At 38.4% G+C, this 72,089-nt stretch overlaps 1 protein-coding gene across 1 annotated transcript; it reads right to left on the reverse strand.

The window, feature by feature from the left end:
* Positions 1-29,837: 29,837 nt before the first annotated feature.
* LOC125235171 (FLYWCH-type zinc finger-containing protein 1-like) lies at positions 29,838-48,704 on the reverse strand. The gene is made up of 14 exons (XM_048141631.1): positions 48,677-48,704; positions 48,252-48,445; positions 47,965-47,989; positions 47,502-47,633; positions 46,291-46,506; positions 43,471-43,677; positions 41,430-41,582; positions 39,409-39,581; positions 39,138-39,204; positions 38,428-38,518; positions 37,107-37,240; positions 36,101-36,232; positions 32,581-32,712; positions 29,838-30,043 (listed from the first exon to the last, which is right to left on the reverse strand). The coding sequence occupies exons 1-14, from the start codon at positions 48,702-48,704 to the stop codon at positions 29,838-29,840; spliced, it is 1,890 nt and encodes a 629-aa protein (XP_047997588.1).
* Between the last annotated feature and the right edge of the window lie 23,385 nt (positions 48,705-72,089).

The following is a 72,089-nucleotide window of genomic DNA, read 5'->3' on the forward strand; positions in this document are numbered from 1 at the left end:
TTACGCATTGTTCAGATCGCTAAGCAATGCCTTGAATGAAAAAAAGTTCGATGATCAAGCCCATCTACGACAGTACATAGCTGAGTTTTTTGAATCTAAACCTAAGAACTTCTTCGCCGATGCTATTCATTCTTTACCAGAATGATGGAGACAAGTAGTAGATAACGAAGGCCATTATATTTTTGATAAAAGATTAAAATAATAAATTAAATAAAAATTACTATATTGGTTATGATTCGCTCATTACTTTCTTACCAACCCAATATATTAGGTACTCATTTGTGAGTGTGCACGGGAAAACGTCCCACTTTTTCGATTGCTATAAAGGCGTTTTTTTAGTTTATTTATTTATATAAAGATACAAGTAAATCTCGCCTTACTGGTAACCGACAAAGTGGCACGTTTTACTAAACACACTCACATTTACAGAATCTACATAAATATGTACGAGTACTTGTGTAAACCTTTGTTGTCAAAAGAAATTGATTGTTTTTTAATATCTATAGTTTCACATGAAAATAATAACAAAAACGTCCAATGAATTCTGTTCCGTTCCTCGCGGTACAGATAGGGGAAGCGTTTCCTTCGTATTTTTCTAGAAACGTTCGTATTTGTCATGCTAGTCCACTCAATGTCAGTACATATTGAACTGTGACTGACTGAAATAGCATGACACGTTCGTACGATTCCGTAACAATACGAAGGCAATTCTTTTCGCACTACATCTGTATTCATAATGCTGGTTCAATTACTCGCTGAATCGGTTAGAAGAAGGCTTTAGTTGGATCATGACAATGTCCATTAATTATCTTGACCACCTCCCGCGCTATAGTGACGACGGAGCCGCGACAGCGCAGCCTGCGCCGCGCGCCGCAGCGCCACACCACCTTCTCGCCCGCAACGTGCTTGCGGTGGTACTTGTATCCTTGGTGCCACATCAGGATGCCGCCTCGCATCGTGTGCTGGAATACTGGGCCTCCTACAATAAATAAAAAATATATCATTTATTTCAGACCTTGAGCGCATATTAAAATACAACAAATTAACTTAAAATGAAATATAAAATTAAATTAAATTAGACAATGACATAAAGGTGACATTTTACAAAAATTACCTAGTTTCCTTTATATAAGGAGTTGTGATACTTAGTAAGGTCAAGCAGTTTTCATTCTTAAAAATCGAAATAAGGATGTCATATATTAAAGAAAAAAAAATTACGAGCACCACCAGTGGTGAAGGCCGGATTCGAATGAAACGAAAATAATTTGATTTGTTCTCATAGTTGAGTTTTCATTCATATTAATTTTAAAATTAATTATAAGATAAATGGGTGCCTTTGCAAGAAGAGGGACTAGGAGTGGATTTAGTGAGTAGTTTAGTCCTAATTTTATTTGTAATTATTAATATATTTAGTTATTAGAATTTTCATGTTTAAATTTGATTGTAATTGTTTTATCTTTATAGTATTTTATGCAACTGGTGGTTAAAAGAGGTCAAAAAAGGTGAGTGGCGTGGGTAACAATTTGAGGCGAAGCCGAAAATTGTTAATAAAGACGCCACGAGCATTTTTTGACTCAGTTAAACACCGTTGCATACAATACTTTTTCTACGACCAAGCACTTATTTTGAAAGAAAATTATAAATTCAACAAATACCTACTTTCAGTCATCTTAGTTATCTAGGTGGACCGCCTACCATTTTGAATATGCAGTTTGAGTGCAAACATGAAAATAAAACTGTCTATGGTATGGTTCTTTGAAGCCTGGCCACTAAGACGAATCGAGCCGAGTTGAATCGAGTTCTATACATTTGAATGCGATTCGACGCGTCGCCAATGAACGCAGCAGAAAACGAAGGAGTCTCAACTCTGCGAATTGGTTTGTTAAGTTGGTAGCAATGTATTTACTGAACTGTAAAACAGCTATATCGTGCGACTGCTACTAAATGTTTTCAGGGTATAGACTAGATAGACTTGTCCTGACATCTTTTATGTAGGGTTTTAAAGTTCTATGCACGACCTTGTAACTCACGAATAACAGTACGGGAGTAGAAAAAATATATTAATGAGTATCCATTTATGAATTAGAAAGAAGAAGGAATAAAGATAAAATCAGTTTAACATATTATGTGGAAGGATAAGTATAATAAGATCATGTTAGACTCAGGCAAGCCGATGATACATTTCTATTTATGTATATAAATAATAATATCTGGGCGACCGAGCTTCGCTCGGTTCTATTTTAATATATCACGTCTTTAGATAAAAAAAAACTCTTATAAATACAAAAACAAAAAAAAAGACAAAAAACAAAAATTTAATTTCTGGCCGGGATTCGAAACCCTGACACCTACGTACGATCTATCTGCGTACATTAGACCGACCTCGTACGACTGAGCTAAGCGGAATCGATGCGCGCGCGGCGAAATTAACGACCATATTTTACGTTTACTACCGCGAAAGAAAAACTCATGAAAACTCGAAAATTCGCGTTTTCCGAGATCTAAGGCTACGCTAGATCGATTTTTCACCCCCGAAAACCCCCACATAACAAATTTCAGCGAAATCGTTAGAGCGGTTTCCGAGATCGTCAGTATATATAAATAAATAAATAAATAAATATACAAGAATTGCTCGTTTAAAAGTATAAGATTAGAAAAAAACCAAGAGATTCATATATTTGAATTATATGTATTGCATCCCTGTATTTTTGTGTTACCTGTATGTGCTAGTCATGCTATTGCATCGTATTACGATATCGGCAACCGAGACTTTAATTATATTCAAATTTAGAACATTCTGTTCAGAAGAAAATAGTATTTTATACCTACAATCGTGGTATAATAAAGAGCTCGTGAGTTTTCGCGCTTTGTACACATATTTATAGTCGCATACAGGTATAAAACACTACACAGGTTCAGCAGTATCAGTGGGCTCATGCATATGAACGTTATTCAACTTGACGATAGTACATTCCACGGTGATGACTGTAGCCACGCAGCCTTTCTTCTGATGGGTCCCGCAGTGCCACGTGACCTTGGCTCCAGACTGGCGCTTACGGTGGTACTTGTAGCCTTGGTAGAAGAGCATCACGCCACCTCGACTCGTCTGTTGAAAAATGGGACCTGAAATATCAGAAGAAAAGTATTTTTCCCCTCACTAGCTCGGAAACACGTGTTTTGTCCTTTAACACCAGCGGGTAAAAACGCATTTTATCCACTAGTGGGTAAAGTAATTTGACCTTGAAGAAAGTCAAATTAACTGCTTTAAAATTGATAAAAGTAGGTAAATCTAGTAATTAAGATGATTTACCACCTGTGGAACTACTGGAAGCAATGATAAACGCATTTTTTTGCGTTGTAGTTTCCTCGCTATAGTGAGGGGAAAAGTTTTGTGTTACACTCGGGTGCAAATGTATTTTACTTCTCGTGTGTTAAAATACTCGCAAGTTCAGGATTCTATTCTCGAACCACTCGCTTCGCTCGTGGTTCAACTATAGAATCCTTTCACTTGCTCGTTTTTCAATTCCACACTCGGCGTTAAAATACAACTTTGCCCCCTTGTATAACAAATAACTAAAAGAGAGTTTCAGTGTAAGGGAATTAAAGTCGGCATTCGGATATGACACTATGAAGTACGTATAATTAAACAAGTCAGGTGATGGCGATACAACAGAATCATTATATTTTTTTCGAATTTGGGCATTTCCGCGACAACAATCACAAAAAAAAATCTTGTAAGGTAGGTAAATTTTATGTTTTTCCTACTCAGAATCACGGGCCCTTTCGATGTAGGATAAAAAACAAGATACAAAAAATTGGTCCCAAAATTTTCTATTATTTTGCATACTTTCCACTTTGTAACCGCTGTACAAAGTTTTTAAAAATATGTAGTAACAAAGTGGAAGAATTACATTTGGGACGCTTTTTCCGCCTAGTAGGATGGAATGAGTAGGAAAAACATTAAATTTGCCTATTAAAAAAAAAGTTTTTGAATCTTTTTTCGCGAAAATGCCCATTTAACAGTAAAATTTCCAAGTAGGTCGTTAATTGCTGGATTTCACTTCTCGTTACATCTCGCTTTCGGACTCCTCTACTATGGGTTTTTAAAGACGTGCACATAAAGTTTTACGTCTAAAAGATACATATTGTTAGGTGTACCTTCATTAAAAAAGATAATAATAATTAAATCCTTTTTGGAGGATCGTGGTTATGCTCATTATTATATTTGATAATTTCATCTTCAACAGTGAAGATGACGGCCTTGCAACCATAACTATGTGAAGAGCAGTACCAACGGGTCTTCAGGCCCGTGGTTTTTTGCCGGAAAAACTTGTAGCCGTCCATGATGAGAATCTGCGCACCGCGAGCAGTGGTTGTGAATATTGGACCTGAAATGTGAGTTAAAAAAACTGAACTGAACTCTTGGTGCGAAGGAAGTTGATTACGACTGCGAAGCATCCTCCGACATCCATACACTAACACTAAAAAACTCCGGGTTCGATTTAAAATGTCATTAACTTAACGTTTGTCGTATCATGTTCTTCAGAAAACGAACATATTTATTGGTCTCCTCGGCTGGAACCCGGAAAAATCTAGTGTGAGTTATTATAATATAAATATCCACAGTTGATATTGGGATTTCTATTAAATATAGTTATACCAGATTAATGAACGGTGTTATTTAGAAGGCAGTTGATGAAAACATTTAATTTTTACTTCATTTTTATTGAGATTAAGTTGTTTAGTAGAAATAAAAACACACTTTAAATGTCTGCTAATATAAATCGGTTACTAGCTAGAAAAAAGCTCTTATTAAACAAGGAGTTACACAAAAAAAAAATTAAAAATTGGAGAAATTAACAATATTATAGCTGATTCTATCTGGTGGGTTGTGGTTGTGCTCATTATTACACTTGATGATTTCGTCCTCGCAGGTGAAGAGATAGGCCTTACAACCATCGTTGTGGGTGGAGCAGTACCATCGAGTCTTCATACCAATAGTTCTGTGCTTGAAGAACTTGTAGCCACTCAGCATAATGATACGAGCACCTCGTGACGTGGTAGCGAACACGGGATCTAAAAACTCTAAAGGTATTTTATTAATTTGCGGCGGTGTGAGTTGATACGGCAAATACAAAAGCAACACAAATGAAAATCTAGCTGCAATATCTTTCTGTAAACATCACAATGAATTGACCTAGTATGTACCTGTTGAACGTTGTGTTCTAAAAATACGTATTATCTTAAAACATGTATTTTAAATTATAATAATTAACATTTTGTGTTCACTTCTGCAATAATAATGAGAGAGTTACTATGAACTATTATGAACGTCTTAACAACTCCTAGAAAAAAGAATAAATACCCTTTGAAGCATTTCACGAATTTGTCTACCGTTGTCAGAAAATAATCATGCGTATTACCCATGGTCATGTTTTTAAGACAAACGAAATGTGTTTGCACATCTAATTTGAAATGGATTTTTTTCTACTTGTCGACTCTGTCAATTAGGGCACCACAGACTAAACTATAAGTGCTAACTTTTCAGTGTTGGATACTCTATGGCAGTTCCGACTAGGGTTGCCAACTTTTTTTTAGGGAAATATAGTATTTTAGAAAATTCCATCTAAAAAATATAGTACACCGAAATAAAATATAGTACGGTACACATAATCGATAACCAAGTCGTAGAGATCGTTCTTTCTGTCCACTCTAAGGGGCTCCATTCGGTTTTCATCGATTTTTGACAAGTTTTGTGTTGCATTGGTTCTCTTATTTAAGTATCGTCGAAAGTTGTATGGCCGAATATCACTTCCCAACTCACGTTTCGCGCAATTTTATTCCGCCGAATGTTCATTTCCCAACTTATTGTTTTATTTGCCAAGCTCACATTTACCAACTTAACATTTGACCTTTTTTAAAAAAGCAAACTTTCATTTTGTCGAATGTTTTACTTAGCGTAATATATAACTAGTTTATTTATTGTATGTAATGTACCAAATGTTTTATTGAACACCAACAATATATATGGCGTATTACGAAAAATATGCAATATTGAGTCTTCTATCACTTTCTAAATGTATTGACAGGTGTGCAATTTTTACTTACGTACCTATTAATATGTATTCTTTTAATTTCAATAGTTACCTACTTACTTTTTTTACAAGACCCATATTTAAAAAAAATATCCATATTATAATTTTTAAGTACTTATAATTTTTATGAAATTTGACATTGTTTTAAAAACATTTTTACTTCAATGAAATCTAGACTTTTATAAAAATGCAAAAGCGATTTTAATTTTAAACTAATTAATGCAAAAATTTTGACCAAAGAACCAGTTTCGGTCCTAAAATAGTTCAACTTTGATGCTAAATATCACAGAATCAATGAGCTGTGAAGTAGGTACCTAATTATGGGATGCTAGTTTGTTTAAAGACGATTCTGTTAATATGATATGCTTCAGAAACTATCGTAATATTCATAATAGCAATGGATTCAAATCGAAGCTCATCGGAGTAGAGAATCCCCTTAAGAAATGTCGTTATTTAATATATCATGGAAAAAAATACAAATGTTTGCAAACAATGGTGGCTTTATACGTAACTGCAATATTTGCAGGACCGAACGAAGTAATGAAATGTACAGTGAAGGTTAAATATGAATAAAAGCGCGAGCGGAGCGAGCGCGAAATTTTTTTCATTATCAAAACACCGCTCCTGGCGGTTTGACCCTAGTGTAAATTCGCCACTGGCATGGACCCCAAAAATATAGTACTTTTGCGTACTATATATGCTTCATCTAGAATATAGTACGCTGGGCCAAATTATAGTACAGTACTATATTATATAGTACGGTTGGCAACCCTAGTTCCGACTCAATTATAATAAGCTCATTATAGTTGACTTTAGTTAACTGTAATAATTTCAAAAATAGAACTTCCTACAATTTCTATACTAATTTGCGATACCTGGCAAATTTTCCTGCATCTGAAACACGTTTTTTTTTATCTGTCGCGTTATCGGCCAATCAGAGACGGTTATTACAAACAATTGGTTGCTAGGTAATTCGATGTTGATACAACGGTGAACGACTCTATTAACATTAATTTTAACTTGCATGAATGATAATATTTCCGTCCATTGATGATGAAGATGATGACTCGTAGAGAAAGTATTGTATACAATAGTGATATAATTAAGCTTTTCACTCTCGTACCGTACTATTAGGCCACTCAGCAAGCTTCGTGGCCTAAACATGGTACTCGACTGAAAAGCTTTGTATTATATCACGATTGTATAAAATACTATTTTGTACAAGACAACCCATGGAATGCTTCTTTATATTCTGCTTGGCGGATTATGGTAATGTTTATTAGCACATTTTATGATCTCGTTCTCAACAGTGACAATGAAGGCCTTGCAGCCATGGCTGTGTGCTGAGCAGTACCATCGGGTTTTCAGCCCCATAGTCCTTTGTTTGAAGAACTTAAAACCGTCCATGCTGATAATTCGAGCACCGCGTATAGTCGTTTTGAACACGGGACCTAAAAATAAGTAAATAATTATACTTGTCGCACCGACGGTTACGCACCGGAGAAGGTGTACCAAAGGCAGGTCTTGGGACCGCAAACTACTTGTAAGAGTTTGTAAAACATTTATTTGTGCCTAAAGATAACGTAATACAGGTAAGTCCATTAAATTACTTCTGGCGGATCGTGGTTATGCTCATTCCTGCCGTTGACGATCTGGTCGTCAATGGTGAAGATCACAGCCCGGCATCCTCGGCATTGTTCTGAGCAGAACCAGCGAGTTTTGGGGCCTGTCGACATCTGGCGGCGGAACTTGTAACCGTCCATGATGATAATCCGGGCCCCGCGGGATGATGTCATGAACATTGGACCTAAGACAATTTAGTAAGTATTAGTTGAAAATAAAATTACATATATCTACCTACTATATATTTGTAATTAGTATTAGATATATACTGTTCAGTACAGATGGTGTTTTTTTACGCACTAGTGCGAGAAGTGGTTCATTATATGCCAGGTAGAAACTTTGGAAGCTCATCTGTACTGAAAAACGTCGTACGATACACGTGCGAAAAGGAAATTCGCAACTCGTGTCGATTTAAAACACTCCCTTCGGTCGTGTTTTAACTTATCGCCACTCGTTTCGAACTTCCTTTTTTACGCACTTGTATCGTAATGTACTATTATAAAACCGATGTTTAAGAGAGGTCAAAAAAGGCGAGTGCCATAAATTATAAATAAACACGCCACGAGTATTTTACAATCAGTTCAGATCAGTTTACTGTTTACTGGAGTTTGACACACAGTTTGACATGTGGTATCTTTTTCTGGATTTAATTGTGTGATTTATCTTGTTTGTTATATCGGTAACAATATTAATGTTGTTTTATAATATGAAATAAAACTATAGAAACGGATTAAATCGCGTATAATGAATTTAAAATTCATGTCGACGTTTCGAACTCTTTACAACGTTCGTGATCAACGGATGACTGAGGAAAAATTACAATGTGCAAAAGCTACCCACATACAAGAAATATGACCACAAATACTACCATGAACCATGACCACAAATAATATAGATTTCTAAGGCAGGTTCACACACTGTTAATAAAGCTAGTTATACAATATTCAAAAAAATTACCATTGGTAAATACTATGGAGTTCTAACCAAATAATATACCTAGATTTCTAAGGCAGGTTCACACACTATTAATAAAGCTAGTTATACAATACTGTACTGTACTGTACTGTACTGTGACTACACCAGCCAGCAGTTACTGCTGCAAGGACGCAGAGGCGCTGGTCCTAACAGAGAGGGAGGGACGGGAGGCTCCTCGAGCTTGCTCAAATGCACGTACCGGCACGATACAGGCCGCCGGTCAGAGGCGTATGCTGGGTGTGCTAACAACCTCCGTCCTGGCAAGCCTGTACCGATTCAGGACGCGCCTTCGGGCCTACTCGTGTATTCCGCCCGTCGTCTGCCGCCCTGGCATGTCCGGCTGACCCTCCTGCCCGAGACACCGGTGAGCCAATAATACGGGTGGGGAGTGTGGGGCGTTTGCAGTCAGGATGGGGATCGACGGGAGTAGAAGAACCAGACCGAATACTAGCATCGTGCCCAGTGTAGGGAAGATGGATAGATATGTGTGTAAATATATACGAAGGGATGGCGACTGCGGTTAAACTGTTTCCCGGTTTTTTTAATGTTGAGATTGATTGTTTGTATCCGAAGCCGTTGTTGTTGAGTTTTCTGTAACTCCGACGAACCCATATTATCCCACTTTCTCGTAATTCTTCCAAGCAGTCTCCCTGAGTGTAGTAAATACTTGTCGATTGCCACAACACTTAACTATATGGTAACTAAATAAATTACAATTTTCACTCTAATAACTGCTTTCGCTGTAAGATAAAACTGAGGCAATATAACACGATTTTAGTCTAGTATTATTTTTTTTATTAACCGTACTACTTTCTTCGACCGGCTATGCTGCCTCACGCCATTCTTGGTGATATGAAGAGACAGGGTATATAATATCTGCGAAGAGGGTTCCGCTGCTCTGCTGAGCATTCTTGGGATACTGGGTTATTTTTCTGTTGATAGTTTCGTTTCATGTCATTCTTTCAGGACCCGGTGTATTTCTTCTTGTTCTTGGCAGACGACGAACACGGGAGGTAGCAGAAAGAACAATTTGAGTGTCCTTCATCTATGAGTATACTTGGCGACGTAAGAGTTCCAGTAACTTGTATCTACTGTTGGCTAAGTGCAGCGTAATGTTGGTGGTTGTAGTTGTAGACCGCTAACAGTTCGAAAATTTGCCATGAACGGTGATGACACGTCCGCTGATGTGATAGATGAATGACGTTTTGAAGCGCAGTTCCTCTTGAAAAAACAGTTTCTTCTAGTTCGTGGTCGACAACCAAATTTTAAGTCCTTACTTTCATGATTCATTCAACCACTACACATTAGACACTCGTGCACAAGTTCGCTTAAAGAAATCACAATAATAAAACAACGATAGATTACGTGGTATTAGTCACTCAAAATAACTTAATAATCACCTTACAAGCTACTGTTTAACTGTCACATTCACATGTACCACACCCCAAGACACTCGATCTCGGCCATGTGTCGTTTTAGATACCTAGAACTTAGAGAGTAAATATAAATACATTTTTGGGGCTGGTTTAGCCTGCTCTGGCAAAAAAAAGCTATTTATACAATAAAGCTATGTTGTTTTTCTAGTAGGTAGCGTGGGTTCGACTGCCATATGGTCCGATGGGCCTTTTGTCTTAGTCATAAATTTGCGTCTGCAGAGATTTGAAAAGACATTTGGAGGACCCTATTCTCAATAGAGTGTTGCGTTTATCTTTTATGACACTTGACCGTGTTTGGCCGAGTAGCGGTGACTGGAGGCCAGATGTGTGCAGTGTGCACGCCTTTACGAGGAAACTGTCTTGTTTTTTTTTTTAAAGTAATTTATCCTTTTCTTTACTGGGTAGTTATTGGCTTTTTATGAGTTGGGATTGCAATATGTTATGTTGTCAAAGTTACCCTGATAATTCCAAAGAAAAATCCTCTTTTTTGGGTCTCAAGTAATTTGTCTTATATTTCCGGCTAGCAATGTATAAAGGGGTGTTATGTACATATGACTTTATAATGTGAACTTAGTATGTACATTATTATATGTTTTTCGAATTATGATATTTCGTTGCAGTCCTTGGTTATAACGGTACCAATGATATGATAATATATATTATTTAGCGCAAAGAAATAGTAAACTAAATGTTTTGCAACTGGCCAACTAAACATCGCTATCGGAATTGAGACCAACGTGCCTTCTTAAGTCTACTTTCCTGTCTAGTGAATACCGTAACTTTCATTCTAGGGACACAATTAACTAATATAAACTACTACGTAGCTTGCTTTTGATACCCAGGCTATCGAGATTGCGTTATGGAGATTATAGCTAATACTGTTGAGTTGAGGCTAGGTCCCTACCTATAAAGAATGTTATAGAAACGTCGTGGCTATCACTCAATGGCTCTGCGAGTCAACCCCTTAATTCAAATTGATCAAATGAGGCGTTATTTAATATAATTTAAGATTAGATTAATTAGGACTATAAGATTAATTTAAATATAACTGAAATGGGCCGCGTGACCGGCTCTTTCAAGTAAATGTCATATAACTCATATATAACCGCGTCTTGAGCCGATGCGGGGCTCTAGTGATAGATTTGAAATCTAAGTTAAACTAACGGGCGTGTGATTAGATTGACGTGACATGTATGCTTTGTGGTGTGCTTATTAAATAGTAAAATATGGTCATGGTATATAATTTAGGCACAGTGAGTAGTATAAGATTAAAATAGGCATATATAATTGCAATCCCCTGATGATAAAAGAGTATTAACGTGACCGCAGCTTTGAGTCCCCGTGCTGACTCATGGGGGATATGAGTACCTAGGTGCGTTGGAGGCTTAACCAACTCTTAAGTTTGGTCCCCAAAACCAAACATAGTCCAAACGATATACTTTGGAGCACCGGTATTAGGCTTTACAGAGATGGAACGAGCTCACCAATTTGGTCGCGGTGAAGGTGTGGGTGACAGCTGAGCTGAGCTGCTGCTGCTCCTCGACGTTGGGTCGTAGACACCGGGCCCGGGTTAGGCGAGGGCGAGAGCCACCGGCACTGGCACCCGCTTGGCTTGAGTCGCTATTTAGTACACCTAAACATTATTTGATCTAACACTGTCTCTAAAATTTTTTTTGCAACTGTCACTGTAAGTATGTAAACACACTTCACACACGTAAACTCATACTGCGGATTGTCTTTGTGGTTGCTGCTGGGTGTTTTTGGTCTCTCACTGTCTCTAGAAGTTGGATAAATATTAAAACACACGGCACTTAAACCAAACTACATAAACACACTACACTAAATTAAAACAAACTACATAAACACACTAGGAATAGGAACGGATCGTAGGCCGCGGTCAGTCGGTTACCACCCGTAGAGTCGTCGCGGGCTCTTTTGTTTTGACCGGGGTTTTACAACCCTTGAGGGACAATTGCGCTCGCAGGGATGCGTCCGTTCACCACGGCGTCCCAAACAAGACTCCTAATAAAGCTAGTTATACAATATTCAAAAAAATTACCAATGGTAAATTTTTAGAAATCTATATTATTTCAGGTCATGGTTCGTTAATATTTCTTGTATGTGGGTAGCTTTTGCATATTGTAATTTTTCCTCAGTCACCCGTTGACCACGAACGCGGTAAAGAGTTCGAAACGTCGGGATGAATTTTAAATTCATTATACGCGATTTAATCCGTTTCCATAGTTTTATTTCATGAGTAACTATCGCGGTAACCGAAGACAATATTTTGTTTTACAGTAGTCCTCCCACTCAGTGCGTTTCACGGTGCCCAAAACATACTGCGTTTATGCAGAAATGTACGTATGTAGCTAAAAGCTTCTATGCTGGAGGGCTGAAACATATTGAAGTTTGACTCTAAACTTCTGCAGCCATCGTGTTTAAAATTGTAGTTTCAGAATTGTGAAAGATCTTTTCAACTATTTCAATGACGAGCTGATGACCAACCTCTGATTACATATTTAGTTATATTTAAAGTCACAGATCGCGATTACTAATTAACATTATTTTACCTTTTTTCCAACGTTTCGGTCAAGTTACACGGGCCGTGGTCGTGAAAGACTGACGTCCCAACAAAGTGTCATCGGAGATGTAAACAACACAAAACTACCCGATATTAGTTTATATAAATGTTCGGGGTAGACAAATAAATATAATCTACCCGATTTTAGTTAATGTTTATATCCCACCGCAAGACACACAGCCCTCACAACATCCGCGCACTGCGTGCGTAGCCGAATGGCATTTCTCCGACGCCAAACGAAAACGAAAAGCGCAAGTTAGTCTAACTCTGTCGCGCCAATACACACGAGCGATAGAGATAGATATCTACGAGCGTTTCGTTTCGTGAGCGTTTGTGCCATTCGGCTACGCACCCTGTCAGAAGATAGATATTTTGGTTTAAACATTTGAATCACTGGTACCTATGTTCAATCGTTCACCAATAGCCGTCTTCCCAGTTAAAGTTTTCAGGGTGTTTTACGGTGTATGTGTACAAAGCGCGAGAACTGAAAGTGTTACATAATTTATTGCTTCAAATATACAGAATCCATGTTTTTAATATTCGGCAAGTGGTTATGAGAGTGGTTTACGGCTATGAGAACTCTTTCGTGAGTGTGAACGGTGGCCTTGCAGCTCCGGTGCTGGTGGGTCGAGCAGCGCCACCTGGTGACCTTGCTCTGCGACGAGGAGCCCGCGGAGTACGTGTAGCCGTTGTACTTTAGCAGCTGGTTGCCACGTATGGAGAGGACGTATTCAACTGGAAATAAGTTCGAGTTTGTAAAATGAAGTAGCTGAGATAGGCATGTTTCAAGTGTGACATGAATAAAGCTGATAATTTTCAACATGCTGCTGGAAGCTTCGATATGAGATATCATTTAAGTTTCAAGGTTTTAGTTGCATGGAGAAAAATATTACAATATGTTTTTGTTACCAGTAGCTTTTATTGCTTAAGCGTCCCGAATAAAGTTTATTCTATTCTACTATTTATAATATATTCTATTCTAAGAACAAGGAAGAAACTCGTTTAGCTAAAATACAAGGTAAATAAAACATTAAATGACCTGTATGAGTGGTACAGAAATGACACCAGGTATACATATTTTTAGATTCATAGGTTCAGAGGACGCACAGCGCAGGTGAAAAAAACCGCCTTCAAAAATAAGCGCGTTACAAAACACGGAGAAACTAAAAAGCAAAAAATAATAAACCTTTGAATTCAGATTTCTTATCCTTCTTTATAATATTCTCTTCAATCCCACTACACCTTCTTATCTTAAAAACCGATTTAGCTATCTGTCTTCTACGAGATGTGCTGAAAAACTTCTCCTTGTCCCTCCATCTTCTACTTCTAAATTCTACATAAACTCTTTTACTTTTCGGGCTGTCCGTTTGTGGAATGCTTTGCCGTTGTATGTAAGATGCGCGAAATCTCTTCCCTTGTTTAAAAATATTTTAAAATCTCATTACCTCTCGCTACCTTGACTTGCCTTTGTACATGTGTATTATATATGTATATGTCGCAGGGAAATGGCCAAAACAGAGATTTCATCAAATCACTAAGGGATATGATCAAATCACGCAGGATGTCAAAATGGCGAATCCATTTTATCATTTCTCTAGAAAATTTCAGTCATTTGACTAAATCCCTTACTCTGTTCAGTGAAATCACAAAATCGACCAACAGACACGCCACGTTTTGTCATTTCACTAGATTTGTTTAGGGATTTGATAAAATCCCTGAACCACGTCAGTAAGTTGACGAAACGAGCTTATAAAGTCAACTAGTTCTATCATTTCACTAAACAAGTTCAGTGAAAACACAAAATGTTTTAATAAATATGAAAATAATTTAAAATTAAACATTTTTAGATTTGTTTCTTCACTTATTCTATTTTTTTCGTATTTATAGAAAACCAAAAACTTTTAAAAACGGATTCAATTTTACCATTTCACTAATCTAGTTAAGGATTCAATCAAATCAAGTGACAATGGCAAGAGTCTAATAAATCTAATTGGATATATTAGATTCTTGGTTTTGTTATTTCACGAAACCAGTTCAGACATTTGATCAAATCACCAGTTGAGACTTTATCATTTCCCTAAATTTGTTTAGGGAAATGTTAAAACTAGTTGACTTTTTGAGTTCGTTTCGTCAACTCACTGTCGTGGTTCAGGGATTTTATCAAATCCCTAAACAAATCTAGTGAAATGACAAAACATGGCGTGTCTATTGGCCGATTTTGTGATATCACTAAACAGAGTCAGGGATTTAGTCAAATGACTGAAATTTTCTAGAGAAATGATGAAATGGATTCGCCATTTTAACATCCTGCGTGATTTGATCAAATCCCTTAGAGATTTGATTAAATCTCTGTTTTGGCCATTTCCCTGCGACATATATATATATATTGTATATATGTATTGTATATGTGTGTATGCGTTTATAATATTATTTTGGTCAAAATAGTCTTTTGCATATTTTTTTTTCTCTTACTTTTTGATGTGTTGAAATAGTTCGAATACCTACGTAATTTTTATGTTGGCACTACCCGTTCATTGTTCTTTGCAATCTGTTTCCTGCTACCCTAAGGTTGTCTGGTAGAGATCGCTTTTTAGCGATAAGACCGCCTGTTGTTACCTGCTTCTTAATACGTTTTGTTTTTGTACTGAATCTCATTGTCAATAAGTGGTGTACAATAAAGTATATATTATTATTCCTCTTTATTTCTTTCAAATCTTAGGCTAGGTTATTTATAATACGAATATAAAAGTAAAATACAAAACCACTTACGAAACAATAAAAAAATATAAACATATTATAAAAAACCTAACCTAGGGTGCCGCCAGCAGCGGGGCAGGGCCCAAGCTGCCGGTGGTTAGGGCTGCAGAGAGAGGAACCGTCGGACTATCCGCGCTGTGTCCAAAATCACCGCCTTCTGCATCTGACCCTTGATCCAACCACCGAGCGAGAGTCTCTTAAGATGTTGGTCGAGACTCTTCGCTATGAGACCGTTCGCTGAAACGACTATCGGGACAATGATCGTTGAATCAACATCCCACATGGTGGTTATCTCGTGAGCCAAGTCTAGGTACTTACTGGACTTGTCCTTCTCGGCTTTCACGAGATTCTCATCATGGGGGATGGTGATGTCAACGAGCACGGCCCGGCGTTGCGGTCGATCTATTATCACAATGTCAGGCTTATTGGCTACAATAGTCCTGTCAGTGATAATAGATCGATCCCAATAGAGCGTGGCACGGCCATTTTCAAGAACTGGCGCAGGTAAGTACTTGTAGTACGGTACTTCGCGGTCCACAAGGCCGTATTGAAGAGCAAGCTGCTGGTGAATGATCCGGGCTACGAGATTATGCCTGTGCAAGTACTCACCGTTAGCAAGATGAGAACAACCGGAAATGATATGCCTGAGTGATTCTCCGGGACGGCGGCATGCCCGACAAATGTCGACCGTGCCGTCCTTCAGGATATATTTCCGGTAGTTGTTCGTCATCATAACTTCGTCCGCAATTGCACAGGCAAAACCCTCAGTTTCTCCGAAGAGGTCCCCGAATCGTAACCAGTTCACCGATGCGAGCAGGTCTACATCGGGTCCCGTGAGGGCCTTGTAGAACCGCCCGTGTAGCTGCTTGCTCTCCCATACCGCCTTGCGGTCCGCAGTATTTAGTACCACAGGTTTGCGCCAGTTCTCTTTCGCCAAGGAGAGCGGCGTGAGGTTTCCGTCCACTGCCACCACATCACGATGCATCCCGCACTCGTTGTTAACACTTTCGAAACCGGGCTCTACGCGGCGCTACGACATTTTCGCTACATACGGGTTTCCCCATGTAATCGGCTACGCTTCTACGAGCGGTGTGCCCGACAGTCGGGTTCTTGGTAGCGAAAGTGTTAAGGAAGTAATTCCTAAGATTGTACACCTCACGGTTGTGGAGATCTTTGGCGTTTAGGAAGCCTCGACCTCCGCACTTCCGTGGGATGTACAATCTCATAACAGACGAGCGCGTTTGTAACATACGGTGTGTGGTAAGCAGTGAGCGGACCCTCCGATCCAGGGCGTCCAGCTCAGTCTGGGTCCACCGTAGTATGCCAAAGGAGTATGTGAGTAGAGGCATTACCCAGGCGTTAAAGGCGCGCACTTTGTTGCCTCCTGACAAAAGACTGTTAAGGACTTTTGTCAGCCGACTGAAAAAGCGCTCCTTCACCGACCGTCTAATGCCAACATCCTCAATACCCAACGACTGTGACATACCAAGGTACTTATAGGTTTCTGATTCAGAGATAGATCTGAACGACATCGTCTCAGAAAGTTGTAAATTTTCTGAATTTACAACCTCCCCCGCTGTACATGCATGACCGCACACTTATCGATACCAAACTCCATTCTGATGGCGGTACTGAAAACTTCTGTGGTTTTCAATAGCACCATCAGGTCTTGGGTGTTCGGTGCAAATAGTTTGAGATCGTCCATGTACAGAAGGTGAGAGATGACTTCACCCTCTCTCCGAAGCCGGCAACCTAGCCCAGAATCCTTCAGCAGCGTGCTGAGGGGATTCAGAGCTAGGCAGAACCATAATGGACTCAAACTGTCACCCTGGAATATTCCTCGCTCAATCCTTATGAAGTCCTGCGGGCCAGGGGGCCATCCCTGCCTCCTGGTTGACGAAGGACTGTGGTCCACTGCCTCATACATGCAGCCAGGAAGGATATTAAAGCTGCATCAAGTTTATACAGCTCCAATACCCTTCTCAGCCATGAATGAGGCACCGAATCATAGGCCTTCTTATAGTCAATCCAAGCGGCCGAAATGGCCCCCTTGTTCCGCCGAACTTGTTGGCAGATGGTCATGTCTATGAGGAGGAGCTCTTTAGTACCACGGGACCCAACCCTACATCCATTTTGAGCGGGAGCCAGAATGTTGTTAGCGACAATATGCGCGTTAATTTTTGCTCTCGCTTTTGCGTTTGCAGTGTAGGCAAGCACGTGATGGGTCTGTAGTTTTTTGCTTCCGTGGTACTACCGGACTTATAGAGCAGGAAAGTAACACCAGTTGTTAGGGAAGGTGGGAGAGAACCAAGATCGAGGGCTTGTTGAAATTGCGTTGCCAAACGCGAGTGCGAGCATCGAAACCATTTTAGCCAGAAGTTGTGCAATCCGTCCGGTCCAGGACTTTTCCAGTTCTGGGCCGTACGGGTAGCACAACTTACGTCGTCGGGGCTGATGGTGATAGCCCCCATAGGCTCGATGCTCTCGCACTCGCGTTCGACAACGGTCATCCACTCACCCTCCGTGTGTTCGACGGGCACCGACCAGATGCTACGCCAGAAATCAGACATGGCAGTAGCATCCGGCAGCCGCACGTCAGACACACGAGGGTCGGTTTCCTCCCACCTTCGGTATACTTTCCTTTGGTCGCTTTGAAAAAGACGATTCTGCTGGAATCGGTCCACACGCTTTCTGTAGCGGCGAATACGGCTTGCCCATGCATAGACTTTCTGCTTCAGGAAGTCGATGCGCTCTGTGACATTGGCCAAATAGTCGCGGGGCCTGATGTCCGTCCCCGCGAACGCCTGGTTCACAAAGCGCATTACTCGGGGGCGATTATTACCCCTCTGAAGCAGATCAGCTTTGCAATGAGAGTCCTAAACGAGTTGATACGACGCTCGATCCGTACTTGCCATGCAGGGACACCTTCGGCGGTCCTAGTTGCACGGTCAGCGTCCGGAAACTTGACTCGAGCAACACGGCACGCCGCGATGGCCCCGCAGTACATGATCGAGTGTGTATCATCTAGATCTTTACTAGTCCGCATATATGGATCTAGTAAAGCATTTAAGGCTCCTATTAGCGCTAGATTGCGTCTATTCATGGGCAGACGTGGTAATCGTGGCCTAGGATTGCTTGTGGAGCGATACTGCGTAATCGCCTCTTCCAAAGACCTCCTCAGTTGCTAATGAGCAATGAGCGAGAGTGAGCCTGCCAATGGGCAGGCTCACTCTCGCTCTGACTCGCGAAGTCCCCGCCGTCGTTACCGGAATCAACCCGCGGCGCCTCCGGTGCCAGGTCGGGTTCGGGCACCGGGTCCGGCGACATGGCGGGCAAATCCCGCCCCGAGGCAGGGTCCGCGCGAGTAGCGAGAGCCTCCTGGCGGAGCCGATCAAGTGTGGCGTCATCCAACCGCTTTGACCGCTGAATGACGCGCACCTGATCCGATAGCCGCTGCTCCGATACGGTGGTGGATGGCTCGAGTGCCTGAAACAGAGGCAGCATTCTCGAACGGTACGCGGATAGCCGGGTTCCCCCCTCTGTGGCCCCGTAATAGGCGCGCATGACATTCTCGTTTATTTCTCGAGTCCATGTCATGCGACGCACTACACCACCGGCAGCGGGAGCCGTGGGCGGGGCAGGATGTCCCGCAGGCCCCAAGCGTGCCGGCAGCGGTGGCCGCCCTCGTCGCGCAGGTGGTCGTGGCGGCGGCGGCGGCGGCCCGCTCTCGTCGCTCGACTCGCTGGTGTCGGCCGCGGTGGCGAACTCGTCACTCGACGGCGGTTGCGAGGAGACGGACGAGGCGGGCGAGGGTGGTGGACAGTTCATTATTATTATTATTATTATTTCTTATCGTATTGCAATAATCTAAACATCCAAATTATAAACAAATCAATTATTTTTGCAGTCCGTACCAGACCTGTTTGTCGCCTTGCTATTGCCTGTTTGCCCCACTCAACCATACGCAGGCTGGCACCGACTCCAAAAATAATTGATTTGTTTATAATTTGGATGTTTAGATTATTGCAATACGATAAGAAATCTGAATTCAAAGGTTTATTATTTTTTGCTTTTTAGTTTCTCCGTGTTTTTTAACGCGCTTATTTTTGAAGGCGGTTTTATTTTTTGTTAAAAAGTTTATTTATTTGTTGATTTTTAGTGGTTCCTATTGATATTATACGTATCAGTCCGAATACATGTACACTAGTGAAAGAATTATCCTTTAACTCCTAACCATTGAGGAGTTGACCTTCCATCATCAGCTCAGCCACATAAAATTATTACTATCAGGCGTAAATACTGGTTTACCTTTCAAAAATACACTAAAAACATTACATGTGCCTATAACATTTGAAGAGTTCCCTCGATTTCTCCAGGATCCCATCATCAGACCCTGACCACAGTATAAGGAATATTCAGTAGTTAATCTCCGGCAGGTAGATGCGGGCGGTCTCTACTGCGCAAGGTCACGCAGGGTTGAACAAAATTACTATAAAGTTAATCAATCAACTTCGTACAAAGTAAGTTGTTGTTATCTAATAGGTACTATTAGGTAACTGTAAGTATTAGTATAACAATACCACACCAGTCAATATTGAATACACAAAAAAATATTATTCATATATTAGTCTCATAAGCGCAATACTAGATTGTGTAACGATCCCGAGCAAAATGAGATATTCACGGGGACGGCTTTTCACATCACGTATGTGGTAATTTATATGTTATACTTAGATATTATTTAAAACAAAAACGCACTTTCTACTACGTACCATTCAAGTAGGTACGTGTTTTTTTCTTAAATACTGACGAAATAGTATTTACATAAAATGTCTGAATAGATGGTTCCACAATATTTAAGTAGGTACCAAACTTTCGAGATAAGATAGATCGCATCATCTACCTAAATAAAAAACAAGTATTTGGTTGCAAAGTAATTAATGTCGTTACAGGTAAATCCTTTTAATGCATCACTATATCTCACTTTTACCTAACGCTGCAAAAATATAAGTATAAAAACCACTTACTTTTCTGGAAGTCTAGGAATTGTGAAGAATGTTATATCCGGATTTTTAGAACTGTGCTCCATACATCCATAAACACTACAGTAACGAAATGACCTCGGCACTGACGTCATTTTCACACACACATCAAAACAGCGCGCAAACGCGGCCCCGACTGTCCAGCCCAATAATTACCAGTTTCGCATGTTTTCGCTGCATGCGAGGGGAGGGAGGGGGACACACCGCGCGGCGTGAAGTTTGTAAGAAGAGTTATTACTGGTTTATACTGTGCCCTGACTTGGTGCCAATGGGACCATCTCGGGGTTATACCCGTTCGATCAAAAAAAAAATTTTGAAAATCGGTCCACAATTCTCGGAGATATCGAGGAACATACATACAAAAAAATAAAAAAAATAAAAAAAAAAACATTCAGTCGAATTGAGAACCTCCTCCTTTTTTGAAGTCGGTTAAAAAGAGCCTATTGTACTTCTCTTTATACTTGCAGGCCTTGCAGCCTATTGGGCTAACTATTCGCAAAGCTCGATCAGTGCTCCACGGGTCCAGTTTAACAACGCCTTCAGAGTGCTGTTCCAGCTGCCATGCTTCTGTAGCGCATCGGGTATGATTGCAGATGCTCAAGTAGACGGTTTCTGTGCCACATTAAGAAAGCGTGGCGCAGCAACGCGTGGCAGAGTGTTTGGCAGCAACAATAGTCGCTATATGCAACACTGGTGGAACCTGCACCTCTCCTTAGCCAATTTTGAAAAATAAATCATGTTGTAATTAGGTACTAAGGCAACTAACATAGTGCTAGTATTTAGGTGTAATCTAATTAACCATGTATGGATTTTGTAGGTATAAGGCGGCATTGATTTTCTAAGGCAGACAGAAAAAATTTCGCCTGCATTAGACGAAGCAAAAAAGTCCCAACACACGAAATATGAATAATGTCCATGCTCCTAAATTGTTCACTTGACTCATTTCAAACAAATAAACCTTATAAGGACGAACATCAGTTATTTTTAGATTCTAACGCCTAAAATTAACTGACGTTAGGTTTTTTTACTACCTCTTTGTCTACTTTGGTACAGAGAATTGTTTGGTCACTTTTTACATCCACATGTGTAATTCTCACCATAGCATCCGATTCGCTTATTATGTACTGAACTTATTTATATTGCCTAATGTATTTTTTAACGACAATACTCCTTAGACTAGTTTGAAATAGGTTTCATCCACGTGGCGGCCACCGGCGCGTGATTGTGCTCATTCCTTACATCAATCACAGTATCATCTTCTCTTATAGTGTAGATAGCAGCCCTACATCCCTGGTTGTGATGCGTGGAGCATCTCCAGCGGACCTTGGGTCCTCGTGAAATGGTGCTGGAGAATGTGTAACCCTGATACATTATTTGTCTTCGGCCTTTTGTTGATGTCACGAATTGTACTGAAAATAGTAAAATATCTTAAAACTGATGTGATATTGATAGTTACCTAAACTTCGTTTTGCAGATGCCATGCAGAGCTAGATTGACTTTAATGTATCTCAAGACTATAAGCAAACGAATAAACAAACATTGAGTGATACAAATAATACATAACAAGTATAATTTTATTATGAATTACATTTAAATACTTTAGTATTAATTCTTGGTTTTGTCTAAAATGGTCTAAAATGTAACTTGCACAATGCACAGACTGTGCTTAAATAACAATATCAACCTAACTTGGAAACTCAAAGAACGATATTGCCTTATCCGGTCTCGGGTCATGATTGTGGGTCTCCCAGGCGGAGACGATGACGTCATCGATGGTCATGACGGAGGCTCGGCAGCCATGATTGCAGTGGGTGGAGCAGCGCCAGCGCAGCTTGCCTCCGCGGGACCGGTCCGCGCAGAAAGAGTATCCGTTGAGTTTTAGCAAGCGCTTTCCGCGCTGTGACGTTACAAACATAGCTGGAATAACAGAAATGTTAAAATAATTTGTGAAACCAATTTTGTACAGATTAATCAACAGTAAATCTGGCAATGTCGCAAAGATTGTTGCACGATAAACAGTTAAGGGTATTTTTAAAAGTTTTTTTACGTAATTTTTCTGTACTTTTTTATCTTGAGTTAAATAAGTTTAAAATTAATAATTAATTTAAATAAATGGTAATATAAAACTGTCAGCATGTTATTACGTACAGGTAGGTGCGCCGTAATAAACGAACTAAACATGAACGTGTAATAAATAATATTGTGCAAATAACTTAACTATTTTGTTCTTAATATAATTTAATGTTGCATGGCCTACAATTTCTCTGTTTTGCCCGAAGGTTGACTGGTAGAGAATGCCTTATAGCATTAAGTCCGCTTTGTGTACAATTGTATTTTCTTTGTGCAATAAAGATTAAATAAATAAATAAATAACACAATTGTTACGGATAAATATAGTAAAAATACCTACTTACTTACTAATAATTTAGTTAAAAACGACCAATTTTTCAACCATACAAAATATATAATTTAATAATTAATTACTACAAAAATATTTGTTATAATATTTTGATTCATAAATAATAAAACACTTCGTAAAAAAAAATCTTTTTTAATGTCATAAAATTCAATGATCATTTTTGTGCAAATAAAAATGTTAATTATATTTTTTTACACTTCTATATCATCAAAATGATATTTTTAGTGAAAAACTTATACTGCAATACTGCAATGATACCATACCGGAGTGAGTTACTTTCTTTTTTGAAGCCATATCAGAGCGCGTATCTTTTCGTAGTAAATATAACTGTACTAAAAGATTACCACTAGAGGACAATAGATTCGCACACGTAGATGAACATTGAACATGTAGGTAGCGCAAGAGACTTTTCGTCTTAAATCCAAATAATATCAGCTGTACGGTCCCTTATTCAGATCTGCTAGTATAACGCCTATATCCACGACTACGCCTCTGGCGTGCACAACCCTTTTAAGGACTGCGTTATCGATTATGTACTTTTGTGGTTGTGGTCGTTATTCAGTCTGACGATGTGGTCATTTTCGGTGAAAACGCTGGCATGGCAACCCTTATAGTGGCGGAGGCACCTCCAGCGAACCCTGGAACCCGTCTCTCGGTCTACGCCAAATATATGCCCGTTTAGCTTTAACTGCCGTTTGCCTTTTTTCGATACCATATATTCAGCTGAAAAATAAATTTAGTTGATGTAGAGCTCTACACGTCTTTATGTAACCTTCCATCATCCTGACGTCATAACTCATAAGTGATAATTGCTATACTTACTGTAGGTAAATAGTAAATACACTGCTAATATTATACCAAATTGCATATTAAAATCTGTACCAGAAATGCCTAAGAAAGGTAGCATTACATCTCTTGATTCATAATTTTGACAACAATGTAATTACCAGTAGTCATAACTGTCACGACAGCCTTCCTTGCAGCGGGAACAGGGCCACGCTCCATCAGAATGTTTAATCTTTCAGCTCTTACTAAAGCGCTGCAAATATGTTAAGTATATATACGGGATACAACATAATATTAAGTAGTTTATTATTTTTAAAATAAACAAAAACGTCTGCGAATAGATTTCAGCTTAAAATAAATATAAAAGTCGAAAAATACTGTCTTGGTCGTCTCATCAAACTTGCAGACATTACCTACCCAAGAAAGTAATTTTTTCGAGAGGTGTGAGCCGCTTTCAACCCAGTGACTGACAACAACCACTGTGCCAACTCGCATCGTAGGCAAATTCTCACTTCCACCCTGCAGGATACAGTATAGTACTTAGCCAGTCAATGGCCCATTCAACTTCCTTTCGGGTGTCAGAACTCCCCAGGAATACAGTACAACCATCCTCTGACTTTCAAAGTTATTTATTTGACAATATAAAATTATAACTCAACGAAATCAATGACAACTTATCACAATAAAATAAGTAGTTGGTCAACGTCATTGGTAATCAGAATCAATATATTGAACTACAACCAAATAAATATTACGTATAATATTTTCGATTGGTGCGTGGATGGGTATGATCATTCTTGACGTTACATATCTCGCCGTCGAACATGATGACAGCGGCGTGGCAGCCGTTCCGATGATGCGTGGAGCAGCGCCAGCGAACTTTTGGCCCAAGTGACTTGCCGTCTTTATAAAACGTGAACCCGTCCACCATCAGCAAGCGATTCCCCTTCTTCGATGTGATGTACAGAGCTAGAAATACGAAGAGGTTCGTAAGATATCAAGTCAGTTTAATTTTGAACCACCGACATTAACAGAAAAAACTGTGAAAGCGCCACTTTACCTATGTAAAAATTAGTTTCCAATAGTAAAAATTATTCTGCATTGTAAAGCTTGTACCTACTTACGGAGTGGCGTCGTAGTTTGAGGGAGGATATGGTAAAGCATGACGAGCTTTGGCTGGGCTAACTCAAGCAAAAGCGTCTCCGAAGAGCCGCTGGACTACCCCAGGAGTCAAGGCACATTTGTGATCGATGCGGTAGAAAATGTCGATCCGCCATTGGCTGTACAAGTGTACAACAGCCATCATAACCGATGTAGGCTGTAGACTGCCTAACCTCTTACTTAGTAGCTGCAAGTGCTGAAACTATCATCTGGAATGATGCTGTGGCCAATGATGATGATGATGATGACTTACTGAGTATACGTATACGTGTAGTGATTCCGAAAAAGTCAGCAACGTATTTATCAACCTTTCTATTTAAGCATTTTCGCTCCTGTTGCGTTTTAGTTGGTTAAGAACGACCGCCTAGTCTGCGGTTGATGCGGGTTCGAGTCCCTCCGGTGGAGTACTTTTTTTCATTTTTTCCTTAGATATAAAAACTTTAATGTTATTTACACAATATTAACCCAGTTGTATTAAAATATTCATAGAAAATAGTGAAATGTACCCTGATATGTACAATCCGTACGCGGTGCAATATGTTGAGTTTACATCATCAGATCATTAGTTTCCATCTCTGTTATTCGTTATCGTTATTGAGACAAAGCTTAGGGCAGACACTAGAAAACTGGCAATTGATGGTTGTGATAGTTTTTCGTGGTAATAATATGGTCGTCATATGTCGATATGCTGGCCAGGCAGCCTTTTGAATTATGAGTAGAGCATCGCCATCTTGCTTTCGAGTTTCGACCCTTTGAGTAGTCCATTCTGTAGGTGTAACCCTACTTTAGCAAACGTTTCTTCGACCGCGCCGAGGTTGTAGATTCAGCTTAAATAATTATATTTCATTTTGAGATGGCAACCCGTATTCCACATACGTGAATACGTGCTTTACTAAGTAGTTATAAATAGGTGATTAAAATTGCCATCGGTTAAAAGTAATAAATTTAAAATGGCTAGCCGAAAAAAAAAGGGCGGCAATAAAAGTAGAAAGCAGGCTGTTTCCCATTCTCGGATTGCTCAATATTTTAGTTAAAAGATATTCTATAGAAATTTAAAAACAAAACCCATTATAAGATTTATTTATGAGTTTACTGGAACAACAGAAAAACCGCTATCGCACAATGCACACCGTACGCCAAACCTATAACGTAAGCATATTCTAATATGGTATATTATTCCATACAAAGTCTACTCTCCTTGGTAAACTGTTTCCAGGACATCTGGAGCCCGTGTGTCGAAGCATTTGACCATGACCGTATCATTCGTTGCAAAAGTGACAGCGGGGGTCCCTCAAGCCCCTGACCACGCCAAACGAGACAACGTGCACCGCTGCAGTAAGAGAGAGCGAGACAGCGCACTAATCAGAGCCTTGGAAGGGATAAAGGTCCCATAGAAGAAACGTGTACGCAATCGGATAATTGTAGCGACGAAAACCTTATATTATTGTTAATAAAGTTGATATTATCGTAACTAGAAGTAAGTTGGTTTAGTAGGGATTTCAGTCAACACGAGGGATGAGAGTAGCAGGACACTCTGATTTTAGACTCCAAGAAAGACCCAAGTCTTTCCAGCTTTGTTTCAATTTGTTCCCTGATCATATATAATTGTAATAATTGTTAAAGATTAATTTAGTAGTTCTTTATAGTAGAAAATAAAGCCAGTGGTTCCGGATCCGGCGATAAACGAGCTAAGTACCTCTTTTTATCCAAACAGCGGCAGCGTCTCAAGTTGTATTTTAAGTAACACAACATATTTTAATTATCTTTGTTCAAGTGCAAGGCAAGTTCAATTCTTGCGTTATAATCTGGATTTATTGTTGGGACAAATTCAATAACCTCGTAATGGTTAATTAGTATTTTAAAGTAACTGTATAATGTTTCTTCAGTTTCTTTCAGCTTTGTGTTACATATCTTGTATGACATTTTATTGGTGAATATTAGTGCGAGTTCGAGCCTCGCCACTATGTTAAATATGTTCCATATATATTTGTTGAAACCAGGATTCGAGTTCCTGAGATATCTAATGTACCTTAATACACTTCGTAAAGGATTGAAACGAGACGACCGATATTATATTGTTATATCCTACAGATTAAACAACATGTGCATTTATTATAACTCAGACTGTGTTTAGAGTAAACTGTCTTGGAAATTCTGTTATTACAATTCCTAATGAATTATTGTATTGTTGTATTAAATAGAGCATATAGATGTTATGTAGACATTGTATGTAGACGTTACATTAATAAGGCGAAGTAAGGGTTTTAGCGGGTTTTCCCTTACTTCATGAGCCATTGATTTAATATATTGTCCCCGCAAAGGTATGGGCTATAGGTTGACTTGTATTGTATACACTTTTGGTTATTAATTTATATAAATATTTCAAGTGAAAAAGGCCTAAATTGTTTTGCTCACTTACGTATTTCTGTAGTGTATTCAAGTTTGCATTCATAGATTATTGATTTCATTTTATATAACGAATGCCTTATAGATTTCTTTGATAGGAACGCCCTATACCTTAGTAAATTTGCGATAATATATTTCAATTTTATAAATCGCCATGTGCCTTTCCTTACAACTACCCCATATAGTAGCTCAGACTCCTTAGATTCATCTACACCTTAATCAATCTAATTTATTTAATTCTCTAAAGCCTTCAGCATGGTATTTTAGGTCCCCTAATACCATTACAATTTTTACTTAAATTATAAGATATTGATTATGTAATAACGTTTTTTATATCCACTACTACAAACTAATAATCGTGGTTAAAAAATAATTATAAACATATTTAGTATATAAACACTTTTTACATTACATAACTATGTTTATTAAACAATATTTTTAATGAGGTAATAAAATAATAAATCAATTTGCAAAATATTAACAATTTTTATTTAAAACGAGTTTATAACCTTAATGATCATATTGACAACGATGGAGCATTTTTCTGGCTGAGCTTCCTGTATTGTATTTCAAAGAACGATAACAACATTTGAAGCACATAAACCATTTGTAATAGTTTAGAACTGGTTTTGATAAACAATTGTCTTGCCGATTGGCGCGCTTCTCAAGCTCAACGTTCGGTTTATTTCGCAAGCACCTAATACCAATCAGCAAGAGCTATCTATAAGGTTGTGCCAAAACTACTTCAAGGTAGTAACAACTTGGCAAAGAATCGGGCTCCTGGTTTCAATACTTTCAATGAAGTGGTCATGATAAGTGCACTTACTTCCTCATAAAAGAATACCGACTTTTTAAATACTTATGACATCTTAACACAATAGTAGAAGGCAAAAGTGACGGGCAACCAACTGTAAATGCTTCAGTAATATTCGTATCGACGCAGACGTGGTGAATGATTGTGAGTTTCTCGTAAGCTGACGATAATATCATCTATAGTTAAAATGGACGCTCGGCAACCCATAGCACAGTGCGTAGAACATCTCCAGCGAACTTTCTGCATCCGTTCGCGATCCAGCCGGTACGCGAAGCCGTTGAGTATCACCATACGTTTACCCCTTTGTGAGGTTATAAATCTTGCTGCAAAGGATAAATGCTATTACTTACTCGCAATACTTTTTAATTTACCTATGTAGTAGAAACACAAATAAATTAATGTTCGTAGGTCATAATCATTAAAAACTATTCAGATTATTTGAACCAGCTGGGACCAAAATATGGAAATGGAAAAGAATTCGTTTGAGTTGTAACTTGCAGATTTTTACTGGGTATTAAAATATTTAAATATGAAACACCTTAAATATCGAATAATTGGGGGTGCGGATGACTAAGTCAGTGTTTGGAAAGTCGAAGTTCGACTTTAGTAAAATATATTATTTAAGATGTAATATTTAATGGCATAGGTTGGTAGGTATGAATCCGAATTATTAATTTCATAAAAAGATTAATGTCTCACAAATAATGAATCATGTGTGATGTTTTTGCAATTTTAAGATGTCGATTAATTTTGCCAAAAATATGAACGTTTTAAAAATGAATGTGTTATTTTACACGTTAATTGCAATAAAATACCTTTATTGCTGTTAATCATGTTCAATAAGGTCAGCGACAGTGCAATATAAAAAATACGTTTAAGTAAATTTTTCGGAAGGACGATACACACAAACAATAAATATAACATTTCTACTCAAATTGGTAAGTACCTAAATAGTCATCACATAATATTGATGATGGTTTTGGTCAAAAAAATATAAATCTCAAACTTTCGTGAATAAGAAATGTTAATCATCAGAATCTTTCGTAAATCTAGGCGGATGGTTATGGGTTTCCTTTCTGTTGACGATCGTGCTGTCGGCCGTGGTGACGTACGCGCTGCAGCCCGTGCCCGTCGAGCACTTCCAGCGCAGCTTGGACCCGCCCGCCGTCAGCTTGTGCTTGCAATACGCGTAACCGTTTAGTTTTATTAGTGTTTTCCCGCGTCGTGATGTAATGAAAGTTGCTGAAAAGAAAAATGTGCATTCGTTTTATTGATAATTTGTATATCGAAGAGACACCGAATTCGTCAACCTAGTCAAGTCAATACATGAAAATTTCTGCCGCTGCTTTAGATAATAGCAATTAAAAGACAATACATTATAAAAAATAATGTCTAGCTACGTTAGCATACTATGTATAGGTCGCATACAGCAAATGGTTAGAAATATATTACCCTTCAATATTTATTTGATCCATATGAGTAAAAACAAAATACTATCTTCAGAAACAAATATAAAATAACGTTTAGTAAACTGGTAGAAAACCTTTATTAAAAAATGTTGTATTTGTATCCTCAACCCCCCTCCTCAATTACCAATTTCACCATATAGATGAATCTTATATGTCACTTGAAGCTGATTAGGTACATTAATAAGGTCATTCGCTCATAACGGGACCTGCCCTGAAGGCCTCAGAAACGTTTTTATTTGTTACGTAATGCGTTGTAAAAGTTAACTAGGTACCTTATAAAAATCGAGGAGGATGATTATGATTAGCAGATTTATAGACAATATCTTCCCCAACGGTGACGACGTATGCGCAGCACCCAATGTTGTGTGTGGAGCACCTCCACCGGACCTTGATGCCTCCGCTGCTCGCCTTGTCTCGGCAGAATGTGTAGCCGTCTAATTTTATCAAAGTCTTTCCTCGCGCCGATGGAATAAAATATGCTAGAAAATTAAATAATCAAAAATTATAGAATATCCTTATTCATATTGACCGAGTCCCACTGTCAAGCTCAAAAAGGCTTTTATTGTGGGTACTCAAACAGCGATATTTATTAATATCATTACTTAAATACAAAAAACATTGATGCATTGGTCTTAAATACATTGATGTCAAATTCAAAGTTAAATAACATTATTTAGAAGACTCAGGCAAACGAATTGATGAATGGCACTCGTAAAGATTAGGTAAATACATGATTTTCATAAAATTCGCAAATTTGTATTTTAAAAGAAAAACCTGAACTATATAAAACAAGCTTTCTTTTCATACTTAAGTATTTTAAAGTGTATGTCCTAATTTAACCCGATTAGTGAATTACACAATCATAATAGATAATTAAATGACAAGAAAAGCTAAAATTATTTGACTAAACTTTATTCAATAGAAAACGTGAGGGAAAGTGTTTTTCATTGAAACATTGCAGACACATTGATCTATCACATTGCATACAGAAAGTTATAATTCTTTTAGCTCTTTTGGAAGCTTCTGTGCCACTCATTATGAGTCTTAGTCTGGTATAACAACCCACGCAGCGCCTTTTCTTGTCCCCTCGTTGAAATATATGCCCCAATATTTCTTCAGGGAGTTCTGCAATCAGGAATGTGATGAAATATTTTTTATAGAAAAAACGACAGACGTTTTAGATTAGCGCAAGGAATTATTTTTATAAATATTCGTAGGTAAATAGCAAGTACCTATTTATGACAATTGGTAAGTATTGTCACTACGCGTAGAATACCGTCATCTTGACTTGGCTCCTCCTCCTCCGGTACTTTTGGCTTTGCAGAAAAAGTCTTTAAGCAGTAGGCCACATTTTGTTAACTTATAAAGAGAAAAATAAAGCATAAAACTTGTAAGAAAGTAAGAATTACTGTATGATATATTTTTAATCCGAGTTCTTACATTGAAAATAGTCCAAAAATCCTGGAAAAATACATGGAAAATTGCCACTGTGTCAAAGGCACCTCACATTAATGTAAACCTCTTGGGGACTCTATGGTTACTGCTCGACGCAACGTTGACGAGACGACGATGCTCAGAGAGCCCTAGTGTAGGGCCTTTAGTGCATTAGTTAAAAAATAAGAAAATATTTTTAAATACACTGTTCATATACTGTTCATATTCTTTGATGAATACTTTTGCATGTTAAATTGTATCTTGTTATTTAATGCATGTTAGTTATAAGATGTAATGTTTTGAAAAGAAGTTGCCCGCCGAGTTTCTTGCCGGTCCCATAGTGGATACCCCCCTCCCAACTGAGGGGGGACTGAAATCTTCTCGAGGCTGAGGCGTAGGGTTAGAGCCGGCGTAGCTTTATTTGACGTTCATATGCGCATTGTAATATGCCTACTTGAAAAATAAATATTTCATTTTCATTTTCATTCATTTCATTTTCATTTTCATACACAGCTTTAATGGTATTCGTTTACCCACTGGTGTAATACTGAAAAAAAAAGTTACGATAAATATAATTATGCTACACGTGTTAAGATTAAGAGGTTATAATTAGAGAGTAACTTCTTGTCGTGGCGGATGATTATGTTCATTCCGTATGGTCAGTATTTCATCTTCGGTGGTGTAGATGAAGGCGCGACACCCTCGGGGAAAATGCGTGGAGCATTGCCACCGCGTCTTATAATGGGATTTTGTTGTTCGATAGAATGAGTATCCTTGGTATTTGATGATGCGCCGTCCTTTTCGGGATAAGGTAAATATCGCTGAAACAAAATGTTGATTAGTAGGGACGGGATTTAGCACGTCAGCCGCGATAGCTGGAGACCCGGCTTCGCCACCAGTGGGCTTGATCGCTTTTTCTTTAGTGTATGGTATCTATTTCAGTTTATAGTAGGGACCTAGTTAAAATGTATTTTTTTATGGAATAGGAGGCAAACGAGCAGACAGGTCGCCTGATGGTAAGCGATCACTGCCGCCCATGGACACCCGAAACACCGGAAGTGTTAGATACCGCGTGATAACGCGGTAAAACATGTGCCAATAGAACAGACATACTTGATGTTACACAAAACGTTAGAAAATGTCTTGTTTAATAAGAAAGGAAATTGATCCCAGAAAGAAACTTCTCTATATGTTATTTGAACAGTTTAATAAAACAGGTAAAAATCTTATTAAAATATACACACATATGACACAAAATTAATAATGAACAATCAATATATAAGTAACAAAAGATTCCAAAGAGGAACTGCTACCCAATACAATTTTATATGTATGGAATCTGTGCAGCCAGCGTGACGACTTTAGTGTAAAGACTCTCTGGCGAGTCATGTAAAATTGGTGGAGGGTAGGTAACGTCGAATCGTAGCGTCATGCTTCGTGATATTAGAATATTTAGAATTCTGCATCGACGCCATTCTCATGTGCTCGCATTTTGCCCCGCTTATTCACTGACGCGGTGGATGATTATGCTCATATTTCTCATGTAGCAATGCATTATGCAGAGTGTAAAGAGTGGCCCTACAGCCCATGGAGCCGTGCGTTGAGCAGCACCATCGCACGTGGTTGTGGTGTGTCGTTAACTCGGCCTTGACATAATAAGTATAACCCTTGTATGTCAGCAGGCGCCTGCCTCGACGCGACGTTGTGAATACAGCTGAAATAACAAATATACAAGTGAAACATCAAGTATTGAATAAATCGCAATTCCTGTTCCAAGAAGTATAGGTTCTCTAATGAGCATAATTGTGTTTAGCGCTCTGAAAAGTTCTAAGTTTTACTTAAAGGTTTTTTTTAATCTAATCCAAATTTGGTTATGAAAAAGTATACAGAATTTCTATAACGCAAGTTTCTAGCGGGAAATTACTAAATAAATATTATTTAGTAAATACATTATCTATTGTTGTATTTTGCCTTGGACCTTGTAGTACCTATAGGTACTCTTGAATATGCAAACTAAAGCCAAGCGATAAAAGGTAGCTGAATAATGTCAGATTGTACGACAACGAGAGACGTGAGCCGACTGCGCGAATGAGTCGCGCTTTCTTACGACAGAAATTGCTTGACAAGTATACCGGGTGCACCTGCCCGGTATTTAATGGACAATCTTTTAACCACCAAGAGGGCACCTTACAGAAAATCGACATTAAGGTTTAGTAAAAGTCGCCTGGTTTTCGAGATTTTCACACTTTTTAAAATTTTAGGTAGTAGGTATTAAAATTTAAAAAATTATGAAAATCTCGAAAACCAGGCGACTTTTACTAAACCTTAAAGTCGATTTTCTGGACCAGTATAAGGTGCCACTCTTGGCAAATAAGGGGTTAAAAGAAAACGAAACTATGGCATTGCAGTGACAGGTTGCCAGCCTCTCGCCTACACCACAATTTAACCCATATCCCATAGATTTTCTGGACCAGTATAAGGTGCCCTCTTGGTGGTTAAAAGGTTGTCCATTAATTACCGGGCACCCTGTATAATATCAAATCGTACGAGAGCAGCGAACGTGTGCAGGCAGCGAAGGGAGCCGACCGCGCGAATGATGAGTTCGCGCGGCGAATCCCGCGTGACATCGTCCATCGACACCCCTCCTCCCTCCCTCCCCGCCCGCAGCGGCGCGCGGTGTCTCCGCCCGCCTGTGTATCGTCCTTTAATTTCTTTACATATCGAAACTTATTACTGAAGAAGAAGGTTCAAAATTGAATGAATACCTACAGGTGTATAGATATTTATGTAGCTGACCGTACGATAAAAAGTATAATTAATTCATACACTTAATTGTAAAAAAGTAATGTATACGGATTAATGAATTTAATATAGATAGGTAATTATTGATATATGGCAAAACGAAGGAAATTGTTTACACCTCCGCAAATAAGTAGGTATCTAATGATAATTTTTAATTTACTATGTTACTTCACGTACTTATTTTAAAAACCCTAAAAATGTCTATTGAGTTTCTGCCACAGACCACCATGTGGTTTCTGCATATTCTGCGCTGTGCATAGAATTTGCAGAGATATTGCAGAGAGCGCACGCGGACACCGGCGCGGCGCCAGTGGACGCGTCTGTGTGCGTGAGCTAGGTATGCATACAACTACAACTGCTGTAGGCACCGCCCCCCTCAGTAGATCGATGCGTAACATCGATTTAAACTTCCCTAGCCTCGTGGCGCCCACCATACAAAATTTTTGCTAGGGAATTTTGATTCTTATTCTACTTGAGATTGAATTCAATTTCAGTTATTCGAAAAATTTTAGAAACATAAGAAATTATATTTTATTTGTTTACATGAGAGTTAAAATTCCATTGAAACCATTATGTACTTTAAGAGTTTTGAATGATTCACGGTTATTTTCATTAGACTTATATTCCGGTCACGGTCTATATCCCGGTCAATATAAGTCATTATGTACTTTAGAAAGTACATTCGGCGCCACGAGGCTAGATACACTGTCACCTACAAATTCGACACTCAAAAGTGTCCGATCGCTTAGTTGCAAATGTCTGCTTCCATATCGATAAGGTTTGATTTCGTATGCGTCGCATCGCCGTCGCGCGACCATAGCGCGACCGTCGCCCACGCAAGCCATCGGCTTATCAGTCGCGGTCGTCAGCCGCGTCCGCCAGACGCGTCCCATAATTTGTTTCAAGCTTATACACAAGTTTTCCTTTCAATAGCAATAGCTAACCTAACGCTTGGCTTGAGTAATAAAAACTGTCATCCTCCTTGCGTTATCCCGGCATTTGCCACGGCTCATGGGAGCCTGGGGTCCGCTTTGACAACTAATCCCAAGATTTGGCGTAGGCACTAGTTTTTACGAAAGCGACTGCCATCTGACCTTCCAACCCGGAGGGTAACTAGGCCTTATTAGGATTAGTCCGGTTTCCTCACGATGTTTTCCTTCACCGAAAAGCGACTGGCAAATATCAAATGACATTTCGCACATAAGTTCCGAAAAACTGAGTAATAAAAACTGTATAGTTAAATTAATGAAATATGTATAAGTAGGACATTGAAATCTTCTTTCTTCGTTGAGCCATCACAGCTAACTTTAACTTACAAACGGTCTTAAGCACCTGCACTTCTGAAGGCGCTTAAGTCATTTTTGCTAATAAAAAAAAACCACAACGTTTTATGAACATTGGTCAAGTGCGAGTCGGTTTTTGACTTTTCCATACAAAGAACTCATGAGCGCCTGAACGACTATGATGGCAAAGTTAACGTTTCGCACTTTCAAGACTTTACGTATATATCTCGGAAAAAACAATAAAAACAATAAAAAAATTGAAATAGAATATCAGTGATATTACTTTATTACGATGTTAACACTATACTTATTCTAATCAATACATTGATGAATAAAAGTAGAAACAGAGTTAATAATCTACTTAGTAGGTATCTATCATAGCAAGTAAATTCTGTGAAATTACATTAATTGTAGGAAACTATAATATGCTTACTATTGTAATATTACCTAGTAATTTATAATTGATTAATTAATTACCATTAGTTACAAGATACAGTAATAAGTTCCCTTCATCGACAGTAGGTAAGTATCACATCCTTGGACGTGTATACGAGCGAGGGCCCGGCACCCGCGGAACCAGTGCTTGGAACAGCACCAGCAGGCAGGCAAGCATCGCGCGATAAATGATAAAACATCAGATGTTTTATCATTTATCGCTCGACCATGCTTACACGCCAGGTCTCACCTGCAATGTGCAAGAAAGTTGTATGATGTGAATAGGCATTTACCGAAGCGTTCTCAATTTTTTTTGTATGGAAATTTCCATAGACTTCTGCTGCGTAACGTCAATGTGTCTGTTATTTTTACTGTCGTTGATGCAACTGTCCCTTAGACTGATTAAGCAGAGCTAGGTGGCTTCAATCTTCAAGTGATATTACTTACAATCTTGCATCGACGCCGTTCGCATGTCCTCGCGTAACTCGCATTCTACCTCGCTTATTCACTGACGCGGTGGATGATTATGTCCACGTTTCTCATGTAGTACTGCATTACGCAAAGTGTAAAGAGTGGCCCTACAGCCGATGGAACCGTGTGTTGAGCAGCACCATCGCACCTGGTTGTGGTATGTCGTTAACGCGGCCTTGGCGAAGTAAGTGTATCCCTTGTATCTCAGCAGGCGCCTGCCTCGTCGTGACGTCGTGAATACAGCTGAAATAACAAATATACAAGTGAAGCAATAAGTATTCAATAAATCGCAATACCATAATCGCAATATAATATTGGGAACTTTCGGGCAGGGTGCAGAAAGGGGATGAAAATAATTTGTAGTTATGTTAGTTTTTGTGTGTTGACGAAACGTGTTGCAGATATTGTGGTTTGTTTTATTGATAATGTAGAATACAAATCTGATGATGCTTGAGCGGATTACATCTGTGTTTTGACGAAGCATGTGGCGGATCAGGTTTGTATTTATATGTTTTTCTTTCAAGAAAAATCGCAATACCTTTTTCAACAGTTCACGTAGAAATACTAGGACATCAGCGACATTATTTTATTACGATGTTATTAACCACATTAATGTCAATAATTCTAATCGACACATTGATGAATAAAAGTAGAAACAGAATTAATAATCTACTTAGTATCTATCACGATAAGTAGTTGCTGTGAAACGACCGTTAACTGTAGGAAAGTACAAATATGTTAACTATTGTAACATAACCAAAATTACAAATCGATTTATTAATTACAATTAGTTTCAAGATACAGTAATAAGTTAAACATTCAGAAACACAAAAGATTTTTTTAAATATGAATCGTTTATAAATCTCAAAAAAAGCATTTATCAATAGTAAATATTAAGCAGGAACGAATCTAAGAAAGGCTGGTTCAGTGCGACGTGGACCGCCCGCGCGGAGCGATGCGCCAGATCAATTTGTTTACTTTACTCTAGTTTCTTTACTCTAAAACGATCCCTGAACTTAATATTCTGTGGTGGAACACTAAAACCAGCCTAAGCGTTCTCAGGAGCATGAGTATGCGTTCCCTTCATCGACAGTATCGCATCTTCGAACGTGTATACGATGGCCCGGCATCCGCGGGACCAGTGCTTGGAACAGCACCAGCGCGTCTTGCCGCTGAGAGCCGTTTTCGGGTAGTAAGTGAACCCGTTGTGTAATAGTAAAGGATTGCCTCGCTTCGACTTGGTATATTGAGCTGAAAGTAATATGAAGTTGACTAGTTATGAATGAGGTTTTGCTGTTTCACTAGTTATACTTAGCTACTGATAAATTACTTAATTTACTTAACGCCGGCCACAAAGTTTGAGCACTACTTGTGGGACTGTAGATATACTGGTATAGTAAGCGGTTAACTCTTCACGATATGGTGAAATGGACTAACATAGGATAAATAGATAGCTAAACACATTCAATCGTTGTAGGTAGGTATAATTTAGTCAAAATGAGGATGTACATACCTACATTTATACAATTCGATACGAGTAAGATTTTTTAGGACGTTTTTATGTTACCTACTAGATATAATTTTATTATTTAAACAAAGTTCTTAGAAATTCAGGGTATTTCGGTCCAATTGTTTATTTGACTTTAGGATGACGACGTTCAGAATTGGATTTGGTAATTCATGTGCGCGATTTTGATTAGCCATGAATACCTTATACATTTTTTATACTATTTGTCAGTCAAAAATCGAACACATAACGGATTTGGCATTCTCAATATTATTTTTAAAAATGTTATTATAGAATATTTAGATATTAAGTGCTTATTATAAAATATGCATAAGGTAATATTATGCATTAATAATACTCTCGTCTTCAACATATCCTCCTTGAAGTACAGATTTACGATATGCCGCTGCACCTCTAGTATGACTTTCGTCAAACTTATTGCACGTATGGTTTGTAAAATATCCTAATTTTTGTAATCAATAAACGAGCTAGAGTTTTAAGATTCATTTCAAACCGTAATTTATAGTTTTAAGTGGGGGGAATTCACGTAAGTATGCTGAAACGTATCGAGCTTATGAATCTGGAAAAAATGTCTTTAGACAATTGGTCTACATTGCAAACTTTGCGAAATGGACATGAATGCTATTGAACATGGTGAATGTAGAGATAGGTATACAATATAATATATAGGCCCAAAAAATGTTTTCGGGAGCTTCGATATTTTGGTATATTTCAACATTTCCTATTCTTTGTCAACGAAATTTTGGGCCACCATGTACTGCTAAACTACAACTAATCGTGAATAAACGCTCCCTTTTACGTAGAAACTTTAGCAGAGTGATTATGATTAGCTTTCACCGAAAATATGACATCATCGAAAGTGTAGATGGAAGCTCGGCACCCTCTCGTCCAGTTGGTGGAGCACACCCACCTCATCTTGCCCCCGGACCCCGACTTCGCGTAGTACGTGAACCCGTCTTGCACGAGGAGGCGTTTGCCTTTTAATGATTTCGTGAAGTAGGCTGAAAGAAGAACAGTTTCAAACATTTAAATGAAACCGTTTGTAAATAATATGTCTTTTATACCTATATAAGAGAGACAATCTGATTTTGACCATTCATAACGGTATTAACCGTACCTAGAAGAATTTTCGTTTCATTAAACAAATCCTCGTCACCCCTTAATGGGCCTTCAGATCTTACCTACATTTATTGGACAAAAATGACCACTGTAACAAGAAACAATCTTTTCTATTTTCATTATACAGATTCTTTATTAATGTAAAGATACAGAAGTAGAAAAGGAAACATAGTTGTATGGTGTCTGTAACAAATATTAACGTAACGTCACGCTCTTGGTTGCGCCATCGATAGGCGAATAGAATAGAAGGCGCAGTATTACAGATATTTTTAGGGATTTAGTTTGTAAACAGTTTATTAAATTTTTGAATAAAGCTACATTCAAAAATCTAATAAAACTGTTCACAAACTCTTTCATCATGATTGTGAGTTCCTCTCGTCGAAATTATTACATCTTCAAAGGTATGGATGGTAGCACGGCAACCGCGCGACCAGTGGGTCGAACAGACCCATCGAACCTTTCCACTAAACCCTGATTTTGCGTAGTAAGTATATCCATTACGCATAAGCAACCGCTTGCCTTTTTTCGATACAGTAAACTGGGCTGAAAGCATATATTTACTTAGAATCTGAGAGAGAGAGAGAGATCAGTGTAAAAAGATGAAAATTTTACACATCGGGTAAAAGAAATGAATTACGAGTAGAGCAATGGGGAGTAGATTAAAGACGAAAAATGCGAACATGTTATTTGATCAAAATGCATTTTCCCAATTTTACAAAGGATATGCTGGAACATGATTATGAATCGTTTTCACTTTTAATATGTCCCTCGCCATAACTATGTCCAGGCAGCCAGTGTTCAAGGTGTATATCTCGGCGCGGCAGCCGCGGCGGCCGTGTGTGGAACAGCACCAGCGCAGCTTCGCGCCGCTCACCGCTCGCATGTAGTACGTGAAACCATCGTATACCATCAGACGCTTGCCTCTTCTGGATATGGTGAATTCAACTGAAATTGGAAAACAGCATCCGCCATTTTAAACAAATTCATGGTCCGCAAGAGACAATAATGATGATTCATCAAACACTCGTCTTTCAAGTAAATAACAATGAGCAAATCTATTTGACATCGCCGAAATATTACGAACTCAAATGGCAATTACCTAGTAAGTGACTAAAAATATTATAAGAAACAACAAAAAAAAATATGAATAAGTGCACTTTATTCGACAGAAATTCAGTCGTTCAAATAACACGGTCCGTTTTAGTTGTAGTTCGACTATTGATGAAACATCAAATTCATTGGTGACAAAAGTAACCTGCTAGAATCATAAGTTTTTAATTTCAATATAAACATTTGGCAGAATAGTGATTATTATCCGGTCTGGCCGATACTATCTGGTCCTCGTATGTGTAGATGGTGGTGCGGCAGCCGCGGGACAGTGCGTGGAACAGCACCAGGGTGCGTAGCCGAATGGCACAAACGCTCACGAAACGCTCACGAAACGAAACGCTATCTACATATCTATCTCTATCGCTCTTGCATATTGGCGCGACAGAGCCCGACTAACTGGCGCGGCGTTTCGTTTTCGTTTGGCGTCGGAGAAATGCCATTCGACACAGGGCCAGCGCAGCTTACCGCCGGACGGACGACTTCACGTAGTAGTAGTAGGTGAACCCGGCGTACACTAGAAGGCGTTTGCCTTTTATTGATGTACTGAAGTGGGCTGAAAGTCAATGTTGTTATTGACTATTTAAATTAATTTTTAAATAAAACAATCACTTCTTAATGCTTCATTATAGTCTTATGGCTCCAAAAATACCCTGTTTATTTGTTAACATGTAGTCACCTCACTATGATTTTCTTCTTCTTTTTTTACCTACAAACAATTCTTCTCGAACTATATTACTTACCCGTGTGGTGGCGGGTTAAGAATTTCAACACCACCTTTCTAACCGTGGGTGTGGGATAATTATGTATAATGTTCAAATTTGATGTTGGCGATAAGTCAGCAACTGCAATGTCCAATTTCGTTTTTTTTTCAAACACGTATTTGCTATATGAGTAACTTGTTTTTCTTACAATTACTTCAGCAGTTTCGTGTTCTTTTGGGAATAGAAGTGTGTATGAATGTATTATTAAATTAAAGAAAAATATAAATGAAATATATTGTAATTTAATTTCATAATCTTAATCTACAGTATCGGAGTTTAATTATTTTATAATAAACAAACGTCAACTAAAACATTAGCATGAAAAACATACTACTTAGGTACCATATCTTGTCGCTGGTTGATGATTTTATTTTAACGTACTTAGTAAATAACGCATCTTAATCTAATTGGGTAGATCCGGATTACAAAGGAAGTTTGGGTGTTATCTTCATTCTGTGGTAAGAAATATTTTTAAATCTGATTGAATACGCCTAGCGCCTAGTTTAGCCTGTTTAACGTCGTAGTTATATCTAGCACGGCACTTGCCACTTAATTAAAATACAATATTATTTTGCGGCCCCGGTAGGCCTAAAAAGTGCTGGCTGGACGTCGTGGGAGCGGACATGCAAGAGAACAATCTCACGCCTAAGGATGTCGAAGACCGGGCAAAGTGGAGAAGACTGAGCAGGAAAGCGGACCCTGGCGCTAGGCCGGGAAAACGCTAGGTTTAAGAAGGATTATTTGGCGAGTACCTCTATGGCGCGTGGTTGTGGGGCCCTCTGGCCAGCACGATCGCATCGTGGATGGTGTGGACGAATATCTATGGCGCGTGGTTGTGGGGCCCTCTGGCCAGGACGATCGAGTCGTGGAAGGTGTGGACCAATATCTATGGCGCGTGGTTGTGGGGCCCTCTGGCTAGCACGATCGCGTCGTGGAAGGTGTAGACGAGCGCGCGACACTTGCCGCCGCCGCCGGAGCAGCACCAGCGCAGCTTGCCGCCGGCGGACCGACTTCGCGCGGTACGTGAACCTCTCGTGAACCAGGACACGAACGCCGTTCATAGTCGAAAATTTAGCTGAAAAAAAGGTGGGGGTCAATACTATGGTATAAAAGTGTTCATTTAACGTGTTTATAAATTTTAAAACCGGCCAAGAGCGTGTCGGGCCACGCTCAGTGTAGGGTTCCGTAGTTTTCCGTATTTTTCTCAAAAACTACTGAACCTATAAAGTTCAAAATAATTTTCCTAGAAAGTTTTTATAAAGATCTACTATTGTGATTTTTTTCATATTTTTTGATCATAGGGTTCAAAAGTTAGAGGGGGGGGACGCACTTTTTTTTCCTTTAGAAGCGATTATTTCCGAAAATATTGATATTATCAAAAAACGATCTTAGTAAACCCTTCTTCATTTTTAAATACCTATCCAACAATATATCACACGTTGGGTTTGGAATGAAAAAAAATATCCGCCCCCACTTTACATGTAGGGGGGGTACCCTAATAAAACGTTTTTTTCCATTTTTTATTTTTGCACTTTGTTGGCGTGATTGATATACATATTGGTACCAAATTTCAGCTTTCTAGTGCTTACAGTTACTGAGATTATCCGCGGACGGACGGACGGACGGACGGACGGACAGACAGACATGGCGAAACTATAAGGGTTCCTAGTTGACTACGGAACCCTACAAATGAACGTACATTATAGCAAAGGTTGACTGGTAGAGAATGCCTCATGGCGCCTCATGCCATGCTGGCGCATGTTCGCCTTTTGTACATTAAGTTGTTATCTTGTGGAATAAAGTTTAAATAAATAAATAAATAAAGTAGCTACCTATTGAAAGTATTGAAATTATTGGCATTTAGCTACACTTTGAAACAAATTCAGAATAAGTAGCTGACTTTGCATCGCGCGCTCTTCGTGTTGAATATAACAAACTGAGTTAGAAAAGAATACAATTTCCTAAAGAAAGTCATTAATGATGACTGGCCACATTCAGAGTTGGCTTTATATAAGCTCATTAGTCCAACTCTGTCTAAAAAGTAATTTGTGTAGATATTATATTTAAAAATAAGTTCACTTTTGAAATCTTTCGGAAAGCAAAAATAAACAAAATTACCATAAACTAATAAACGTTTATTGATACAATTTTGTAAGAAATACTGGGTTACTATATCCTAATAATTATTACGTAAACTCAAATAGCAATTACTCAAACGGCAATTAATATACTGCTAGGACTACAAATTTAAATAGGTAGGTACTAAAATATAGTTTGGTGTGTAATTTAGTGTAGATGGATGTGTGGACTGACCAGGATTAGGATTGAGTTTATATTATATTAAGTTTGGGAGTAGATAACTGCTGTGGAATGAGCTCCCTGTCGAGGTATTCCCGATGAACTACAGTATACAAGTTACAGTGTACAAGTTTCTAATGGGTCGGCAACGCGCACGTGACACCCCTTGAGTTGCGGGCGTCCATAGGTTGCGGTGACCGCTTTCCATCAGGCGGGCCGTATACCTGTTTGCTACCGACGTGGTATAAAAAAAAAACGGGGAAGATTAAACGATTAAGAAACGGGGAGTAGCAGATTAGCGTAAATAATGGTACGTGATATTTAATGCTTAGGGAGGAAACTCATAAAATTCAAGAATGTTAAAGAAGAATGTTGATGAATTCAGAGGGAAGGTAAACCCAAACAACGATTGAATGGGTTGTGTGAAAGAGGATCCGTTATTGTATAGGTAAAAGAAAGAGTAGGTGCATAGCTGAAAAAAGATAGAAGAAAATGTAAAAGGTATACACGTTGTTCCGGGTGATAACGCAGGATAAGGGTAAGGAGAAGAAGATGCTACATGTAATTTAGTTACTAAATTACACAACAAAGGCAAAGTAATAGTTTTTTTGTGGAATACTCCAATAAATAAAGGTATATTCAAGCCCCACAATTCTGTCAATGACTGTTGAGCTCTCGCTGTCTTTGGTGATTGTGTGTGCTCTTCACCCACACCACCGTGTGGTCGACGGTGTAGGCTGCCGCTCGGCACCCCAGCGGCTCGTGTGTGGAGCAGCACCAGCGGATCTTGCCGCGGCCTTTCGACTTCTCGTAGTAGGTGAACCCGTCGTGGACTAGAAGCAGCTTCCCTCTTTTAGAAGTGATGAATCGTGCTGGAAACGGGATAATAGATTTTAAGATAGATTTTAGGTAGGTAAATTGATAAATGAAAATCTGTATTTTATATTAGATTGGATATCGTTTAAACCTTGTCAGTGCAAAGCAATCAATAAACTTATTATAGAATAAGGAATGCATGGTAAATTTATCATTCTGTATTAGCGTTATTAAACTCAATCAGAATTATCGCACCGATATATACTCAGACCAAAAAATATGCCTGTACCAGTATAGAATGTGTAGGCGACGGAACCATCAACCTCCATGCTGTGCTCGTGCTGGCAGCCTGGCCGGTATTACGGATGCCGCTGCCAGCGCGTCTTTTGTTTTTTGTAGGTACATAAACTTTGTCAAACAAGTCTGTCAGTAAATAAGAACAAAGAAAATTATATGCATCCTTTTCTTTAGAGTGCTATAGAAAAGGAGACCTATAGTTGTCTTTGTTCTATTATTTACTGACAGACTTGTTTGACAGAGTATATTTTTTCAGTTTTTTTTTAGTAAATGTCAAGTATGATTTTGCACATTTTATGTATCTATATAATTATGTATAAATGACCATCTTTTGTAAATCTTCCGTATATAAATAATATTGTGTGCCTAATGTGCTTTACATGTGCATTGGAAATAAACTGTGTATAGTACATTCGTGTTATATTTTTCGTCACCCGCCGCCCGATCTGTTACAGAATGGGTACCTATTATATTTAGCACATGTCTGAAAAAAAATAACTGCGATGCTGCGATCGTTCCATCTTTTTAACCGTCGCCTCATATCTCAAGAAGGACGGTTATCAAGTCGTCTGTATGTTTTTTTTTTTTTTATGTTTGTTCCTCGATATCTCCGTCGTTCCTGGACCGATTTTGAAAATTTTTTTTTTGATTGAATGTATATGCATACAGATTGGTCCCATTTTTCTCAGAACCCAGTTCTGATGATGGGATCCTGGAGAAATCGAGGGAACTCCTCAAATCTGAAAGGCATACATATGGTGATTTTTGTGTTTTTAAAGGAACATCATTCATTTAGGTACGGAACAGTGACATTTGGTGCAGTGGAACTGCTGATGATGGCCAGAACGGAACTCTTCAAATCTGAACGGCACGCTTATAGTGACTTTGGTATTTTTATACGAACAGCATGCACTTTCGTCCAGAACAGTGACATTTGGTGCAGTGGAATTTCTGATGATGGTCAGAACCGAACTCCTCAAATCTGAACGGCACGCTTATAGTGACTTTGGTATTTTTATAAGAACAGCATGCACTTTCGTCCAGAACAGTGACATTTGGTGCAGTGGAACTGCTGATGATGGCCAGAACCAAACTCCTCAAATCTGAACGGCACGCTTATAGTGACTTTGCCATTTTTATAAGAACAGCATGCACTTTCGTCCAGAACAGTGACATTTGGTGCAGTGGAATTTCTGATGATGGTCAGAACCGAACTCCTCAAATCTGAACGGCACGCTTATAGTGACTTTGGTATTTTTATAAGAACAGTATGCACTTTCGTCCAGAACAGTGACATTTGGTGCAGTGGAACTGCTGATGATGGCCAGAACCAAACTCCTCAAACCTGAACGGCACACTCATAGTGACTTTGGTATTTTTGTAAGAAAAGCATGCATTTAAGTTCAGAACAGTGACATTTATTTAGTTATGTTTGTTAAGCATATGTTTTGAAGTCAAAGTTTGTCAAGCTTCGATTTCTTATAATATAATCGGATTCATGAGGAATTGAGGAAACTCCTCAAACCTTAACGTTATACGTATATTCATTTGTGTTGCCATCTAATAATTAAAGCATTAAAAGCAGTTTTAAAAAATACTTACACATTTCTACATAAACCAACATTCGCAAGTAGCTTTCACCAGAACCCGAAAGGCGACGGTTTTTTTTCTTAAAAATTATTACGAGTACCATTCCTTAACTTTAACATTCTATGTAATATGATGGCGAGAGTTCTTTCAGCCAAAATGATTAAGATTCTATCAGTGAACACGACCGCTCTGCAGCCCAGGGACTGCTTCCCATAGTTACCCTTTGACTTCAAATACATAGTACCTACCAACGTGCACTCGTTGTACAGTACGACTAGTACGAGACCTTTGCCTCTCCTAGAAACTCCCTACGAATTCGGCTAAGGAAAGGGGAAATATTTTAAATGTTCATTGATTGACTTTCTGCTAATGTCTAAACATCTTTACTTTATCTAACAATTTTGTGGCTCATATCACATAACCGACTTTATGACAGGAAATACGTGAAAACGAGAGAATAATTTAAGGCCAAAATGTGTAACAGTACCTAGCTAAGGTAAACTAGAAGAGAGGCCTATGCTCAGCAGGGGGCGATAAAATAATAAAAAGCTTTTATCAACAAAAATCTTTAATTCAGACGAAATTACATATTGTAGATAAGTGACGAATGTGTTAAATAGATGCAGATTTTATTTACAAACAAATCTTGTAACAGATGTTAGAGGTACAAGTAATTATCAGATAACGGTTATATCCCGCCAATTATGTTCACGTCTTTTGCGTGGGTAAAATCTCAACCCTGGAAACTATAACAAACATTCCAAGTCACATATAGCCATAACCTACAGTGTGTGGCGGCGGCTCGTGGTTGTGAACGCCGCTCACCGCGAGGATCTCCTGCTGCACGGCGCCGCTCGTGGAAACCGCCGCGTTGCACCGCATGCTCTGCTGGCTGGAACACACCCAACGGATTCTGTTGTTGCGACACGATTTCTGGTAGAAAGTGAACCCGTTATACACGAGGAGGGGCTTGCCTCGCTTTGATCTCACGAAATGAACTGAAAAATAAAAATATAGGTGTGGTAAATTTAAATGAAAATGTGTTTCATATTCCGGAGATGCTGAAAATCCTTTTAGATATCAGGGCAAATCTGCGCTAACCAACTACCGGTTCACCCCGGTAGCGGTAGAGACGTAGAGTTGCTGGTTGTGGGAACTGGAGGCAAAAGTCTTCTATAGGGAATTGGGGCGTCGCTTACGAGAAAGAGACCTTGACCCGCGCTCAGGGACACTCCTTTTGCAAAGGCTGTCCAGTGTCCGTTGTTATTCAGCGCGGTAACGCGGCGAGTGCACCTAATGGGCACCTTTGCACCAAGGGTTGCGAGTTGCGCGGGGAGGCCTCTTCCAGTAGGTTTTTTTTATACTTGATGTAAGGTTTTTAGTTTTAGAGTTATTTAGGTTTTTAGATTTATTTAGTTTTATTTGTAGGCTAATTTGTATCTACTTTATACGTTTAATTGAATAAAAAATTGCTTACTTAATTTAACCGACATGTTTTAATACGACCACCTTGATGATAGTGGATTTTTTTATTTTTTTTTTTATAAATATTATTTAATTGTTTTTATTTCTTTATACTTTAACACGCCTGCGTAAGATCTCAAAAATCAAATAAAGGCTGCGTGATGTGAAGAAAAATCGCTTTTTGCCCTGAATTAATTGTAATGTATTGTAATTGTAAATTTATTTGTAATTTAATGTATATAATCTAGTATTTATAATAATTGTATTAAGAATTGGTACGTGACATAGTTAATTTTAAAAATACTTAAGTAAGTACTATCTTGCGAGCGTTTTGGCATCACCTGTTAGCCCGCAGAAGTTAATATTAAATTAATAAATAAACCAATACATCAATTAATCAAGAATACTGTAGCGGGGCATTACTTACATTACAATTCAATGCGTCTCCGAAATTATTGAAACATAATGTATTAACTAGGCGCATGGTTGTGTAAACCCTTAACTATAACAACCTTATCATACAAAGTACAAAGGGAGGCGTGGCACATCTGCTGTGTTGAGCAACGCCAACTTATTTTATGTCCTTGCTTTCTTTTCTCGTAGTGGCTGAACCCGTTGTAGACCAGTAGACGATTGCCCTTGCGAGACCTTGTGAAGTAACCTGACAAAATATAAGGTACTCAATTTAAGATGCTGATCGAGGCGCATAAAAACATAAAATGGGGACTATAAAAAAAAACAAAGGATTTATCATAAGGATATTTAATACATCAATAATTTATGTTTGGAATAGTCACGTCTTTTTAAATATGTAATGAAAATACCTGTTTCATCCAGTCAAATTATTCCAGATACAAAATTGTTTGAGATAAATTGTGAGCATCGATTATTACTGACAATTTCTCACTGATTATTGACATAATTTTATGAAAAGTAAATAAGGTTTTAAATATACGCTACACTAAATATCCCTGTATGCTTATGAAACTAACACCAATCATCGGGAAATAATGGAAACTGAAACATATACAAATGTGGATAAAGATATGATAATAAAAACTTAAGAAGCGTCGTTTAGTATAAAATTCCATTTAAGACTAAATTGTAAAAAGTCTCAGTCAGCCATCTACGTGTTTACCAAACCTACAAAATCACAATATCCATTTTAAAAACTCGCGCTTACTGTGCCTTTAAATAAAAAAGGTGGGCGTTATTTAATTTTAGATATTTACCAAACTACCTTAGGTATCCATTTCTCAAATTATTTCAACCTCTTTACATTAGGCTCATGGTTGTGTATATCGTTGACATAAACAACCTTATTGTCAGCTGTGCGGAGCGACGCGCGGCACTTCAGAGTCTGCTGTTTAGAGCAGCTCCACCATCCTTTGGCGCCTTGCCTCTTCTTCTCGAAGTGGCTGAACCCCTTGAAGATCAGGAGACGCTTACCTTTTTGGGACAGTGTGAAGTAAGCTGGAAAACATAAAACTGTGAAACTCACGTCACATGTGTTAATTGTTAATAAGAAGCATTATTACGTTATGCGTATTTGGTTCTAACATAAGATAGAAGATAAAATGGATACATGCAAGCTAACCAGTTTAAGGGTTGATATTCAAATTAATATAATTTGAATATCGAAATAAACAAATACAATATTCGACATCGTAAATAACACATTATAAAATTGGCGTTAAACCCAACGGCGGTAAGTATCTAAAACAACAAACATGTTGGTTACCGTGAAATTGATTTTGCAGTGTGCTAAAAAACCTCGTTCAGTATTATCGGGCTTCTGGCCTATCATGATTATGAGTATTTTTGACGGCCACCACTTGGTCGTCGACCGTGTAGATGCTGGCTCGGCAGCCGCGGCGCTCGTGTGTGGAGCAGCACCACAGCGATTTGAAGTTGGCCTTCTTTAGGTAGTACGTGAACCCGTCGCATACTAGGAGACGTCTGCCCATTCGAGATGTTGTGAAATATACTGGAAAATAATAATAAACAGAATTTTATAATTATATTTAGACGTAAAGTACCTTAAAAAATAATGAGGCGAATGCAGAAAAAATGTGTATCTAACGAAGAGATACAAAATATGACAATTGACTTGTACTGAAACACTAAAAAACAATACAGTGAATTTATGTTTCACATACAGCATTATAATGTAAGATAGCATGATAAGCATTAACTATTATACCATCTACCATTCTATCCTTAACTAAAAATACTTAAAAACTCAAAATGAGATAAGAATCTAAAAGTTGCTATGAAATTTTTATTTGAAAATGAAAATATGTGGCGTACTTATAAATAGAATAACAACATTGCATAATTAATTATTATTTGTTTGTTATTTATATGTTTGTTAGTTATATTATAATTATAAGTATGTACACTACGTACCTATTTAATATATAGCAGTACCCAATTAATTAATACAAAAAGGTGTTTTATTATGACTATTTATTTACTACTATTGACCGAAACCAAATTGTAGTCCATGTACTGTGAAAACTGTCGTCCCATATTCAAAATACTGCCACACAAACGGAACTTCACCGCTCGCTCGTCAATGATTCCAGATAACTCATGTCATGACCAGAGATGCGATTTATTTGAAATACTTCTATTTAAAATGCAAATACCAAATGCAAAACACCTATTTTGTATTTTGCATTTAAATGCCTTTTAGTAAAAAACATTTTGTATTTTATTTGAAATACTTTTTGAGATGTACTTTGCATTTTTAATATGCATTTCAAAATGCAAAATACTTTATGATTAAATTAAGTTTAGCCAACATTACCAGTCAAACAAAATGTGAACAAATGACGCTTGTATTGCCGAATTTGACCGATAGAGGCGCCTGCTAGCCATGCGCGCCTGACTGACTAGTGTCAATTTGACACTGTCAATGTCAAACGAAAACGAATATAAAATATTATATATGGAAAGCGACGCCACTGACGCCGACGATTTAACGGATTTATTGTTTGCTGGACTGCTGAGTGCTAATGACTGATTTTGATTTAATTACCTACCTACTTTTAAGTGTTGAATTATTATTCCTATTGTAAAAATCCTAAGCTATAGAATGAAAATAAATAAAGAGCATTTAGGTGATATAGGTATGAAATATAAGAACTAGATGCACAATCAACAAAATGACATTATTTAAGTGAGTAGGTATAATAGTACCTAAAAATAGTAGGCGATCAATAAATTCTGTTATGTTATTAATAAATAAAATAACATAACATAATTTATTGATTGCCTACTGATAAATATGACCAAAATTCATTCATTACTTTCATTAGGTGCCATGTTATTAGACGTTTTTGTTCGGCATTGTGACTCTATTTCTCATGATTATTAATACAGAAAATAAATAAAAATATCTGAGATTTGGTCAAAAGGTATTTTATTTTCAAAAAGTATTTTGAAAATACCTATTTTGCATTTAGCATTTGAAATACAAAACTCAAAACTATTTGGTATTTAGCATTTGAAATAGTAAATCTGAAAAGTATTTTGCATTTTGTATTTAATTGCTTTTTTAAAACCATTTTGTACATCTCTGGTCATGACATAGTACCTACATCATATGTAAGTATTTCAGATGAAATGACGTTACAATCAGTTCTGTAATAAAAACGGATGGCTCCGCATAGCTTGCTTGAATGTTAGCTTAATTTCAGGCTTCTCAGCCCTAGGCGGATGATTGTGACAGCTCTCGACCGAAACCAAATTGTCATCTATCGTGAGGACGCTCGCTCGACACCCGCGCGGTTCGTGTGTGGAGCACCGCCACCGCACCTTCCCGCCAGCCAACGACGGCCGCTGGTAGTATCTGTATCCGGCGTACACAAGGAGACGGTTGCCCCGTTTGGAGTTTGTGAAAGACACTGAAATTTGAAAAGTTTATAGTTATTGGCACACTATATATTATTAGTTATTAGCAGTTCAGAGATAACATTTAATTTTGTAAAAGAGGTTTTCGCATCACTGGCTTCAAGGTTATCTTATTGTTAAGGTGGTTGGTTATTATCAAGTAATAACTGCCATTGCCCGACACTAAATTGTCTTCTTTTGCGACAACTGACACATAATAGTATTTTATACAATCGTGATATAATACAAAGCTTTTCAGTCGAGTACCATGCCACGAATGCCACGAACATCGATTTAAACTTTCCTTTTTTCCTTTCCTTCTTTCCGATTTCTTGTAGTTTAGATCGATGGCCACGAAGCTTGCTGAGTGGCCTAATAGTAAGGTACGAGAGTGAATAGCTTAATTATATCACTATTGTATACAATACTTTTTCTACGAGTCATCATCTTCATCATCAATGGACAGAAATATCATCATTCATGCAAGTTAAAATTAATGTTAACCGTTGTATCAGCATCGAATTACCTAGCAACCAATTGTTTGTAATAACCGTCTCTGATTGGCCGATAACGCGACAGATAAAAATAAATGTGTTTCAGATGCAGAAAAAATTGCCAAGTATCGCTAATTAGTATAGAAATTGTATGAAGTTCTATTTTTGAAATTATTACAGTTAACTAAAGTCAACTATAATGAGATTATCATAGTTGAGTCGGAACTGCCATAGAGTATCCAACACTGAAAAGTTAGCACTTATAGTTTAGTCTGTGGTGTCTTAATTGACAGATTACAGTCGACGAGTAGAAAAAGATATGTTTTTCTGTTTTTAAAATATTAAAATAAACTGTAATTGTAGTAACATTAATAAAAATGTCGACGATTCCTTATGTTAGTCTCTTTATTTACGGGTTTTCTGTAAGACGATAAAAAACAATAAAGCCATATTTCACACATATCCGTTCTTTAATTGAAAAATACAAAAAAAAAGTTAGGTACTTTTAAATAAGTGGTATTTTAATGTTAAGTCACTAAAATGACAAAAAATTTAGTACCTAGTAGGTATGAAGATTTACCAAGAAACAAAGCATATTAAGTAGGTATTCGAGTCGCTATTCAGCTTTCGCACTTTGCAGGCTAACATGCACCGGGTCCAGGATCGAGTGGCGTGGAGACAACTGGTGAAGAGTGTCCACATTCGTCACGTCCCTCAGCCATGAGGATAATACAAAGAAGAAGAAGATCCAGCTACTTGTCTTTGGGCGGGTGGTTGTGACAGGAGTTCACCGACAGGATGGATTCGTGCAGAGTGTATATGACAGCTTTACAACCGAGCGGCTCGTGTGTCGAGCAGCGCCACCGAGTTTTACCGTAGCCGGTCGCCGAGTTCTTGTAGAAGGGGTACCCATTGTATATTAGTTGACGTTTTCCTCGCTGGGATATGGTGAATTTTACTGAAAAACGGAATATATTCCGGTTACTGGAATATACAATTAAACGAGTGAATATATTTAAGATAAGCAAAGTCAATTGGGGTAAAAGTAAGAGAATGGCCATGGTCAATTTGAAAAACTACAGTAGTTCTATTTTATATGGCTAAGATCCTGAAGGTTTAAAGATATAATTTATTATGCAGGTAAAATAAAGAGCAGTTATTTTATTGCACAAAAAAACATATTAAGTAGGTACATATTACTCGTGTTTGTGTGTGACATATTATAAGCAAGGCGGTTAAAATTATAACAGATAGTTAAAAACTTTCATCGTAATTTCCTATTTTTATTTACTTCAATAGCTAAAAACAACAATAGTTGCAGTTATACAAGGCAAAAAAACGAAGAATACGGCTTTTGCTGAACCAAAGATTTCCTTTGGTAGGATTGGTCCTTAGGGCCCAAGAATGGATTTTCGAAGTGGGGCCACCGTGATTTTTGATGTTAGTTTTTTGAGGTTTTGGTAGCTTCTGCTCTGGAGGAAAATAGTATTTTCCTCTCATATGGACAACCCAGCACATTATCTGGGATGCGGCGCGAGAGTTGGTAAAATGTGGATGTAAGAACAGATGTAGAGGCCGTTGTTCTTGTAGACGAAAAAGAATGCCGTGCACACTCCTATGCAGGACCTGTAATGGCAACTGTTTTCTTGCTGGTTTGTTTCAACTTTTTTGGATAATCATTGTTTTATTTTTTGTTACAGTGTAATGGACCGCGAAGCACTCATCGAAGATGATATAGAATAGGATTTAGAGGTATTGGAAGACGAGGGCTAGGATCCTAGGAACCATCGTGCCAATTTTTTGGATTTTTTTGTCTTAGATTTTTTTTAATAAATAGGTACTGTAATCTTTACTTATTTTTTTATTTTACGTAGTTTAACATCTTCCTCGTGCACATATGAGTCCTATAATGTATTTGACATCCTTAAGTCATAGAAATATGGTACAAATTGGAATAGTAGCATAATGAATACCTCTATATAGATTGAGACCCTATTTTCCTCCAGAGCAGAAGCTACCAAAACCTCAAAAAACTAACATCAAAAATCACGGTGGCCCCACTTCGAAAATCCATCCTTGGGCCCTAAGGACCAATCCTACCAAAGAAAATCTTTGGTTCAGCAATAGCCGTATAATTTGCCCTACAGACGCAACTACAACCTCGCAAATAGAAAATAGAAGAATAGTTAATGACTTTTTAACATTGACGAATAATGTTTAGTAGGCACGCATTTAAGTTTAGTAGGTCACATGACTGATATGTCTGCATGATCAAAAGTACTTATATGTACAGATATCGCAAACGTAAGCCATAATGTCCTAAAACCTATTCTGATAATATTCGATGCACGACAATCGCAACAAAACGTAGGGGAATGGGTTTGAATTTTTATTACATGCAGCAGGGCGATTATGCTCGCAATTTCAAATCGTCGCGTTCTGGCAAGTATGTCAGTGCGAGAGTGACAGGTGTCTTATCCACGTTGATAAGTGATAAAATTAGAAGCATGATAGCCCAGCAGATTACGCGAAATACGATATAGAGCGACCAAAGAAGTGTTAAATTTTACCAAGCAGTTCAATTACAGCGACAAACATGCATTATCGTAGTACGAACGACCGGGTTTTAATATTTATTCGTTACTTTAATTGAAATCTTCAAAACTTAATTGGGGCAAGTACTATGTGTAGGATGCAGGTCGTCAGCCTGCTATAAGTATTTCGCCGCATGATTATGCGTGTTGGTGACTGAGACCACTTGATCGTCGACGGTGTAGAGGGCAGCACAGCAGCCGCTGGGCGCGCGCGTGGAGCAGCACCAGCGCACCTTGCCGCCGCGCGCCGCGCGCCGGTAGTAACTGAACCCTTCGTACACTAGGAGGCGCTTCCCTCGTTGAGACATGGTGAACGTAGCTAAAAATTATACACATTACTCAAAATCTCATACCATATATTATTTTAAATTAAAGTAAAATAATTGCAAGTATTATTTAAACGTGCGTAGCCAAACGCACAAACGCTCACGATAATATCTCTTTCGTACTACGTTCGTCTCTCAGACTACCTTCTGCGGCGTTTTGGTAGCGTTTCGCGTCGTAGAAATGACATTCGGCTACGGGGCCTGAACCCTTAAAATTTTAGTTAATTACTATTTACTGCCTGCTTCTGCCATTTAGAGCAGCATGAGGTTTTCTTCATTATAGGTTTATTTTTGAATGTGCTTATTGTATACAGTTAAAATATTTATTTATATTTGAGGTGGTTACTAGCTACGCCTAAACACATTACGAAATTCGTGATTATGTGTCCCCTTCATGTACAGAAATATGTCGTCCAATGTATAAACAGTCGCTAAACAGCCATGTTGACGTTGGCTAGTGCTGCAACACCAACGCAGCTTGCGACGACGCACGTCTTGGCCTGGCCGGGGCTTCGCGGAGAAGGTAAACCCCTTATATACTAGTAGACGCTTGCCTCTTCTTGACTTTATAAATCGCACTGTAAAATATTGCAAAAAAAAAACAATTTTTGAACACGCCATTTGTATTATATCTAAATATTTTGTAATAAATTTACACAGTTATATATTTACTCATAGGTATAATAGCATATTAAATAACGCTGGTGGCCTATCGGTAAGAGCGACTGTGCGACTTTCAATCCGGAGGTCGGTCGCGGGTTCGGACCAATGAGTTTTTCGGAGCTCATGTACGAAATATTATTTGATATTTGCCAGTCGCTTTTCGGTGAAAGAAAAAATCTTGAGGAAACCGGACTAATCCTAATAAACGGCAACCCACACTCAAGCGAGCGCCGCGTCGCTTGGGGCGCGTCTTACGTCTTTCCTATACAAAATGTACTGAGGAGACGTTTTTTAAATTACGCTGACGTCGGTTTCGCATCTTACGACGTGCGTCGCCTGTGTATACATAGTCCCTAAGGCCTAGTTAGAGGCCTTCGGGTTGGAAAGTCAGATGGCACGATGGCAGTCGCTTTGACAAAATCTAGTGCCTACGCCAAATCTTGAGATTAGTTATCAAAGCAGACCTCAGGCTCCCATGAGCCGTGGCGAGTGCCGGGATAACACAAGGATAATGATGAGGTATAATAGCATATACATATTAAATTAGAAGGGCGCAGGTAATAAAAATTAATCAATTTTACTTCAAAAGTATTTCTATTGCAAAATCAACGGATTAAAAGTGTAAATAATATTATACATTTATCATTATTAATTTAAGTATATTAAAAAGGCACTATTAGATATTTTGCCAGAAAACATCATGCTTTTTTTTCGATTCAAATTGAATTCGTTCTAGTTAAATAGGCCAGTTTTCCAACTTGGGATACCTCGCCTCGTGATTGTGTGGCCCCTTCACCGAGATGATGACGTCATCGTAGGTGTAGATCTCGGCGCGGCAGCCGTGGCGGCGCTGGTGCGTGGAGCAGCACCACCGCACCTTGGGCGCGCCGTCGCGCGGCTTCGCGTAGTACGTGAACCCCTCAAACACCAGCTGCCGCTTGCCTCGCCCCGACATTATGTACTGCACTGTAAAAAGTTAAGGCGTGTTTTATGAACACTTATGTAGAACTTCTTATGACAAATCATTCAAAGGAGTAATTAAAATTATTGGGATTTAAAAATAATCAAATCATAGTTTGGATAAGTAATTAAACATTTCTTCTGACAGCTGAATCTTGGTAACTGAAGAAAATATTTACACCAAAGTCCAGAGACTAGTAATATCAATGGCGTAATATGAAGTCTAAGTTAAGACTTTAGATTTTACTTAAGTAGCTATTTACGTATTAAAAAGTCTACCAACTTAGATGATTGTTATAAAATTTGCGAACTCGTAAAATATACACTAGTACCTGCAAGATTGGTTATTATTTACGTAGCATCAGATATTTTAACGTATTATTATATAGCTAATTATAAAGTTTATAGTATACCTCTACATACATTGCCTTGAATGATCTTTGTGATAGACACTCCTTTTTTATATGGAGCAGCTGCAATATAACATGAATTGTTCGCAAAAATTTCTTTTAATGTTAGCACAGTTGGTACTTTTATTTGGTATGCAAAACAAATACCTACGAAAAATACACATTTCAATTTTTTTCACACTAGGCAGCTTTTTTAATACTACGTCGATGGGATACAAGCATACAGTCCGCCTGATGGAAAGCGGTCACCATCACCCGCCTGCAACTCAAGGAGTGTCACGTGCGCGTTGCCAACCCATTAGAAACCTGTAGGTACACCCATTGCTGTGTTAAGTACGCAGACTTGTACAAGTTCCAAGGAGGGTTTGTTACAAAATATTTGAAAAGCGAATAGAAAGAAGTGTCACAGAGATGATTATTTGAGGCGTGAATGGTTATGAACATTATCGCATCGGACTAGCTCCTCGTTGACGGTGTACAAGTGCGCCCGGCACTTGTGGGTGGCGTGGAGCGCGCAGTACCAGCGCACCTTGCCGCGCTTCTCGGGCCGCGCGGAAAACGTGTAGCCGTCCACTACTAGTTGACGGTTACCTTTCTTTGACATTCTGTAGGCTACTGAAATTAATACGAAGCTTCTGTAATATAGTGGGTAAATATGGTGTCATAGAAAAAGCTTTGTGCAAACGTCAGATATAAAGCTCAACATAAATAATAATTATTTTATTTTTAAAATTTTAGTTTACATAATCGTTCAACAGCTATACTAAAAAACCGGCCAAGAGCGTGTCGGGCCACGCTCAGTGTAGGGTTCCGTAGTTTTCCGTATTTTTCTCAAAAAAAACTACTAAACCTATCAAGTTCAAAATAATTTTCCTAGAAAGTTTTTATAAAGTTCTACTTTTGTGATTTTTTTCATATTTTTTAAAAAATGGTTCAAAAGTTAGAGGGGGGGGGACGCACTTTTTTTTCCTTTAGGAGCGATTATTTCCGAAAATATTAATATTATCAAAAAATGATCTTAGTAAACCCTTAATTATTTTTAAATACCTATCCAACAATATATCACACGTTGGGGTTGGAATGAAAAAAAAAATCCGCCCCCACTTTACATGTAGGGGGGGTACCCTAATAAAACATTTTTTTCCATTTTTTATTTTTGCACTTTGTCGGCGTGATTGATATACATATTGGTACCAAATTTCAGCTTTTTGGTGCTTACGGTTACTGAGATTATCCGCGGACGGACGGACGGACGGACGGACGGACAGACAGACATGGCGAAACTATAAGGGTTCCTAGTTGACTACGGAACCCTAAAAAACAACATCGAAGAAGGATGATGGAAGAAATCCCTTAAAGGGATAAGTTTGCCTTTCTACTAATGATAAGCTTATTTAATTTGTATTATTTTCATAAATTTAAATAATTCACATCCTATATATAAATGTGAGAAGTTTAATTTGCTCACTTTAAATGAACGAAAACATTTCGTAGAACAAAATAAAATTGTTTATTTTCTGGCCACGAGCCTAATGACTGCAAGTCGCGCCATGCTTGCCGCGTTTGCGCTCAAAAGCACCAGTGGCGGACATACGTGTCTAACCGCATAGCGGAGACAACAAGCAACGTGCCTGCCTCACAGTGGCATCACGTTCAGTCCGCAGATAACCCCGCAGACCCCGCGTCTCGTGGTGTTCTCCCATCTCAGTTGAACCATCAATTATGGTTTACGGGACCTGCTTGGCTCAGCAAAGATGAGTCTGAGTGGCCTAAGACTAACGTCATATGCCACACCGACGAAGAACGTCGCAAGCATGTTCTTCTCACTCAAATCAATGAACCTAATAGCTTAGGGTTCATTGAGCGATTCTCATCGCTTCCAAGGTTACTACGCGTCACTGCTTATGTATTACGATTCATAAACAAATGTCGTAAAAACGAGAATCCTACGACTAAACATGTAACTGTTCCTGAGACGAAACAAGCTCTCAGTCGAATAATATCACTTGTCCAAAGTGATTCCTTTCCTGAAGACATCTCTCGTCTCAAAGACGACGACCGATGTACCAAACGTCTTCAAAAACTGAAGCCTTTCTTGGACGATGCCGGACTCCTCAGGGTCGGCGGTAGAATAAATCGGGCTAATGTACCGTATGATGCCAAACATCAGATTCTGCTTCCTAAGAAACATCATTTTACAAATCTGCTTATAGATTTCTATCATAAAACACAGTTACATGTGGGACCTCAAACTTTGCAGTTTGCCCTCGCACAGACCTACTGGATCCTGTGTGCTCGCGATGCAGTACGTATGCGTACGCGACGCTGTATATCATGTATTCGCGCTCGACCTGTTGCGCCACAGCCGTCAATGGCTCAATTGCCTACTACTAGGGTTCGATCACTTCGTCCCTTCTTAAACACATCAGTTGATTTCGCGGGACACTTCTTCCTTAAATCAAGTAAACTTCGCAACGCGAAAATTTTCAAATCATACGTGTGTGTATTCGTTTGCCAATCGACGAAGGCAACCCATTTGGAGCTAATCCCTGATTTATCAACCGAATCCTTTCTAAACGCATTGCGTAGGTTCATATCCCGACGCGGGCATTGTAAAACTATTCGTTCCGATTGCGGACGGAACTTCGTAGGTTGTGACAGGTATCTATCTGAACTCTATACGTTTCTACGAAACGAGTCCAATCAGACTACTATAAATAACCATGACTAACATGCAAATCACCTGGCAATTTAACCCTCCGTATGCGTCGCACTTTGCCGGCCTCGTCGAACGAGCCGTAGGTAGTCTGAAACGACACTTACATCGTGTCATAGGCACACTGAAACTGACACAGGACGAATTTAACACTCTACTTTGTCAAATTGAAGCCGTCTTGAACTCAAGACCCCTGTGTCAACTTAGTAATGATCCCAATAAGCGTAGAATATTTACACCAGCTACAACCAAGAGGTAAATGGTTCCACGTATTATTTTCTAGTACAATAAAGTGTTTTACTACTATTACTACATCGCTAGTTATACTGAGTATAATTTGAATCTCCTCTTCTCATTTCACACACGGTTTTCCGATAATCATGGTTATGCTCGTTCTTCATGGACACGACAACATCTTCGATGGTGTAAACAGTGGCCTTGCAGCCTTGAGGAGCGTGCGTTGAGCAGTACCACCTGATTTTGCCGTGCTTCTCGCGTCTCGCGGAGAACGAGTACCCGTCAACCACTAGCTGACGGATTGCCTCTCTTCGACAGTTTGTACGATACTGAAATCGAAAGAAAAACTTTCAGAATCTTGAATTCCGCTAGTCTCAACATACCATTATCAGACTAGATAAGCGGGGGCAGAACTTGCTTGATTATACGAAACTTACGAAACGAATATTACTTAACTACTAGGTACTAATCTCTGTCAAACAAGTCTGTCAGTAAATAAGAACAAAGAAAACTATATGCATCCTTTTCTTTAGGGTACTAGAGGAACCTATAGTTTTCTTTGTTCTTATTTACTGACAAACTTGTTTGACAGAGTATATGTACTTGAGTATCATCACGACTACCTTGTTGTTAAATAAACTGATGTAGGTAGGTACTTTACCGTTACTTTATAAACATCTAGCTTGCACTACTGATATGCAAGTACATACAATACAGATAAAGTAAGTAAAGCTGTGGTAATAACTATGGACATATGGTACAGACATAAAACGGCGGCGTCTGTAATTCCTGAATCCCGAAACCACTCCACCATTATGTTGGTCCGTTATTTTCAATTATAATGTCTCTTTCAATTTAAAATTTATAATAGTAGTGCGGAATAAACATTTAATTAAATGATTACAACAATATTTACATACATACATAAAAAAATATAAGTTAGTAACAAAATATTATAAAATCTAAATCTAAATGTATAAAAGAAAAAACTGACTGACTGACTGATTGACATATCAACGCGCAGCCGAAACCGCTGGTCCTAGAGATTCCAAATTTGGCACGTAGGTTCCTTATAAGACACTAAAACAGTAGCACTAAAAAAAGGATTTTTCAAAATTCATATCCTACATACCTATATCAGTTTTATTGTTATACTTAGATAGAACTACGAAAAACTTAGCTTATCTGCACAACACAGGCTGCTTTCCGAATCTAATGATTGCCTACGTTGGTTTCTTACTGTCACTATTATCACCAGCGGGCCGATTTTTGAGTCTCACGCGTTCGAATTCAGAAAATTGTCACTGAAAATAATAGGCAAGTCACTGTTTTCAACCGGTATTTTAGTGACAAAAACCCGTATGCGAGATTCAAAAATCGCCCTCTTGCTGTGTAAATAAATGCCTAGCCTATCTCATTGATCACGACCACGACCAACCAACTAAACAGATAGACTAAGTATAGAGTTGACGTAAACCGCAAATAATCGTAATTGACGGCTTTTTCTCTCGACGAAAGGATTACGATTTAGCGGGGAAGTATTGTAAACATATTTTTGATCGATCCGGAATGCAGTACATTTGTGAGTGTGTTTAGTAAAACGTCCCACTGTCGGTTACCATTAAGACGGACGAGATTTGCTTGTATCTTTATATGAATATATTGACAAAGCGGCTTTATAGCAATCGACAAAGTGGGACGTTTTCCGTGCACACTCACATTTTATTTATTTATTTAATTTTATTCCATGCATTAAAAAAATGTTGAACTGTATGACAATACTTGAGAGAATTTAATGATTGTGCTCATCTTTAACAGAGATGACGACGTCGTCGAGGGTATAGACGACGGCCTTGCAGCCGACGTAGCCGCGCGTGGAGCAGGTCCAGCGCACCTTGCCGTTGCTGCGCGCGCGCGCCGGGCTGTACGCGTGCCCGCCGTACACCAGCTGGCGATTGCCGCGTTGAGAACGTTTGAAGAACACTGAAAAACGACATATTATGAACAATATACATCCCACACTACTTCATGTGATATTATATAATAAATAAATAAATATTGGGGACACCTTACACAGATCAACTTAGCCCCAAACTAAGCAAAGCTTGTACTATGGGTACTAAGCGACGATATACATACTTAAATAGATAAATACATACTTATATACATAGAAAACATCCATGACTCAGGAACAAATCTGTGCTCATCACACAAATAAATGCCCTTACCGGAATTCGAACCCAGGACCGCGGCTTAGCAGGCAGGGTCACTACCGACTGAGCCAGACCGGTCGTCAAAATAAGTAGGTACATATTTAGATAACAGTTCGAGTGATTATTTTGACCTTTTGTTTATTTGGCCAGTCGCTTAAAACTGGCAGACGCTTCTATACATTTGTACAAAAAATCGAGAAGTTAATATCATATGAAATAAATTCTACAACTAGCGACACGTGAGTTTAGCGCTGACCGTTTTGAGCAACAAATAAAAACAGGTCTCTCAGGGTATTACAGAGGACGAAGTGTATGCGTGCTATCCCCCCCACGCGCAGCTATCCCCTCTACATTACACTCAGCGCTAAACTTACGTGCCGCTACTTGTACCTAAGTACTTATACCGAAAACCTTGTACCTAAAAATCAGTGTACTGTGGTATGGCAAGAAAACCTAATATAAATACGCACTGTAAACTATGCAATGAATTTAATTCCATAACTGCTTGTCGACATGGTTGTAGAGTGGCCCAGGGTTCCAAATATACAATACATAACTCGACAAAATATACCTAAGCCACAGAGTAGCTTTCAATTGCTTAAAATTAAGCAAGGTAGAGCAAGTTTAACTAAATAATATTTTGTGATTTTCACTAAGTACATCAAAAACTTTTATTTCACTGGGCATGTCAATATAAGATATGCATTTGTCTTACGATGGCGATACTTACTTAATACCTAAAATTAAAAGAAAAGAGTTTTACGCGGCCATACAAATTGACACACACATTGACCACATACACAATAGACATTATCTTTCTCAACATTAAACTTTAAACTTCAAAATTTTTATTGCCACAATAACTTACCTAACTAATACATATAAGTACTTAACTAACTAAATACGTACTTATCTACTCTTGGGTTACACATACTTGTAAACAAATTGTTGCAATATACGAATGTGTCGGACCAAGTCCTGTTTACTACCGTTTCGCACACGCGGCGGCGCGCGAACCCGATGCCTCACGCGGCAAGGTCGCCATGTGGTGCGGGAAGTTGGGTTTTTAGTTCAACACGGTAAATGATGAATAGGACTAAGACTTTATTTAATAAACACCTAATTTATAGTGATACAAACTACTAGCTACATTTTCGGCAAGTATTGGCACCGTTTAGGACGTGTGCATCTGGTAGGTCTAGGTGTACTCTTATTAGTAGCAAGACTAAGAAGGTGGATGTGTGTGTTCGTGTTTGACACAAATGATCTGGTCATTTATGGTGAAGATAACGGAGCGACACTTGTGCGTCCCCTGGCGGCTGCACCTCCAGCGGACCTTGGAGCGGTTGGTCGTGTGCTTCTGGTAGGTGAACCCGTTGTAGAGGAGCCAACGGAGTTTCCTGCGAGTCACTATCTGGGCTGGAATGAGATTCAAACATTTACCTAAGCAGTAAGTATTTCAAAATAAAAATAATCTAATACCTGGTCAGGCAAGTAATGCTCTAATTAACATACGTACAACAAACAATAAATCTTAAGCTATATACATAGTATTATTTCGAGTATATACATAGTTTATTTTTCATTTGCGTATTTTTATCTGTTGTCCCACATTTAATACATGTGTTGTATTATCAAGTGCCTATTGTGTTCTTCTAATAAGTAAATAGGAACAGTATTTCATCAAAGGCCGTATATGTAAGAAGATGATTTTCGAGATAATATCATTTATAATTTATTCATACACCAAATATTTACTCAAAAATACAAATTTAAACATTTAAAATGGCAATTTCACCTTATAATTATGTGTTTAAATTTGACTGTAGTCTCAATTAAAAAAAAAATTGAGGCTACAATTTTAAGAAATCGAAGTGGCATGAGCGAACAGAATTTCAAGAAGTAAGTTTCCCCCTTGGCGCATATTTGGTGGTGGTTGGGGAGTTGGCGACGTTGTGAGCCTTATGAAGGGGGATGCGTGTGTTCATGTTTGACACAGTAGATCTGGTCTTCGATGGTGTGTATGACGGCGCGACACTTGTGCGAGCTCTGCCTGTTGCAGCGCCAACGCATCTTGATGCCGTGCTGTGTGTGCATCTGATACGTGTAGCCGTTGTAGATAAGCCAGCGGGAGCCTTTCTCGCGGGTGACGAATTCAACTGGGAAATCATACATTTAATACAGTGCAATTAAGGTATTTACAGTTTACTAATAAAAAAGCAGGTTAACTGCAGGGATGAACTACCTTCCCGGCAAATAATTCGATCAAGAAGGATCAGGTAAAACTCAAGCACTTGTTACTTTTTTGGCACGTCATGTACCTAGGTATATTTTTTTTGTATATGACAGTTATTTCAGTTTAAAGTTTAATAAATATATAAAATATTTTCAATGAAAATACACGAATTTAATTGTGTGTTTATGATTAAGTACTTAAGTTACTTCATAAATGTTAATGTAGAAGAAGTACAGCATTATTACACATAGGTCACGTGTAAGTCTTAACGCTGAAACTTAATTTTTAATAAAGCAAACTACAAAGTCGAATGCCAACGATTGGTTTGACCCCTTGCCGCTGTATGCTTATGCTCTATGTATGCTTTGGCATGTACGTATGTATTTCGACATTTCTCTATTTATTATTTTCCTATGGCTTTTTATAACTCCATTACAATCGCGCCTCTCTATGTGTTTACACTTGACTGTATTTTAAATTATAAAAAATCGGGGTAAAATGAAACCAGTGATAGGATTGCACGAAGTGAGTTTCCCTCCTTGGCGCATATTTGGTGGTGGTTGGCGAGCTGGCGATGTTGTGAGCATTATGAAGGTGGATGCGTGTGTTCATGTTTGACACAGTAGATCTGGTCTTCGATGGTGTGGATGACGGCGCGACACTTGTGAGTGGTCTGCCTGTTGCAGCGCCAACGCCTCTTGATCCCGAGCTGTATGTGCATCTGATACGTGTAGCCGTTGTAGATAAGCCAGCGGGAGCCTTTCTCGCGGGTGACGAATTCGACTGGGAAATCATACATTTAATACAGTGCAATGAAGGTATTTACAGTTTACTAATAAAAAAGCAGGTTAACTGCAGGGATGAACTACCTTCCCGGCAAATAATTCGATCAAGAAGGATCAGGTAAAACTCAAGCACATGTTACTATTTTGGCACGTCATGTACCTAGGTATATTTTTTTTGTATATGACAGTTATTTCAGTTTATAGTTTAATAAATATATAAAATATTTTCAATGGAAAATACACGAATTTAATTGTTTGTTTATGATTAAGTACTTAAGTTACTTCATAAATGTTAATGTAGAAAAAGTACAGCACTTAGGTCACGTGTAAGTCTTTAACTTAATTTTTAATAAAGCAAACTAAAAAGTCGACTGCCAACGTTTAGTTTGACCCCTTGCCGCTGTATGCTTATGCTCTATGTATGCTTTGGCATGTACGTATGTATTTCGACATTTCTCTATTTATTATTTTCCTATGGCTTTTTTTAACTCCATTACAATCGCGCCTCTCTATGTGTTTACACTTGACTGTACTTTACATTTAAAAATATCGGGGTAAAATGAGCCAGTGATAAGATTGCACGAAGTGAGTTTCCCTCCTTGGCGCTTATTTGGAGGTGGTTGACGAGTTGGCGACATTGTGAGCCTTATGAAGGTGGATGCGTGTGTTCATGTTTGACACAGTAGATCTGGTCTTCGATGGTGTGGATGACGGCGCGACACTTGTGAGTGGTCTGCCTGTTGCAGCGCCAACGCCTCTTGATCCCGAGCTGTATGTGCATCTGATACGTATAGCCGTTGTAGATAAGCCAGCGGGAGCCTTTCTCGCGGGTGACGAATTCGACTGGGAAATCATACATTTAATACAGTGCAATGAAGGTATTTACAGCTTCCCGGCAGAGAATTCGATCAAGAAGGATCAGGTAAAACTCAAGTATATGTTACTATTTTGGTATGTCATGTAGGTATATTTTTTGTATATTTATAGTTTGTGATTTCAGTTTTAGTTTCAGTTTATAGTTTAATAAATATATAAAATATTTTCAATGCAAAATACACGAATTTAATTGTGTGTTTATGATTAAGTACTTAAGTTACGTCATCAATGTTAATGTACAAGAAATACACATAGGCCACGTGTAAGTCTTAACGCTGATATTTTTAATAAAACTAAACTGCAAAGTCGACTGCCAACGATTGGTTTGACCCCTTGCCGCTGTATGCTTATGCTCTATGTATTCTTTGGCATGTTACGTATATATTTCGACATGCTTCTATTTCTTATTTTCCCATGGCTTCTTTTAACTCCATTACAATCACGCCTCATCATTATGTGTTTACACTGTACTTTCAATTTCAAAAAAAATCGGGGTAAAATGAGCCAGAAATATGATTGCACGAAGTGAGTTTCCCTCCTTGGCGCTTATTTGGAGGTGGTTGACGAGTTGGCGACATTGTGAGCCTTATGAAGGTGGATGCGTGTGTTCATGTTTGACACAGTAGATATGGTCTTCGATGGTGTGGATGACGGCGCGACACTTGTGAGAGGTCTGCCTGTTGCAGCGCCAACGCTTCTTGATCCCGAGCTGTATGTGCATCTGATACGTGTATAGCCGTTGTAGATAAGCCAGCGGGAGCCCTTCTCGCGGGTGACGAATTCGACTGGGAAATCATACATTTAATACATAACTTTCAAGTTTTCGTGCAATGAAAATATTTAGTGACATTTACGAATTACGAATAAAAAAGCAAACTAACCGCAGGGGTAAAGAACCTTCCCGGCAGAGAATTCGATCAAGAAGGATCAAGTAAAACTCAAGTACAAGGTACTATTTTTGGCATGCAGGTATATTTTCTTTGTATATGACAGTTATTTCAGTTTATAGTTTAATAAATATATAAAATATTTTCAATGGAAAATACACGAATTTAATTGCGTGATTATGATTATAGTACTTAAGTTTCATTAATGTTAATGTAGAAAAAATACAACATTATTACACATAGGTCAAGTGTAAGTCTTAAGGCTGTAACTGAATTTTTAATCAAACTAAACTACAAAGTCGACTGCCAACGACTGCCCCTTGACGCTGCGTGGAAATGTATTGTGACCTCGCTCTTCAATTCAGGCTTACTGCGTTTTCGCATTGAACCGCTATACTTCTGTGCTAGGAACGATCCGATGGAATGGTTCGTTCTCAATCGTTCATTTGTCATCAATGTCATCATGAACGTTACGCCGTGGGCGACGGTCGCGCGACTGTCGCGCGAGCGTCGCCGTCGCGTCTCATCGCATCGTCTACTTCCATATCGATAAGGTTTGATTACGTATGCGTCGCATCGCCATCGCGCGACCATCGCGCGAAGCCACGGCGTTAGCAAGGTGGATGAGTGTGGTGATGTTTGACGGAGACGATCTCGTCGCTGCGCGTGTGTACGACGGAGCGGCAGTTGTGCGAGCTCTGCCGACTGCAGCGCCACCGCGTCCTGACGCCGGACACTTTGTGCACAGTGTACGTGTAACCCTTGTACAGAATCCAGCGGCTGCCGTTGGCTCGAGTGAAGATTTTTGCTGAAATGGTTAGTCTTTACATTACACGAAAATGATACTCCTCAGGCAAAAGCGCAGTCGCTGCCCTTACTTATCAAATTGTCAAACACAAATTTTATAAGGTGAAAATTAGTATAATTTAACACGTTGGACGCCATGGGGGGTACACAGTACAGAATTACAGATACTAACAGAGTATAAAGTTTAAAATCAGCCCTGACCCTCAAATACAGTTATCAAATATAAAAATATATTGATTTCTGTTACTCCTAGAATTTTAATCACCAGCGTCTTAGTACTACTACTATACACATGCTATAATGATTTATAACAACTGACGGTGTCAATTTTAACTTCTGATTAGCAGAAACGTCTGCAATCGATGCCGTTAGGCTTAGGCGTTTAAGAAGTTTAACACTCTTACGGTAGATGTCGCTACGGGTCCCATTGACCTTAGTAGTGGAAAATTTCGCTGGCTTGGTTGAAGTCTTGGTGGCTCAGTTGGCAGAGCGCTGGAGTATCGATCCAGAGGCCGTGAGTTCAAGTCTCACCTAAGGCAAAAAAAATTGACGGTGTCAATATTCAATATTATTATACAAACGCAAAAATATTTCTTATCCTTTACTCATCTTCCACACCCGCAGTCTTTTCCCACGGGTTCCTGCTATAATAATCAGGTGGTAAGTGATTATGGCTGCCCTTCAGCCGTATGATCTTGTCCGCGTCGGTCTTGAGCTTGGCGCGGCAGCCGCGTGACCAGTGCGTGGAGCAGCGCCACTGCGCCTTCACGCCGCCGGTCAGCAGGTACTCCCGGTAGTACGTGTAGCCCGAGTAGCGGAGCAGCCGCTTGCCTTTTGCGGAGGTCACGAAGTCCACTAAAACAATACCTCACTTTATTTCCACTTACTTAAAAGTTTAAATAGTTGAAGTTAATTTTATGATTAATTCATTTAATCTAAGCCGCGGTCCTGGGTTCGAATCCCGGTAAGGGCATTTATTTGTGTGATGAGCATAGATATTTGTTCCTGAGTCATGGATGTTTTCTATGTACATAAGTATGTATTTATCTATTTAAGTATGTATATCGTCGCTTAGCACCCATAGTACAAGCTTTGCTTAGTTTGGGGCTAAGTTGATCTGTGTAAGGTGTCCCCAATATTTATTTATTATTTATTTATTTCCAACAATGATTGTACCCTTTTCAAAACTATATCTATAAACCACCATCATTATCCTTGCGTTATCCCGGCATCCGTCGCAGCTCATGGGAGCCTGGGGTCCGCTTTGACAACTAATCCCACGATTTGGCGTAGGCACCAGTTTTTATGAAAGCGACTGCCATCTGACCTTCCAACCCTATGGGTAACAACTAACAAGGCCTTATTGAAATTAGTCCGGTTTCCTCACGATGTTTTCCTTCACTGTAAAATATTATCTATAAACCACCATAAAATATTTATACCTTATTTAGAAAATTAGAAGAAATACCTATCATAAATAAATTTAAATTTCTCAATGCCCAAGATCACAATCATTATAGTTTAGTAATAATAAAACATTATATTATATACATTCGTAGATAAAACAACATTAGGTTTTCTTTCTTAAGATACTGTTTTTACAAAATAACCGAATACACAAATCTATATACATACTTACTCGTAAGTTTAATCATTATATTCTTTATATGTTGACGCATATTTAATTATTTATCTCTTGTTGGTAGTTATTAAGAATGTTGATACTCGTAGAATGTCATTTTCCGATGAAAATACGTACGCTAGTTATTTGCCATGTGGACCATTTGTACATTAACCTGTTTAAAAAGCAGACGGACAGTGACGGACGAGTGATCCTATAAGGGTTCCGTTTTTCCTTTTTGAGGTACGAAACCCCAACAATATGTAAATGAACCTACACACGTGTAGTTTATACAATAATCTGTTGACAACAAGCACCACAGACAATAATTTAAATAAATGGTTTTCAATATATTTTGAAGGGAATAAAACACGATTGTTTCATATATGTAAATAAAATAAAAAAAAATAAAAATAAAAAAAATTATATTCGAGGCAAGAGACATTGTGCAATGAATTACGGCAAGTCTTTTTCTTGCTCTCATCAAATCATATTCATTTATAACACTTTTTAAAGGGACAAAGCCACACATAAATTAAACAAAGATTTAAATTGGAAACTGCAGAGATTAATTAGATTCACTACTTTGTGACTGATAAGGACAGGTGCTGGATTTGGATACACATTTATTTCCCTGCTAGGCAAACACAGGACGGGCGCGGCAGTATCTCGCTTGCCTCAAATGTAATTACTTAATATATTTAGTTGAAAAAAGACGGGTCCCCGTCAAGGTTCCTCCTACTGTCAGGTCCATTCTGTGCTAGCCTTGGCACCTAGTTCTATTATGTAACCGTATGTTTATCTAAATATATATGTACTAGCTTTTGCCCACGGCTTCGCTCGCGTTAGAAAGAGACAAAAAGTAGCCTATGTCACTCTATCCCTTCAACTATCTCCACTTAAAAAATCACGTCAATTCTTAGTAGAGATGGGCGGCGGGAAAATACCCGGGGTAGATATCGGGTATTTACCGGGTATTTACCCAATCTACCCGATATTTACCTTTTCTACCCTAATGGGTGGGTATAAATAAATATTGTTATAAAATGGGTCATAAATTGAATTTAATCGTGAAAAAATGTTTTCTTGGTATTGTATAATATATTTATATTTTATTAATATAGTTCTATAAACATATATCGAAGTATTTGTATTGAATAAGGAATTTGTTAAATATCATTGACATGCTTGTGTGTTTGTTACCTCCTCCTCCTAAACGGCTGAACCGATGGGGATGAAATTTTGTGTGCTTATTATAGTTCCTCTCAAGTAACAATTTCTGGTCCTATAGTGGTCGAGGACATCAAATTAAATCACACTAAATGGTCCTATAAATAGTCTATATTGGTACTGTAGAGCCGATTTGGCGCAATTATGCAGCCATTTAGTGATATAATAGGCCTATAGCAGTATCATCCGTGACGTTTAAGGTCTATAATGGTGATGTAATGATGACTATTGTGCTAATTTGTTGACATAGAGGACACAGTAACGCTATTATAGTATCAATTTATGCTATAGTAGCATTTGAGATTCCGTTATACAGGTTATTTTGTTCTATAATAGCAGTTGCCGTCCCTTTTAATGCGAAATTTCTAAAATAATTTAATGTGTGTAATATTTAACAAAAACCGGCCAAGAGCGTGTCGGGCCACGCTCAGTGTAGGGTTCCGTAGTTTTCCGTATTTTTCTCAAAAACCACTGAACCTATCGAGTTCAAAACAATTTTCCTAGAAAGTATTTATAAAGTTCTACTTTTGTGATTTTTTATATATTTTTTAAACATATGGTTCAAAAGTTAGAGGGGGGGGGACGCACTTTTTTTTCCTTTAGGAGCGATTATTTCCGAAAATATTAATATTATCAAAAAACGATCTTAGCAAACCCTTATTAATTTTTTAATACCTATCCAACAATATACCACACGTTGGGGTTGGAATGAAAAAAAAAATCAGCCCCCACTTTACATGTAGGGGGGGTACCCTAATAAAACATTTTTTTCCATTTTTTATTTTTGCACTTAGTTGGCGTGATTGATATACATATTGGTACCAAATTTCAGCTTTCTAGTGCTAACGGTTACTGAGATTATCCGCGGACGGACGGACGGACGGACGGACGGACGGACGGACGGACGAACGGACGGACGGACGGACAGACAGACAGACATGGCGAAACTATAAGGGTTCCTAGTTGACTACGGAACCCTAAAAACTGTTCTAAACGAGGAACTTAACGAAAAGTGGCGTGTGAACTTGTGAAGTTTAGTGTCAATTAACATAATTTGTATTTGTTTCGTATACTTCCATCATTACTGCAAAAAGGTATGCGATGGAAATTTTACCGTTAAAAGAATATTAGTTTAATGGAGTACTTTAAATGCGCCCTCGATTTATACATGTTTTGAATAAAATAAATAAATATAATTTAATACAATAAAATTATTGGCACCATAGTTTCTACTATGGATCCAAGAAGTAAAACATACGCTTTTATAGTTCGACTATATCACTTATCATACGCATTCACTGCCATAAGCCCGCCACCGTGGATTCAATTAGGGTTGCATGAGAATTTAACTATGATCCAGTTTAACTTATAAGTTCTTTCTATAGAAAACAATACTTGTTTTCAATGTTTTACTATAGAAAGATCTTTTAAACAGTATTAATAAATGTTTTTTTCTTTTTAGTATGACAAATCTAAACTACAATTGGTCGCTATGTGTATTTTTAAAGTTAATTTCTAGAAAAACACTGTACGGAACCAGATACCGCAGTTTTGGCCTGATTTCATAATTACGATGTATAAACACCATAAAGCAGCCTTTTAAGGTCAAAATTGTCATTTAAAAGTAATCGTTTTCTACTCTTGTATATCTGATTTGGTTTATAAAACATATAGTAAACTCAGCTATAACGCTATTGTGTTTTAAAAGAGATACCGAAACCATTATTCAACAGGTCTGTGATATTTAAAGAGTCATTGTGGTGTATACGGCGATGAGATATAAAAGGCATTAGAAAACGACTATAACCTTTTCAAAGCTATATAAACGTATCCTGAAAACTTCATTATACAGCAAAATAGCTATAATGGTATTCATATCACTACTATACAGTGTTAAATACTATAGCAGTGTTTTCCAAAGCCACTATATCCCAAAATAGTGGTATAGTTAGGTTTTAAATCTGTTAAAACACAACTACTAAAAATACTATAAGCGGCTTGTTGGTAACCTTAATAGCGCAAATTGATAGCATAACAGTGATTCCTAACACTATTATACAATAATATTGTTCTTATTTGATCCTGTTATAGACCAGGCCTATAGCGGCTCTATAAAATGGTGATATAAACGTTTACATCACTTCCTAATAACACCTTTTAGCTGT

This window comes from Leguminivora glycinivorella, chromosome 2, assembly GCF_023078275.1.
Source record: "Leguminivora glycinivorella isolate SPB_JAAS2020 chromosome 2, LegGlyc_1.1, whole genome shotgun sequence".
Lineage (NCBI taxonomy): Eukaryota > Metazoa > Arthropoda > Insecta > Lepidoptera > Tortricidae > Leguminivora > Leguminivora glycinivorella.

Bases quoted from the DNA above. Each gene is read 5' to 3' on its own strand.
- LOC125235171 (XM_048141631.1), bottom strand. From the start codon at position 48,704: ATGTTTGTTGTTTTAGATACTTACCGCC. The intron at 38,519-39,137 runs GTAATGGATATA...TTCTTCTTTCAG, and splicing joins AGGCAAGCGGTTGCTTATGC to CCTACTTCACGAAATCATTA. The intron at 37,241-38,427 runs GTGGGTGTGCTC...TATTACTTTCAG, and splicing joins GGGTCCGGGGGCAAGATGAG to CTCAATATACCAAGTCGAAG.